Raw genomic sequence first — 71,058 nt, 5'->3', positions numbered from 1 at the left:
AAGGTCAATGAGAGAGGACAAAGAAAGGTCAAACAGAGGACAATGAAAGGACAATGAGCGAGAACAATGAGAGAGGACAAAGAAAGGTCAATGAGAGGACAATGAAAGGACAATGATTAGACAATGAGCGAGAACAATGAGAGAGGACAAAGACAGGACAATGAGAGAAGACAAAGAAAGGTCAATTAGAGGACAATGAAAGGACAATGATAAGACAATGAGCGAGAACAATGAGAGAAGACAAAGAAAGGTCAAAAAGAGGACAATGAGAGAGAACAAAGAAAGGTCAATGAGAGGACAATGAGAGGTGACAAATAAAGGACAATGAAAGGACAATGATAAGACAATGAGCGAGAACAATGAGAGAGGACAATGAGAGAGGACAAAGAAAGGTCAATGATAAGACAATGAGTGAGAACAATGAGAGAGGACAATGAGAGGACAATGATAAGACAATGAGAGAGGATAATGAGCGAGAACAATGAGAGAGGACAAAGAGAGGACAACGAAAGGACAATGATAAAACAATGAGCGAGAACAATGAGAGAGGACAATGAGAGAGGACAAAGAGAGGACAATGAGAGGACAATAAGTGGACAATGGAAGGGGACAATGAAAGGAAAATTATAAGACAATGAGCGAGAACAATGAGAGAGGACAAAATTAAGACAAAGAGATGACGAAGAGAGGACAAAGAGAGGATGAAGAGAAGCCTGGGACCACATTCTACTGTCTTCTACCGTGAGATATTTTCTCCATCTTCAACTTAGTCAACTTCAGATCCAGGAGCTTCTTATAAATACTATCAAACTATTATCTCTGCTCGGGCAAAGCTAAAATGTAGAGGAAGTATTGACTCTGGACTTTACTACCTCACAGACCGACCCCAGTTTGTGAGAGCCCGGGACTGTGTGTCTGACACTCGGACCAGCAGTGTGGGGGCGCCCCAGGGCACCGTCCTCGCGCCCTTTCTCTTCACCCTCTACACTGCAGACTTCAGACACGACACGGGCAGCTGTGTCCTGCAGAAGTTCTCTGATGACTCTGCTATCATCGGACTCATCACGGACGACGATGACGCGGAGTACAGGGGACTGGCGCAGGACTTTGTGGACTGGTGTCAGCAGAACCACCTCCTCATCAACGCTGGGAAGACCAAGGAGATGGTTGTGGACTTCCGCAGACGCCACCCCACTGCCCCCTCACCAGTGAACATCCAGGGAAGGGACATTGAGAGAGTGGACTCATACAAGTACCTGGATGTTCATCTGAACCACAAACTGGACTGGACTCATAACACAGACGCACTGTACAGGAAGAGCCAGAGTCGGCTCTACCTCCTGAGGAGGCTCAGGTCTTTTGGAGTGACAGGGCCACTCCTGAAGACCTCCTACGACTCTGTGGTGGCATCAGCCCTCCTGTATGGTGTGGTCTGCTGGAGCAGCAACATCATAGAGAGGGAGAGGAAGAAGCTGGACAAATCTCCGTCCTGGGCTGTGCTCTGGACTCAGTGCACGAGGTGGGGGACAGAAGGGTCCTGGCTAAACTCACATCTATGCTGGACCATGAGTGTCACCCCCCGCTCTGGAGAGCAGCTTCAGTGACAGACTGATCCAGCCTCGCTGTGTGAAGGAGAGATTTCGCAGGTCTTTCCTTCCTGCTGCTGTCAGACTTTATAACAAACACTGCTAGCCCTGAACATGTGCAATACTGATGTAACTGTGCAATACCATCATATTCATGTGCAATACTGAATTAACCATGTGCAATACCTGTAAATAAGAGTGTTCTATTTTGTTTTTATTCAGTTTACTTACCTGCTAATAGTATTACCTAGTCTTGTGCTAGCTATTTTTACTTTATTTTATTTTATTATCATTATTTTATTATCATTATCTTATTTTTATTTATCTATTTTATTTCCCCCCCTCCATTCCCTATTAAGATAGGAGAGGGTGTTTTGTTAATAAGAGTTTTTTGTTTTGTTCATAAGAGTTCTATTAAGAGTGTGTTTTTGAAACTTCCTATAATATGTCTTTTCCTCCTGTTTCTACTGCGTTGTAACAACAAAATTTCCCCTTGTGTGGACATTAAAGGATTATCTTATCTTATCTTATCTTACTAATAATGTTTTGTTTATTTCATTTTTGGTACAGAATTCATCTCCATATCATCAGAACATCATATTCTTTCCATTTATTTTCTTAGCAGCTTCTAACTATTGGCCAAAGCTCGTGTCGGACACAAAACACTTTCCAAAGACCAAACAAGAGAATTATGCAAAATATGTTTTACTTACACAGCACGTACAAACAATATGAGGACACCAGAATAAATAAATACAAAAAACATAATTTATTTCTATATCTCATGTGTGAAAACTGTAACATCCTTGGTAAAGTCTTGACCCAGTCAGGGCAGGAGTCCCAGGGTCCCAAGGGCTCCACACGCTCGTGTCGGGGCCTCTGCAGAGAAAACATCAGGATGAACTCATTTTCACTCTTTCATTCATGCATCTGATGACTGATTTTTTGGTTCATTTGGAAATTAAATAGTTGAAATATATGTAATCAATCCACATTATAGTTTGAATTAATGATTTTATATGGTTGATTGAAAATAAAAATGAAAATATAACATTTGGGTTCAAAGATAGGACTGTTTTGTGATATTTTGGTCAATAATATCTGTGCAGTGTGAAATGTAAAATGTAATACAACGTAAATGTAGTACATTGTATTACATTTTAAACACCTGATGCAGACGTTTACAAATGAAGAATTCATTTGTAAAAATGTTGAGGGTTTACATTATACTCTTTATCTCGCAGTGTTTTTAAAAACAAAGAATTTTAGTGCAATTGAAATATTATTACAGCGCTTCTTGACATTTAATTATAATGTTATTAATGATCAGGATCCTGTGATCGGGATTTTTTGTGTTATTTATTTAATGACTCCAGAACTTTTGGTAAAGAAAAGTGACTATTGTAAGAGGAAAAACAAGTAAACAGCTTCAACCTTTTGGGGGAACATAACCCTAACCCATATTTATTCAGGCTTGGTAACTACTTAATGAGTCCCCTGACTCCTAATGCCTTCTTAAGTAGTTACTAAGCATGAATGATGATAAACCATTTGTTTGTTATGAATGAAGTCTTTATTCATGCTTTATTAAGGTTAACTAAGGTGTAGTTATTATAAAGTGGTTCCAAATTGTTGTATGGAAAAAGGTGGCCCTACATTTTAGGTGAACTGAATTTGTTTCTTTTCTTTTTGTTTTTGAGTATGTGCAGTATGAGTGCATTTGGGGTTGTACCTGCGTCTTTGGCCCTCAGGAGCCCTGTTTGTCTCTCAGCAGCCCAGGCCGCTGAAGGATCCGATGCGCTCGAGCCGGACCCCGAAGCAGCTGCGCAGGTTGCCCTTCTTGTAGCGACTCCACGAGCGTTTGGAGGTCCTCATCAGGTCTTTGAGCAGCCGACTCAGGGCGTTCTCTTTGTCTGCCAGCGCTGAGTTACTGGGGTCCTCCTCCCAGGGGCCTTCCTCTGGAGCCCCGTACACAGCTTTGAGCATGTCTGCGCCCAGCAGCTCTTCTGGCCCCTGGAGTGGCAGCAGCTCTTCCTGCAGCTGCTGCTTCAGACTCTGCACACGATCAGAAAGTCACAAAAACATTTATATGTGATTCAACTTCAATTTCAGCTTCATGGTTCCACCGCCGTCAGAACTCATGAGATGAGATTATACTGTCCAGAACTCTGAGTCAAGTAAGAACGTTTGTCTTGGACGGACAAAGAACTGCTATACACGCAAGCACACACACACACACACACACACACACACACACACACACGCACACGCACACGCAGATAGATTCATTTTAAATCCAAAACCATTGCTCTGGAATGGATCAATATAAAACAATTACATGTATTGAAGATAAACTATTCATTCTTTATCACCTCTGTTTTCAGGTCCTCCTAATTATTGAGTCAATGCGAATATAAAAAACTCTTTGAGATATCAACTTGAAACATTTTCGAGCCAATGTTTTTAATCATGTAATGCTTTCATATATTAATGAGTCAGTTTATTTTTGAAATTTGCCAAAATCGCACATAATGTGAGACATAAAAATATGAAACATGTTTTAAACCAGGTTTCAATTTCTTGCTTCATTTTGCTGGTGTAAGAGATTAAAAAAAAGGAAAAAGAAAAAACACAGTGGGGATTTTGAATATTGTACTTGAGTAAACCAGATCATCATGAAAATTGGCGGAAAAAAATCTAATTAGAATTGAACAAATCCTTCACCACAATCCATGAAAATCTGCCAAAATTGTAATGTTTGGTGTGTGTCGTAACTACTCCAAGAGTGGATTTTTATGTCACATATGTGAAAAATGCCATATAGATATATGGCCATGGCTACAGAGCCGCGGCGCGGTCAAATAGCCTCATGGCTAACCCTAAACCCTAACCTTAACCCTAACCCTAACCCTAACCTTAACCCTAACCCTAACCCTAACCTTAACCCTAACCCTAACCCTAACCTTAACCCTAACCCAGCGCGATCAAATAACCTAGCAGTTTCGGCCGCACGCCGCGGATCTGTTGACACTCCCATAGATATATATTGAAACATAATTAAACAGATTAAAGTGAAGATTGTAAAATGTAAAATGGTTTACAGAGCAAACAGACCAAAAAGAAACAAAAGTGAAACAGAGTTGAGCGTGTGGAGTCTGACCTGGGTGAGTGCGGGTGTGGCGGAGGCGGGCAACAGCAGGAGCAGTGCAGACAGCGAGCAGACGACCAGGAGCAGGCCCATGATGATGACAGGAGTGTGCGGCAGGAACCAGTGAGCTGGAGCAGACAGGTGCTGCCTTTATACGCACCTGCCCCTCTGACATCACAGCTCAGTGCTTAACGACGTGTGACGGGCAGCTAATGAGCGCCGCTGGCCCCCGCACAGGCCGGACACAAACGCGCACACACACAGTCAGTGTGCGTCCTCTTCACCTCTGATTGTCCTCGTGGGGTGTCGTTACCTGGATGAATTGTGGTTCACGGTAAAGTGATAAGGTTGTATCTACTGGAGGATCCGGCCCCGCAGTCTGACATGGGGGCCCTCCACATTTGAGGCAGGACAAAGGTCAATGTGCCGCTTACCTCCACCTCCGCACTGAGAGGCTAATGGCTCACTTAACTGCACCCCGAGGGGGCAGGGCCCTAGGAACACTCCGCTGAGGGGCTATTTTCATATTTCATGGAAAGGTTTCTGTGAATGTGAAAGATTTGCAATTGATGTTTTTAAGATTCAGTTTGTTAGTCTTTTTATTTGGTCAGTGCATGTTAATGAACATACATGAAATACAAGCTGTAAACACGCCGGATTGTAGCCATAGGCTCATTTCCATCCGTTCTGCTCCATTCACAACACACTCTCTTTCATCCACCATCATACTAGTGTACATGTCTTTAGTGGGAGGGGAAACTGGATTACCCAGGAATATTCCAGGAATGTTAACTGTTAGAGAGCGATGTTTACGATGTATACCACTGCATTTGTTGGCACTATATTGTTGTGGCCACGGTTACGTGCTGTTTAAAATAATAAAGACGGAGCCTCTTGCCTCTCCCTATGAAACAGAGCGTCTGGGCTTTATGGTTGCCGATTATGAAAGACACACATGCCTCCTGTCTTACGTATTGCTAACTTGGTGTGCCACTGGTAGTATTCTGTAAGGATGTCTACACAATCAGAAGGCATGGGGGAGAGTTCCCGCACACAAGCAGAGCGACCCGCAGCAGAGCGACCCGCAGCAGAGCGACCCGCAGCAGAGCGACCCGCAGCAGAGCGACCCGCAGCAGAGCGACCCGCAGCAGAGCGACCCGCAGTAGAGCGACCCGCAGCAGCAGACTCAACATCAACACTTAAGAGAAAAGGAGTTCCTCTGGATTTGGGTTGGCATCAATATATATGTGACAATGTCTTTACGGATACATAATCAAACACTCAGACATTCATGTTGGCTTGCTCTCTTCAGCGCTCGAAGCTAAGATAACCTGGTTAGTACTTACTAGGGAGACCGCTGGAATGCCAGGTGCAAATGTAGTGCATAGTGTCATTGTGTTGGGCCCCTAGTGTCTTCAGCAAGACACTTCACTCATGTATGTTTATTAACATGCACTGTCCTCACCAATTAAACTAATAATCATAATCATTTCTCTGAAATACACTTAAGGTACCATTTTAAAAACTACACGGTGATCGCTGCAGTCTTCCATCTCTGCAGGACCTGTACGTCTCCAGGGCTCTGGGACGAACAGGTCGGATCACAGCCGACCCTTCTCACCCTGGACATGGACTATTTGAGCCACTCCCCTCAGGCAGGAGGCCACTCCCCTCAGGCAGGAGGCCACTCCCCTCAGGCAAGAGGCTACGGTCCATCCGGAACAGAACCTCCAACCACAAGAACAGTTTCTTTCCCTCTGCCGTTGGACTCATGAACACTTCTTAACACCTGTCACTTTAAATATTATTTCATTCATTCACTCACTGCACTGTTCAGTTTTTGCACTACATTGGTGAATTTAACTGTAAATTTTGTATGCATAGTAAGCCTACCGGTATTTTTTATTTCTATCCTGTAGCAGATTTAAATTGGTTTTCTTTTTTACTTTTCTTTATATAGATGGTTTTATCATTGTTCATTGTTTGTGTTGCACCAAATCACCAGGACAAGTTCCTATGTTTGTGACTCTGTTCATTGACAATGGCAATAAACCTTTTCTGATTCTGATTCTAAAGGATTGATACGATGTTTGTATTTGGTCTTGTTTAGTTGAAACAACCTTGTTCTGGATGTCTCGTATTCTAAAAAAATGCTCTCTCTGCCTGTTGTTTTCTTAGCTTCCAAGATAGCTATTTAGAGAATTTGAGCCACTTTCATAAATCTTTGTTTGGTGAAGAACATTCAAAAACATATTTCTTTTAAGGCAAAGTCGTTAATTTCACCTATCTTTTTCATTTCCTGTAGCGTTTGAGGGTTCTTGTTTTCTGCATGTTAATCTACCAACAGCTTTACTTTCTTCTGAAAATCTTTTAGTTTTTCCTGCCTTTGTTTCTTTTTGGGGTGATAGCCCCTCAAAACTGCATTTGCTGCATCCCAGAGAACAGGGGGAAACATGTTTGTTTTTCTCTACATAATCTCAATGTCATTTGACGTTGTCTTTATATATTGAGGGTCATTGTCTAGACTAGCATTAAATCTACTAAGTGTGTTCTTTTTGTTTCTGTTCCAGATCTACATTGGACAGGGGCATGATCATTTTATCACTTTTCTACTGTACCTATGTCTTAAAAAATATTATTCTGGTATAGATCTTATGCGGATTGGAAAACACTGTTCCCTCAGTGTTATTTTCATCAACTAAAACATGTCAAAATAAATAAATTAAGTAATTGTGATGAACAGAGCATTAAAAAACTCAAACATGAAATAAAGACAATTGTTCAGAGTGTCAAAGAAACAGAACATATATATATATATATATATATATATATATATATATATATATATATATATATATATATATATATATATATATATATATATATATATATATATATATATAATTTATTTCTTATAAATGTCAAGTTACGTGAGAACATATTATTAAAACCAATCTGAACATAATGAACTTAATGTGTGTGGTTCTGAATGTTTTCTTGAAGCTTGTATCTGACACACACACACACACACACTCACACACACACACGCGCGTACGTACACACACACTCACGCATGCACGCACGCACACACTCACACACGCGCACACAAGCGCACGCACACACGCACACACACACACACACACACACACACACATGCGCACGCACACACGTACACTGTTCCCTGATTGTTGCTTGAGTGTGGAGTTGTGCCTGAATTGCGCTGACAGTCCTTATTATAATATAAAGTGAGCTGCTAAGTGCATCTGTGACTGACACTCTCCTCAATTAGACCTCATCATCTTCACAACAGGACCACCACCAGCAGACGTCACCCACCTTCAAGCCCCTGGAGTGCACCAGTTCAGACCCTATTTTGTGATTTGACTCAGTTTTGTTCTAGGAGTGGTTCAGTCATTGTCTATATCTTAATTGTACTTGTCTAAGTCAGATGATCTAAGATCAGCTCCAAGTTTCGACTGGCCCTCAGACCGGTTCACTTCAGAGCACTTTGGAACACTTCTTTAATGGAGTGCGTTTTCATGTTCAGGGCCTGGCTATGGAGATCTGCTATGTGAGCTTATGTTTCATTGATGAATAAAATCCAACTTGTATCTGAATTACACCTGAATCATCAAGCTGATCTCAATAATACACAACAAAACATTTAATTATTCCAATGTGAGTCGGGGCTTAAGAGTAGTTCGTCCTCAGTTTTTTCTGCATTTATTTCACACGCAGATACAAGTGGTAGAGATTATTAAATACATTATGATCCGGTAATATACTGTTTTCAGTCTTCAGGATTCTTCTCTGCTTTTTGCAGTCCTGATGGCTCCATCAAACCCGGACCTGCAACATGCACTGGGACGGTTTGAGTCAAGTGTGAAGCGGCTGGGATGAGAATCAGCACCTCCAAATCCAATCGGCTGTATCGGACTTTTGTGGTGAAGAAAGAGCTGAAAGACAAAAGCTCTCGATTTACTTGAAGAAAAAACAGAGGATAAAGTTTTCCTAAGACACCAGCGTGGACTGTCGGAGTTGAGATGGAACAGCTGATGGAACAGCTGATGGAACAGCCTGTGCAGAGTGTGGACATATTCATCCGTCACATTGTCACTGTTAGTTTCACCGCGACACAGAGGACTCAAGAGATCATCACGAATCATTGATCACTCCTGTCTGAAATGTCCCAGTTAATTTATGACTCCAAATGAAAACACTGCGTGACGTGTCCTTTTGACCAGAAGCAGAGACAACAGGCATGTGGCACCACTTTGGAGCTGACTCGTCCGGTTTTTACCAAACCTGAGGAAACCGTTTTCAAAGAACAGGGGACGGTGGTTCATCTGATCTGAGCAAATCAACAATTTTGGAAAGTCAACTGATGTTGTGATTTTGGGCATTAAAAAAAATCAATTGAATTGATTTGAATTGATCTAGATCAACTAAAGTGCTCATGTGTGGGTGAAAAAAAAAATTCCATCATGACATTGTGACACTTTGCGTGTAGTTTACATGAGTTAATATAAGAAAATGTGTCAGCATATTGTTCTCAATCAACACTCATGTGCAATGCCTTGAACCACTGCACCACCAGCATTTTGAAAATGGTCTTGATTAATTTTGTTGACATAGGTTTTTGATACAAAAAGATGTTGGATATCCTATTTAGTATTTGAGCAAACAATAGATTCTACAAAAAAAATGTGCATCTTGTTGAGTCGAGATTGTAAAGTTTGGTGTAGGTGCTACTTATTGTTTTTAAATTATATTTGTATAAATGTTTTCAAATTTCAAACACTGAACACATGACAGAGAGAGTAAAGACAAGGCATCCATTAAAAATAACAAAAATAATGACACTACAAATAAGTCCCATTAGTCCAGAGTCTCTCAAAAAGGTAATTCTTCGATGTCTGTTATTATTTCTGTCTGTTTTTTTGTGATGACTTTCTATCCTGGGGCCAGGAGTATGCTCCACAGTTATCCATTCACTGTTTCCATGGCTGGAGTTTTGAGGCAGAAGTGGGATCAAGTGGGAGGTGATGTCAAAGACAGTCTGTTGTGCTTTATTGATCTCAGTCTAATATTTTCAGGCAACAGGACAGTCCCAGTGGTTTGCCTCCTGGTGCCACAGTTTCCCCAATAGTTTGCATTTCCATTGAGTATTTAGCACTTTGACACGGTGGTATGAAAAAAACGTGACTCATTTTTCAACAAAATTCCCTCCAAATATGTGATTTTGTAGTCCTCCGTTGGGATTTACACACATTTTCCCATTCTTCATCCGTCAAAACAACATCTTTCCCATTTGTTTTTTTTAGAGTAGCTCTCCAGACTATTAATGCTCTGATTTTGATAATATTCCCCTTGAAAGAATTAATTTCTTGTCTATGAGAACTATTTATTGCAAATGCCTAAAAAAAAGTCTTGTTTCTCCAAGCCAAAGGATCCTTTCAACATATCAACATTTGTCAAGTGATTATCTTTTACAATCTGGTGAAAATGTTTTATACTATTTGTAATCCAGATCTTAAATCTCAAGTCAGTTCTAACTGGTACAAAACCCTGGTCATAAGATTGTATCATCTTAGTTTAGTTTGTTTGCGTTGATTAACTCCTTCCATGTTGTAAGCACAGATTTTACCCAGGGATTCTTAACTTCCCTCAAATGGCTCAACTGTTTGTCATCTGCCAGTAACGGGGGTTCCTGCACAACCTTCTTTTTTCTATGGAGCTTCATATTCTGGGTCACACCAGTACTGCAATGCTCTGATCTGAGCTGAAATAAAGCAATTTTTCAGACGGTAAACCCCAGCCTCCTTTTTCTTTTGATAATTTTAGAGTTTTAAATCGGATGAGATGTTTCTTGCCTTGCCATACAAATCTTGAGATTTTTATATTACACTCATCAAACAGCTGGTTGGGGTGGAAACTTATAATGAAAACTTTATAGTGTCCATTTTTCTACAATATTTCTTTATAGTGGAGAGGAGAATAGTTTTTCTCTAAAATTGCTGATAGCTCTTTATGGAGGACCACACCTAAATATTTAAGAGATTCCATTTAAACGGGTAAGTCTCTCTAAAGGACAGAGGGGGTAGGTATATGTACTTAAGAGATAATTTCAGTTTTTTGTACATTCAATTGGACCGATATCATGAAGGAAATGCATCACATTGGGTATGGACATTTCTGGTTTGGTCAAATTTAATGGAACATCATCAGCGTAGCAGGCAATTTTATGTTCTGTCCCGTCAATCGAAACACCATAAATTGTTTCGGATTGTCTAATATATCGAGCCAATGGTTCCAAGTACAAAGTGAACAACAGACAGGACCAAGCACAGCCCTGACACACCTCTCTTTCCAAAATCAGTGACCATGATTTTTTTTATTCTGGATGTTGGACAATCTTTTGTTATTAATTCTAATCTAATCTATTTTAAATTTGGTTAGCACTTTAAATAAATAAGGCCAGCTAACAGAATTAGAAGTTTTCTCAGTATACAGGCTTATTATTACAGCGTTGTATGTGGTCCATTATGTGTAAGGATCATCTTATGTTGTCTTGTGTTTGTCTTTTGTTAATAAATCCTGTCTGATCATTGTTAATTAAATGTATTAAGTACATAATAAATACATTTTTTACATTATTTTGGACATAATTGAGGAGTATAAACGATAGTCCACATTCAGAATAGAGATGAGTCTATATGAGGCACAGTCAAGTCGGTCCTTCCCCTCTTTAGGTATTAAAGATATGATAGCTTCCTTCCAACTTGGAAGAATCTGAGCTTTTCTAAGGGCCCAATTAAAAGTGTATGAAATCAAGGGAGAAAGTGTGTATTTTAGAGCTGGAGAATAATTGTTTTTAGTCGTTTGATTGCACTTGGAATTTCAGTAGTTGTTATTTTAGCACTTAATTATTTAGTTTTGCTCTTTGGTCATGGAGGGTAAATTGAGAGTGTCCAAACATGACTGTATTTCTTCTTCTTTGTTTCCTGATATTTTGGTGAAACATTTTTGTAAAAGGATTCAAATACTAATAGTATTTATTTGTGCTTGTTTCGTTAAAATTATGTTATTCTGTTGAATATCTTGTATTTTAAACTTGTCATTTTTAACCGCTTTCATAATATCTTTGTTTGGCGAAGAGCATATGGTTTCCTGTGAGGCCAGGTTATTAATTTCACCGCTTGTCTTTTTCATTTCCTGTAGCATTTGAGGATGCTTGTTTTCAGCATGTTTAGCCTCTAGCAGCTTCAGTTTGTTCTGTAAATTGTTTTTTGCCTTTGTTTCTTTTTGGCCAAGGTAACAGCAATTACCCGGCCCCTCAATACAACCTTTAAAGCATCCCAGAGGATGGTGGAGAAACTTCATAGGTGCTACTTTTAAGGGAGAAAATTGCATTTGGAGAAAACAGCCTATGAAGTTACAATGTCCCATTTAAATCTATAGATATCACAAGTTGAGTGGTAGGAACATGAGAGGACAATGAGAGGAACATGTGAAAAAAAAACTTTTTAGGTGCAGATTGGACAATGTTTCCAGGCAACAAAATATATACAAAAAATGTGTCTTGCATTAAACGATAACATTTGTAAATGAACAAAACACAACTCCAATGAGAGCGCTTTCTCCATCTCCTCCTGACATTACGGATTATTTAATTTGCAGTTGCGTTTTCATTACGTCTGACCTTCTCCCAGTTCCAACCACAGCTCACTTATTTCTACAAATCATTGACCGCTGGGCCCAGAATAGTCCTCAAAACGTGTGACAGATGTGGGTGACTGGTTTTGAGCAGAGTCCGAACAAGCGCACCCTGAGGCTCTTCTGAGTACTGAGTTCCTCCACTTTCACCTGCTCTTCTCCTGCTCCTCTCCTTTCTCCTGCTCCTCTCTTTTCTCCTGCTCCTCTCTTTTATCCTGCTCCTTTCTTTTCTCCTGCTCTTCTGTTTTCTCCTGCTCCTCTCCTTTCTCCTGCTCCTCTCTTTTCTCCTGCTCCTCTCCTTTCTCCTGCTCCTCTCTTTTCTCCTGCTCCTCTCTTTTGTCCTGCTCCTCTCTTTTGTCCTGCTCCTCTCCTTTCTCCTGCTCCTTTCTTTTCTCCTGCTCTTCTGTTTTCTCCTGCTCTTCTGTTTTCTCCTGCTCCTCTCTTTTCTCCTGCTCCTCTCCTTTCTCCTGTTCCTCTCTTTTCTCCTGCTCCTCTCCTTTCTCTTGTCCTGGATTGCTCCCTGCAAGTTACATCATGTGATCCTCTTGTTGCCCTGGCTGGGGTAATGTTGCTTCTCTATTGTCGGCATTGTGAAGATAAGATTATTTATGTCAGTCACACATGTTTAGCATGAGCCTGGACTATTATAAGTGCACTTTTCAGACCGGGAGTGGGCAGGGACAAAAAAGGCTTGTTCATACCACCATCACACACTACATGTAATGGTGGTGGTGAATAAAGAGTAGCTTAAATAAATAATAGACCAGGGTGATATAGCCTAATATTTTTATCATGATATAAACAATAAATATTATCATGTAAAGATGTAACAATATAATAGCTGATACAAGCTCATACAGCTTGTATCAGCTCATACAGCTCATACAACACAAAATAGTTGACGGGTCAGGGACATTTAGAATGACCATGATTGATCCATGAGCAATATGATGGCCCAGCTCTACTGAGTAATGCTGTGTAATGTGCTTTTATTTTGAAAGTATTTTGAAAGGTGCAAGGCATCATTATGAGGAGAAGTGGGTTGTGAGGCCTAAAGAAGGGTGTTGCTGTGGGTGCTGCTGGGTTGTACCTGAGCAGTGACAGGCTTAAGGTTCTTATGTTTTTATGTCTTTGTGTTTTCCACAGAACACAACATGAGTAATGAGAAGTACCCTGCTGCATCATAAAAATCTCTTTACTGAGGCTGCTGCAGGTGGCGCCCATATCCACACTGTTAGAAATAATGTGTAAAATGTGTACTTTAAAGGGTACAATGGTTCATCACTGGAGCAGTACCCTCGAGGGTACAATCCATCTTATTAAACATAGTCCTCGTTGTGGTTTTCTGTGTCCACTCCTGTTCCCTGGCACAGATTAGGGCTGGGCACCATTACTCGGTTCCAAGTGGGAACTGACCAAAAAGGTCCGGTAAATACTGTATGGAACCAAAAAAATAATGTTCGTTTGGTGCCAGTCTTCCAGTCTTCGCCATAATCCTGCTCTTGACATTAACATCCTTGGTAGAGCAACACTGGCCGACACTTGGCAGTGTGATTGCAACTGCCTCAGGTGAATACTGCCGCAGTGTCCTTGGGCAAGAAACTTAACCCGCTTTGCCCCCAGTGTCTGTGCACTGTGTGAATGAGTGCTTTCTTGATGTAAAGCGCTTTGAGGGCCTAGGAGATAGAAAAGCATTGGTGCTACTTTTCTGGTGATTGCAGCTTTCAAGTAGAGCTCTCCCAGGACATTGTCAACAGATGAAAAAAGTCAAAATTCAAAGTCAAAACATTTCTACCGTGAGTTTGGTAATAAAACATAATTTTGCATCTATAATTTCTTAACTTGTGTTTTGAAATATCTTAAGGGCAGTATGTCTTTACTCAACATTGCTCAAATTCAATAAAAACATCTACTATAGGCTGAAGTTTTCAAAAGTAACTATGAATATTCAATATGTCGGTGTAATCCCTCATTCGTCCAGGCGTGTTCCATAGTAGAAAAAGCTTCAGTTGTAGTCATCTGGACTCAGTTAGAAAAAATAGACGTTTCGACTCTCATCCAAGAGTCATTGTCAATAAAATCTAAATTCTTTTATTGACAATGACTCTTGGATGAGAGTCGAAACGTCTATTTTTTCTAACTGAGTCCAGATGACTACAACTGAAGCTTTTTCTACTATGAATATTCAAAGAAGAATAAAAGCTGGAGATTTCCACAACTAAAGTGATGCATTTCCTTGATAATATCTCTGGATACAAACTAAACTAAAAACGGACATTCTATCTTACTAGCGACTCCCTTTGACTTTTAGAAAGACCTATTCATTTAAAAGGCAGAATGTCATACGTCACAAAGGTGCCGGTACAGCTGGTAGCCCGGTGTAAACACTCCGCTATGAAATTTCCCCTGTGGGACAATAAAGAAATATCTTATCTTATCTTAAATAAAGATATTCAAATCTTAAAATGGTTGGCTTATGACCAAGTTTTTGTACCAAATAGAACTGACTTGAGATTCAAGATCTGGACTACAAAAAGGTATTCACTAGCGAGGACCACAACCCCAGCTAAGATGCAAAGTGTTTATGTACATACGAGAAACATGAAAAACACGAATGTACAGAAATGGATTCTGTTTTGGCGCTTCTGACGATGGCTACTGTGCCTCGATACCCCAACTGCTGCAACTCCAGCCACGACTCCGTAAAAATGATCAAGTTTGCGGACGACACCACCCTCATCAGGCTCATCTCGAACAGGCATGAGTCTGTCTACAGGAGGGAGGTGGACCGGCTGGTGTCCTGGTGCAGTGGCAATAACCTGGAGTTCAACGCCCAGAAGACAGTGGAGATGGAGATGATTGTGGACTTTAGGAAAGTCACAGCCCCCCTCGTCCTAACAGACTCCCCCATTACCACTGTAGATGGGGGAGATGTAGATAGACTCCTTCTGCTTTCTCGGCACCACCATCACCCAGGACCTCAAGTGGGAGCCCAACATCAGCTCCCTAATTAAGAAAGCCCAGCAGTTGAGGAAAACCAAGCCTCCATCCATGCAGTTCTACACGGCCATCATTGAGTCCATCCTGACCTCCTCCATCACGGTGTGGTACGCTGGAGCCACAGCCAGAGACAAACAGAGACTACAGCGCATTGTACGCCCTGCTGAGGGCTCTGGGACGAGCAGATTGGATCACACCCTTCTCACTGTCTATTTTTATCTTATAGTAAATTGAATTTGTTTTTCTTTAATGCATGTATGTTGTTGCACCGAATCACCTAAGCAAGTTACAAGCCTGTGAATTTTGTTCACTGACAGTGGCAATAAACCTTTTTCTGATTCTGATACCAATCTAAAATAGAATAATTAGAATAATTAGAAGAGGGTGCGAGAGTGGGGTACGAAGTCACAAATGCTGATGTGTGTGACCTGGATGCTTAAATAGTGTAGCCACCAGAAGGAACATTCTACTTTCTCCTAAAGGGTTTTGTAGTTATTCCTTGCCGAGAAGGAGGGTCTAAGGACATGAGATGTTGGGACATTTTTTAATTTCCTTTGAACATTGTTTGATCGGTTTCGGGCATTACAAAAATAAATTTAATATAGGTAAGGTGGAATAGAGTCTTGCTGAAGGACACAAGTATAATTTCACTGCAAGAGTTGTACTCTTCTAAATGTATATAACAGTATAATGTGCTCACATCATGGTTTACTATGTGTCGTGGCTACGATAGGGCTATGATGTTTAGGTGGATGTCTTCCACATGAATTCCAATTTATGGGTTAAATGAATAATTATTGACTGTATTAGTTTCCAACAACGCCACCCTGGATTGGTGCCAGGGACACATACACAAGTAAGGCAAGCGCAAATTCTTTGATTGAGTGGACCAGGAGACTCCGATATAGGAAAGCAGTTCACAATTTATTAAATCTAAAGACAGGATAAATGAAACATTTGTATTTTTAATAATAAAACTACTACTACTCTCATTCACACATTCACACCTCTAAAACAGTAGACACATTTAAACAATTCACCGAAATAACAAAAGTAAAATAAAACAGTAGCCCAGATTGTCCCTTAAGGCACTTAGCCCAATTACCCTACCAGGAGGTGGCGCTGGTCCTTAGCAGCAGGCCTGGGACCCGGTACAGTCCCACAGTCCAGCTGGGGGCCAGAGCCGACACTCGAAAACTCCAAACGTTGATAGGTTACAGTCTGTCAAGGTAGAAAGGGGCCGGTGCGAACGTGCCCAAACCCACCAAGGGCACTTGGAGGGAAGTTCTGGGTTTGGGGTCGGAGGAGAGACGTTCTGGGTCGGAGGAGAGACGTTCTGGTTCGGAGGAGAGACCCGCGGGGTTACCAATCCTATAATGTACAATATTTTGGGAAATTAACTCTCAGATGGATGTCCAGAACCGTGCGCAACAAGCGAGGGAGAGAGGAAAAGAGATACATACCGGTGCTCGAATCTGTGCACTATGCGCGCCGCGGCTGGGAGGAATCCCGGCGCACAAAGCCTTCACGTAACGTCACGCACTACAAACGGTGCTAAATTAGAGCAATATAAATATAAATATAATATAATAATATAAATCTATGGAAGAGACAGCTTACCGGGGCGTTAAACCTGGGGAGTGTGCGGCACGAGTCATACAAGGTTTGAGCAGGGTTTGGTGAGCGCACGATGCGCAAACCAACCTGGTTAACACGCTGGTGTGATCGCTGGCTTTAAGCCTAAACTTTGGGGTGTTTTTGGGGCGATCAGAGCGAATGCTCCGGTCCTCGTGCCGCTTGCATTGCTCCCAGGTGGCGGGTGACGTCAGAGGCGAGAAGGGCCAGCGCAGGTGAGGAAGCCTCCTTTTAAAGGCCCAGGTCACAGGCCATAGGCTGTCAGGGGTTATGAGGGCCTACTGCCACATATGCATCAGCACCATTGACTGTATACATAAGGATGAGCACAGAGATATCCGCTTACCTGAAGGACGTGCACTCTCATCAGACCACACTACTGATGTACTTGGATGTACTTGGGCAAGACACTGCTTAGCCTCCACAGCCTCTGAATCCACTTCAACTTGTGAGTTATTTCTGGATTTCTTTGAAGCTGCTACTTCCACGGACATCATGGGTCTCATAATGATTTTTTTTCTTATTTTGTGTGATAAAGTACAGATTTGAGGACAAATCTTATTTCATAATGTGACGGAGCCGGAACATAAGTGAATGTCTGAAATTGTCTATGATATTACACATTTACTCTGTAGCCTATTAGAGAATGTGGGTTTTTTTATCATAACTGAGCATTAATAAGTATGAGGCCATAACCAAATACTTCCGCTTGTTATGAAGCAGTCTTTCTTTGGATTTCTCCACACATTAACGTCACACAGAACTCGAAAGCAGAGTGAGTCACGCAGAAAGAATGTTGTTGTTGTGCATGAACACGCACGTACACACGCACAACCTTGACAGCTTTATTATCCGGAACAGCCATTTCCCTAATGACCTCATCGCTCTACAGTGTCTGAACCCATGCTCTGCACCTCCGACAAGTGAGTGTGGCTGACAGGCCGAGCGTGTTTGTGTGCGTTTGCAAGCACACACAGCACAGGGCTGCAGCAGGAGCCAATAAACCATAGACTATTTATTTATTTATAAGGAAACCCCCTTGAGATGTAGCATCTCGTTTGTGAGGGTGTCTTTGGCATTGTAAAATACAATAAAAAAACTACAAATAGAGAAAACAGAGAAAAAAAATTGGGTGCATCAACCAAACACACAAGATGAGAGCATTCATACTAATCTACAACTCTCAAAGTTCAGCAACCTCATAGTGCCATTTAGCCTAAGTGGCATAGAAATAAAAAAAACACATATCCAATTACTATGAGTGTTTTTTTGGTGAAAGAAGCAGGGTATTTGTAGGTGTTGAAGAAGTGATGCCTTAAATTATTCGAGAGATGTAATTTATCGGGTTGAGCTGAGCACATTGTTGTCATTTGGGGCTTTAAATGTAAAGGCCAATTTCCTTTTTTAGTGAAAAAACTTGAAAAAATGTCCAGGTACGAGATATCCGAAAGAGTCTGTGATTTAGGCATCAAATATCTGAGTTGATTTATCGCAACTTTTCTAAATATCAACCTTTGTGTAGCTCATCCAAGGAGTTGAAAGTGCTGGGGCCTCCATCATTTACGTTTGAGATCACTTTCCACACTCTATCAGTGCAAAGGAACGCAACAAGTGACAGACAAGGGGGCGGCAACTCGGGTTGGCCACTGTCCAAAGTCACTGGGATAGGCTCCAGTCACCCGTGAGCCCGAAAGGGAACAAGCGGTAGAAAATGAATGCATGAATGAATGAATGAATGTGGATCTAAATTGAATCAAGAACGGTTTTCGATAATGTGGAAACTTTAAAGGCGTAATGGACGATTTTTCGGCGATTTGAGAACTCAGGCGGAAGTGCGCATGCCACTCCCCCGTGCACATGCCACTCCCCCGTGCGGACTGATACAACACACACGTGCGTTTGTTTATTAGCGCGACGGATCTCTCGTCTCCCGTAGATTTCCGTCTTCTTCTGAGTCAGCTCGAACTGTCTTTCTCTGTCTTCATTTTGTCCCGTACACTGAGGGAACTATATTATGATAGATCAATGCTCTTAGACACAGGGAAACGTGCTGCTCTCATGGGGACGAGAGGCACGCGGCTGCAGGTGAGCGGTAGGTGAGTTCTATGATTGATACGTGGCAGGACTAATCGGCAGTCCACGCCACGAGGAAATAAGACTCAGATTTGGGCCAAAAAATCGTCCATTCAACCTTTAAGTAATCAAATTTGAACACAAATTGTAGAAAATGGAATGTGAGAGAAAGCCAGTTCAGTGAAGTATACATTTGACAATGGTGCAGTCTACAGGGCATCTTAATACAGATATTATATTATACTATTATTTGCACTAATGCTGCAGGCCTAAAAATGAGCGTGTGTAATGTAGGCTTTGTGCTGCACCATCTGAGCAGCTGCACAAAACTATCAGAAGAAACAACTTTTTTAAAGTGTATTATTAAAGGTACACTGTGCAACAGGCCAAGTTACAGCTCAGGGACGCCATCTACAGAGCTTTCTTTTGCACTCCGCATTGCATAGGCTGCCCTTTGCACCATACACTGTGTTTATAAAAGTTAGGCACAGTTTTCTTTTCTTACCTTTGCACAACCTGGGACCCTGGGGAGAAGTGCAGAAATGGAATGAGTTTCAAGAATGCAGGAAGTTGTCAGCAAATGCATTTAAAATATTTTTCTTTCTTTCTCTCTCTTTTTTTTAAACATATATTCATTTATTTTTTCAAGTTTTTCTTTTTACAGAAACACAACATCTCATCAATCAGCACCTCTAAATCCGAGGCCATGGTTCTCAACCAGAGAAAGGTGGCTTGCCCTCTCCAGGTGGGTGGGGAGTCCTTGCCCCAAGTGGAGGAGTTCAAGTATCTCGGGGTCTTCTTCACGAGTGAGTGAAGGATGGAGCGTGAGATTGACAGTTGGATCGGTGCAGCGGCTGCAGTGATGCAGTCGCTGCATCGAAGTGTTGTGGTGAAGAAGGAACTGAGTCGAAAGGCAAAGCTCTCAATTTACCGGTCAATCTACGTTCTGTCCTCACCTATGGTCATGAGCTTTGGGTAATGACCGAAAGGACAAGATCGCGGATACAAGTGGTCGAATTGAGTTTCCTCCGCCGGGTGGCTGAGGTAGGGTGAGGAGCTCAGTCACAGAGGAGGAGCTCGGTGTATTGATGTATCTGTTCCGGAGCCTCCTGGGCGTCTCCCTGGGGAGGTGTTTCGGGCATGTCCCACTGGGAAGAGGCCCCGGGGAAGACCCAGGACACCCTGGAGGGACTATGTCTCTCGGCTGGCCTGGGAACGCCTCGGGATCCCCACGGAGGAGTTGGATGTTGTGTCTGGGGCGAAGGAAGTCTGGGAGTCGCTGCTTAGACTGCTGCCCCCTCGACCCGGCCCCGGATAAAGCAGAAGAAGATGGATGGATGGACAAAACACAACAGCTGGGGACACAGCCTAGGAGCAAAGGAAAGTAGCAACAATACTAGTAATGACAAATAATAATAATGGTCACATATGGTTAAACATAATTCAAGTTACAGCAAACCAAGTCCAACTTAAGCATCCCATCTCATCCCATCTCATCCCATCTTGCCCAAAATGGTTCAAATTTGTAATTTTTTCTGGTCAAGTCTGAAAGCCATTTTCTCACATTACATTAGTTAGTTCTGAAAGTAGTTCTGAAATCTAATGGGATGCTATTCCCTGTGAGTAATTGGTGACACATTTTTCCAACAAAATTCCCTCCAAATATGTGATTTTGTGGTTCTCCACTGAGATATACAAACAGCTTCTCACTCCTCATTCACCAGAAGAAAAAATACCTTCTCTTTCCCATTTCTTTTTGATATATTCAGAAGGGTAGTTGTCCAGGTTATTAGTGCACTGATACAGTTTGGATAGTATTCCACTTGCAAGTTCTAATTTATGGGCCTATACACATTTCAGTCAGAGGGTTATAATGGTCATTATAATAACTCCTTATTTGTAAATACCAATAAAAGTCAAAGGATTCTTTTAACATATCAAAGCTTTTCATGATTATCTTTTACAATCTGGTAAAAGACTTTTATACCTTTTGTGATCCAGGCCTTGAATCTCAGGTCAGTTCTATTTGGTTGGAAACCTTGGTCATAAACCGACCATTTTAAGATTTTAACATCTTTGTTCAGTTGTACTTTTTGATAAGCTCCTTTCATGTTATAAGAACGGATTTAAAAATAATTTCATTGATATTTCCGATCGTAAGCAGAGGTTGGTCTGGACATGGAAAAGTTACTTCAAAATAAAAACACAATTTATTACAGAAGGAAAAACCCAGTTTAAGTTTGTGTGGTTTAAAAGTCATCAATCAAGAGATGTACTTAGATGTAGATAATATCACACAACAGGAAAAAATGCAATTTAATCACAAAGTGTTTAAAACTTAGATTTAAACATTGTCAGAGCAGAACCTGTCTCACATCTTCAGGAAGAATGTTCCAGATTTTAGCTGCATAAAACTGAAACATCGATTCTCCATGTTTAGTCCTGACTCTGGCACCAGCAAGAGGCCGGTCCATGTTTAGACCTGACTCTGGCACCAGCAGGAGGCCGGTCCATGTTTAGTCCTGACTCTGGCACCAGCAGGAGGCCGGTCCATGTTTAGTCCTGACTCTGGCACAAGCAGGAGGCCGGTCCATGTTTAGTCCTGACTCTGGCACCAGCAGGAGGCCTGTCCATGTTTAGTCCTGACTCTGGGCACCAGCAGGAGGCCGGTCCATGTTTAGTCCTGACTCTGGGCACCAGCAGGAGGCCGGTCCATGTTTAGTCCTGACTCTGGGCACCAGCAGGAGGCCGGTCCATGTTTAGTCTTGGCTCTGGGCACCAGCAGGAGGCCGATCCATGTTTAGTCCTGACTCTGGGCACCAGCAGGAGGCCGGTCCATGTTTAGTCCTGACTCTGGCACCAGCAGGAGGCCGGTCCATGTTTAGTCCTGACTCTGGCACCAGCAGGAGGCCGGTCCCTGAGGTCCTCAGAGTCCGAGATGGTTCATATGGCACTAACATGTCTGAGATGTACTTTGGTGCTAGGCCATGGAGAGACTTGTACACAAGCAGAGCTGCTTTAGAGTCTATTCTCTGAGCCACAGGGAGCAGTGCAGAGACCTGAGAACAGGACTAATGTGATGGTACTTCCTGGTTCTAGTCTGTAGAATTTTGAACTGGAGGTTTTTTCCCTTGTCACACAAATTGTGAGATTCTGGAATACTGGGAGAGTCTGGAATAGGTAAAGAAATCTGGGAAAAACATTATTTTTTTTGGTTTCATATTTTTGACTTAGACTTAAGTATAGGGTAAGACTCATTGTTCGAGGTCTTTTTATATATTGGTAAAAAGAGGGATTTAAGTCTATTTTTTTAAATAGATGTCTATGTAGGACCACCCAAATACCTCACTGATTCTATTTGCCACTTAAATGGGGAGGTCTTTCTAAAGGACAAAGGGGTTCCCACAAATATATAATTTAGTCACACAAATGTAGTCACAAACACAAGTGCAGCTTGACTGTTGGATTGTTGAACAAAAATTAATTTGAGTTTGAAAGAGACCCTTTGGCTCTATCTTGTGGTTATACTATACACTGCAGAGCTGCAGATTAAGTTGTCCCATGGATGAAACGTAATTTGAAGTCAAACTGTTTAAAATTTAATATCAGACAAAGTTTTGAGAGAAAGGTGAAAATAAGAGCCACTAGTGACACCAGTGGGATATACTTTGTTTTTATTTAACGGCAACATCAGCACAATGTTTCTTTTTTTTTACCTCAGTTTGACAGATGATAACATGAACGCCGTTTGATCATGGAACTAGAATAATGTATATATTCAAACATTTTATTCTCTGAACATTTACATTCACACAAAAAACCAAACAGAACCTTAGATCCTCAGCTACAGGCAACAAACCACAACACTCAGTTCCACATCTACAGAAAAAACATCTCATTCACATTGGTTAGGTGGTTAGCTTGTTGTTGTTGTTATTGTTATTATTGTTGTTGTTGTTGTTTTATTAGGATCCCAATTAGCTGCCCATTAGCTGGCCGCTAGTCTTCCTGGGGTCCTCTTAAAAATTGCCATTACATAAATGAAATAAATAATACGTTTCATAATATATCAAAAACATACTGTAATTAAAGGGATTTATAGTTGCCTATGTATCAATAGCATAAGAAATAATAAGACAGAACATTGAAATGACAAGTCAGTGGTTGTTTCGTGGTTAGTGAATAGTGGGTAGATGAAGAGTGGTTGGTTAGTGCAGGATGGCTTGTCACTGCTCTGGTCTCCTGGTTTGAGGGCTTCCATCTCCCCCCTGAAGCCCCCCCACCATAGAGCCCAGTGTGCCATAGCTGCCTCCATAGGTCTCCATCTGCACCGCCACACCCAGGCCAGCCCTCTGATTGGCTGGTGAGGGCATGTTGTCGGTCAGGCTCTGCACAGTGACAGAGGACTGGACAGAGAGCACAGTTTAGATAAAGTGTTAGATAATCTGAAATAAGAACAATGACAGAGTCACTAAGGTAGAGTCAGGCCCCCACGGTCTCCCTTGAGTCGTCCCTTCCCTTGTTCCACCCCATATGATATGAATAGCACAGGAATGTGGCTTTTGGACACAGGTAAAGGTACAGAATGCACAGTGTAAGCTAAAACTGGTTACAGAGTACAAACTATTTTCAACGTAATAACAAAACAAGGATACATTTTCTAACATCAAGCGGGACAGGTGACGGTAAAGCAAGACAGGTGTTACTCACTGTGGCGACCGAGGCCTGGCTGCCCGCTGCTGCTCGCTTTTTACGGGCCATGCTGGGGTTCCAGTGGCACACCAGGCTGTCATTCTGTACGCTGTAATTCTTATGGCCCACAAGCCAGTACGTGCTCATTTTACCCTTCCCCTAAGAAAAACCAAAAGCCACCACAGTAGTAAGCTTACCATGAGTAAAGTAACATCACATCTCTCAGTTTGGCACTTCTTAAGGCTGCCACGGCGGCCCACCAGGCATGTAGAAGGCAATAAGAAGAGTGTGCATAGACAGGTTTTATTTTCATTAAGATACAGCAAGTGTACATAGAAATGAATTGTGTTGCATTTTGTGGTTCTCCACTGAGAAGTACATATATTTTCCATGCATTAATTTTGAACAGCTTGTTCCAATTAGGGGTTGCGTGTGACTATCCAAGTGCCTTTGGGCCTTAGGCGGGGTACACCCTGGACTGGGGCCAGCTCGTCGCAGGGTTAACACAGACATAGACACACAGTTGAACATGGGAATCAAACCCATGAGCTTTGACCTCTCTGCCACCGTGCACCCCATTTTCTCATTCTTCATCAGTCAAATTAAATTGATTCTCTCTTTCCCATTTATTTTTTTGTATAACTAGAAGAGTGGCTGCCTGAATTATCATTACACTTATAAGATTCAACAAATAATTCAGTCGGAGTATTACGGTGGTCATTGCTTTGTTTAATTTCTATAATAACTCCTTATATGTAAATACTTACAAAAGTCCTGTTTCACAACTAAACACAAAAAAAACGTTTCATGTGATTTTCTTTTATCCCCGAAACACTCTCTCCGTTCTTTTCCCCCCCTTTTCCATTTGCTCGCGGACCTCGTGCTCTTTACCAAACAAAGGTATTATGAGAGTGAATCACAATGTTCTAAATTATTAGACTGAAAACTTAGAAAAGAACAAGCTGAAAGAGCAAAGACAGAAAGAATAATGTAATTTTAACCAAACCAAAATTTTTTAACAAAATACAATAGTCGTTTGAATCTTTCAACAAAAAACATTTCTCTAAAATTTCACAACATAAAAATAAAATAAATGATTTTCTAGACACCCTCAACTTATTAAAAATGACAAACACAAAATAATATAAACACCTTTGTCTAATTGGGTATAAAATTGCAAATAGCAAAATATATGTAGAATATTTCCAAAGACAAAAAATCCAAGGCACTCTGTTGGTATACAAAAAATGAAAAAGCTATTGAAATTGCTATTGACTTAAAATAAAAGGTGTTTCGGCCCAGCATGGCCTCCCTCGGATTACAAAGAGGCCAAACAGTGTGTGAGCCTCCTTTTATAGAGCTCATTCACCGACGACACAAAACCACGTGATCTCATACGTTGCCGCCCCTTTGTCCGTCACTTGTTACGTTCCTATGACTGATAAGAGTGTGGAAAGTGATCTCAAACGTAAATGATTGAGGCCCCAGCGCTTTCAGATTCCACAAACTCCTTGGATGAGCTACACAAAGGTCGATATTTAGAAAAGCTGCGATCAATCAACTCAGATCTATATTTGATGCCTAAATCACAGAGTCTTTCGGATATCTCGTACCTGGACATTTACGATCCAAGCCCACTGGTCCCATGGTTCACAAGTAGGGATGCGTACCGCTACGACGGACCGGATCCGGACTTGTAAAAACGTTTCGGTTCAGGTCCAAAAAAAACGAAACCCCGGTGATTCGGTTCTGGACTCATTAAAAATCTACCACTCACATTCTATATCCTTTACGTTCTAGAATCTAAACCATCTGAAACCTTCCATAGATCGCGAAATTCGCGCTAGAAAAGACGTAAACACTGACATCGCTGTCAATGGCGCGCCCGGAGACATCAGCGACGCACGTGTCTTCCCCGCGGCAGAAGTTGAAGCCGGCGCAATGAGTTTAAAGACACGAGAGACCGAACCTTCGGGAAGATCGCTGGCTTAATTGAATCGTTTGAAGCCGCCGCGTGCGTCGCCGCTTGTACCGCTCCGTGAGTTAGTTTAAGACGCTTGTTAAAGGAGCGGGTGGTTGGTTTGGGTGTAAATATTGTAACTTCTCGCTCAGATCAGTAATGCTGGTTTAGTGCGCACAAGTTGTCACTTAATTTCTTGAACAGAGTTGGTTACTGTTGGCCGTAACCATGGTGATGGAACAGGAACATCAAAAACTACCTGGTCTCCTGAGCCGCTCTTAGCTCCGCCCCAGAGACCGCACGCACACGCACTAGAGACAAGGGTCGTTACAATATGAATGAAATAACTGTGTTATGTTGTGATGTAGCATTTATTTAGGTGGGTTAATGTGCAATATACATATTTATACATCTAAGTAAATACTAAGTCAAAGTAATTTGTGTTTAATTGCTGGATTCAATAATTGGAGCTTATATTTTGTAATAGTATTTGTATTCTACAGTTGTTAAATATGGTCTTGTGTTTAATGCTGTTAATATGATGTATTGTGTGTAGTGTAAAATATTTTCATATTCTATTTTTGATACTGCTAAGTTGATTGATTGATTGATTGATTGATTGATTTATAGTGGTTCGAGTTGACTTTTATGCTAGTTTTTGAAGGTTTTTACATGACTTTGATGCCAATGGATCTGCAAAATTAAAGAGTGGAAATGTATCTAAAGGCATTAAACTTCAAGTGTGGGAAACAGCCCAGTCAAACCAGTAATACACTTGACAAACACAGTATCAGCTGAAACAGCTGCCCCAATACCAATACTCAACTTGTTGTTCCTCTAGTAAAACACATGAATGTGTGTTAGCTAGCAGCTTGTGATTTGTAAGTTGTAACTTCTGTTAATAAACAGTGAATAAACCAGATAAATTGAGTTTATTTCAGTCTGCAGTTAAGTCCTTGTTCATGTGTCTTCAACTTAATTTAGCCAAGTAGCTTGTGTTATGCTGTTATAACATTATTCAAAAATGGCATGAGTTCAGCCGGACTCATTAGGTCCGGACCTGAACCTAAACCTCTGGATTCGAATCCGGACTTGAACCTGAACGTGGGTTTAGGTATGCATCCCTATTCACAAGTCCCAATGTTGAACAAAGGGTCTACGTCTAAATAAAACTGATGTTAATTCTACAGCGTTAATTCTCCGGAGCTGCCCGGGGTGCGTGAGTCTGCACGCCCGGGGTTCAGACACCTTCAAGGGGCTGAACAGCTGTAAGCTCCCTCCGTCGCGCAAGTGAGTGACAATTTCAATTCAACTACAAATAGTTAACAGATATAAAATGACGACTACATAGTCTGATCGTTTGGTTCCCAATTTGAACGTTTTATCGCAGCTGTCCATCGCGCTCTTCTTTCCGGGTTTCTCTGTATCCAATAGAACTTCTCTCCGTTTATCTTCCCGGTTGCTGCACCAACTGCCACACATACCTTCACCATTTTGATTATAGTAAAGCCTGCGATATCCTTATTGAGGTTTTGGGCCTCTTCGAACCGTGTTTCGTTGTAAATCGAAGCAAACAGACGGCAGTATTGAATTGGCTTGGAGTGATAAACACGATCAGCAGACTATGGCGAAACAAGCCTGGTGCCCTCGTGTGACGTCACGTGAATGAGCTCTATAGGGAGGGACCTAAACTCACGTTCTTAAGTTCGACAATATACATGTTTTTTGGGGGGGGAAATAGACATAAAACACAAAACAGAACATGACCAGAGAACAAATATTAAAATAAGAATACTAATAGACATCAAATTAATTATCGTGTCCATAGCAGGAGTTTTGAGGCCCAGGTACATAGAGCTAAAACTGAGATGGCAATGTTAAAAACCGTCTGCAGTGGATTGTTCATTTCAGTCCAATATGTTTGAGCAACAAGACAGTCCCAAAACATGAGATAGTGGTTTGCCTCCGGGTTAGGGTTAAGGTTAGGGTTAAGGTTAGGGTTAGCCATGAGGCTATAACGGGCTATAAGGGAAATGTCGCGGTCCCTGAAACTGCGCAGCCATTTGACCGCGCCGCGGCTCTCCAGCCACGGCCTTGTTTTTAATATATTCTAATCTATGATCAGTGACTTGCTTTGTTCATGCTGGAGAATAATTTGTGTAGCTAAGATGTGTTTAAAACTGTGGATGGTTTTCTCTCTGTGAATCAAAGAGCAAGTAAACACATGCAGATGCACGGACCAGGGGTCATTCCAGGGTGAAATTTTGCTACCTTCCCGTCCCGACCTTAATGCTGGCGTAAAGAGGCTGGACTTGGCTGCTTTGGGCTGGAGTTAGATGGTGCCAGTCCATATGTGGTGATAGTGTTTGAAACAATGACTGTTTGCAGTCATGCCTCGAATACAGGAAATGAAAGAAGTGAGTTGAGCAATAACACTTTGATTTTCCATTTTTAAATTTGTTCCCAAAATTGAAGAAATTGAATTAATTAATTAAATTAAATATTGCAAAGCAGACTCAGAGTTTAGTTTCTTCATTTAATTCATCTTTATTTGTGTTTGTCTTTGCGCAACTCGGAACCTTCATCCCTGGGTTTCCCAAACTAAACCCAGACCAAACCAGATCCAAAACCAGGAGGCGCTGAGCACAGAATACAGAATATCTCAGTTTTGTCCTCGAAAAAAAAAAAGTAACATCAAATTCAACCTCAGCAACTTCTAACACAAAAAAACCATCCAACCTTGTTTGAAACACAATACAAAACTTCTTGAGCGTAAACCCAACTCATATCACTACTGTCCAACCTCGGACGATCATCTGCTTCTCATTTACAATATCATTCATGGCTTGTCATCTCGCCCTCTCACACAGTTCATTCACATACTTCAGAACACAATAGAACCAGAGGAACAGTGCATCATCCCCCTCAGAAAAAGTCTGTTTGGCCAAACCATCTTTTCTGTCCGAGCTGCTCATGATTAGAATGCCACCCCCATCACCATCAGAAACCTCAACACATGCTTCATTTAAAGGCACCATGGACGATTTTTTGGCGATTTGAGAACGCAGGCGGAAGTGCGCATGCGCACTCCCCCGTGCGGACTGATACAACACACAAGTGCGTTTGTTTATTAGCGCAACGGAGCGCATCACATCTCTCGTCTCCCGTAGATTTCTGTCCACTTCTGCGTCAGCTCGAACTGTCTTTCTCCGTCTTCATTTTGCCCCGTACACTGAGGGAACTATATTATGATAGATCCATGCGCTTAGGCACGCGGAAACGTGGGCACGAACCGCACGCGGCTGCAGGTGAGCGATAGGTGCGTTTTATGATTGATACGTGGCAGGACAAATGATTTATCCACGCCACGAGGAAATATGATAAAAAATTTGCTGAAAAAAATCGTCCATTCCACCTTTAAAGTACAGTTTAAAAAATGGCTCATCTACAATCAAAGCTGGAACCGCTGCCCCCTGCTGGATTCTTGCCTTTTGTCTCTTGAGTGTTGTTGATTGTTGCGTGTGGGTCTTTGGGTGTAATGTAGGATTTGAGTGATGAATTATGATCTTATAAAACTGTCATTTTACTTTGTACTACAGATGAAAATAGCCTTCTGGCTAATTCCAGCACATTTGCATGTAATGTTAGTTAATATGCACTGTCCCTGAAATACATACATACACACACACACACACACACACATACACACATACATAAATAAATAAATAAATAAACTGAGGAGAGGAGAGAGGAGAGGAGCTGCATGTTCACTGTGGGCTGTGCCAACAAAAAATCTCAAAACTAAGGGTTCCGCTTCTGTAACATCCCCAAAGACCCTGTTTGTCCAGGAATGTTTTACTGTGGTCATAAATGAGCAGTGAACTGACAGAAATCACTCCAGATTGAGGGTGAGTTGTTTATTTCAGGTAGTTAGCGACTGGCTAAAGCTAGTTTACATGTTATTGTGTAGCTATACTAATAAAAGTTTGCCGACTTGCAGACAGTTTTATTAAGCCTGATTTCAAAGCCTGATTTCCGGGTGTTATATTTTTGGATCAAACACAAAGTCTGTGTTCTTGAAAGCTTTGATGGCTTGTCCGGTGCGGTGGACTTGTGGAAGAGCAGATGTAAATGTCAGCAGAAGTTTGTTGTGACAAGTTCCCCAAATATTGGGAAAAAGCTAATGCAGAACCTGGTTGACCTGCATCAAATGCTGCAAAACCTACAGTATTTCCGGAGGTCAGCATTGAGGACAGGCCGTGATGTGGGTGTGAAGGGTCCATGATGATTTTCCTGGCCCAGGACAAACAGCGCTTTGGGGCAATGTCCTGAGCAGAGGGGAGGGAGGTTCCGATGATCTTCTCTGCTGCACTTATCACATGCTTCCAGTGCAGCCTTGGCCTCACACTGAGATGCAGTTGGTAAGGATACTCTCAATCTCTCAATGGTGCTCCTATAATGTTGTCAGAATGCAGAAATATATGGGCTCTCTTCAACTGGCACAAGAAGAGAATGTCTTTTTTCTTGATAACAATTTTCAAACAGTATTTTAACAGGGCATCAGGAATGGGCTTGAATGTGTCTATAAATGTCTTTAAGTAGGTTCAAGTATCACACAAAATGTGACCACAAAAGTGCCAAAATATCACTTGTTTGGAAGATTACACTTGCTGTTTCTGTTTCATTTTAATCAGCTCTTTTTAATGCTTTTAATAGTTTTAATTTTAGACAATACACTCCATATTCCAATTTTGCTCTCCAATGCAACAACTGCGATATTGTAAATTTTACAATATATCTTCTTAAATAAAGATGACGTTCATTTTTTTTAAAAATGCCTGCCTAATGAGGCCTGTCTTTAGATGTGACTTAAACAGTTTATTAGAGGGCCTCTTCCCTCAGACCACATCATAAACTCTTTCCGATAGTTTGGTCAGACACACTCACACACGCTCTGTAGTGGTCAGTGGCTCAGGCTCAGACAGACTGAAATGGCAGCACAAGGCTGATAAATGAGCTGTACCTTGACGTCCACCTCTCCTCGCAGCTGCATCTCGTAGGCGTTGTCTTTGACCAGGGCCAGGTACGTCTCCGAGCTGATGTGGATCTTCTGAGCTGTACAACCACACAACCATACAATCATAAACACAGACTAGGATTTCTCTGCTTGTACTTCCACAGAACTTCCACGGACTGTGGTAGTATCTACACAGTACAGTACACTTCCAGAGATTGGGGCAGTACTTACCAGGGGCGCTGCATCCCATAAGGGATCCCCCAGGCCACTAGGGGGCCCCCGCGAAGCCGCCCGTGCGCTTAATATATGGTTTATTTCTAGTGCTTACTGACCGTGTACTGTTGACACAGAATTACGTCATTTCTAAACTAATTCGTGTGCGCGAGAGTCGACTACTGCCCCTAGTGGACGTTGTCGGTATACGTTTCGTTTTTCGGCCTCATGCATTCAGTCAAGCATGTCCGGCTCCGGCAGTGCAGCTACTGACAAAAACATCCCGTTTTCTGCCTTGGGGTATCTTTGTCCGTAAGTTGAATGTTATTCTGTGTTATAATGTTGTTCTACGTTTGCATATACACACTTATGTCAAACTTAAGCTTAATCTGTACTTCCTTTGAATGTTGGTCGTTGCGGTGGCTGCCCACGAGTCCGAAGGTTCTCGCGCCTCCCTTTGCCCTACACACTGGCTTTTAAGACTTTTCTAGTGTTGATGCACTGTTTATGATTAAACTCACGTATTTTCCATAACCGACTTGTTTCTGTACATAGCCTGAGCTCCTTATCGTATTATTAATGAATTAATTAACTCAAATAGCCCAGCAGTTTCGGCCGCGCGCCGCGGCTCTGTAGACACTCCCGTCTTGGCGAGCTGAATTTCCTTTTTGACTACCAATCCTACGGTGATCGGATCACGCGTTTCTATATATACATATATCATTTCTATACTTATGATCACATGAGGGCATAAAGCGGAGGATTCGAGATGTTCCCTTGTTATTTTTACATACACAGTACAACTTGCGGTGCCTCCTGTAGCAGCTGGAGCACTAAGCGATGTGACGAGCCCCAGTGCGTGTCTTCGTGCTTCATGCGCATTTTACAGACTAACTACATCCCGATGCCGTCTATGCACCTTCACTTTAGCCTATGAGGAACTTTTGGACCACGAACCTTCGGACTAGCGGACCTTCGGACTAGTGAACCTTTAAAACCTTCGGACTTGTAAACCTTCGGACTAGCGAACCTTCGGACTTGTGGGGGGTAACCGGTTGTTGCTAGCTGCTGTGCATGTAGCCTTGTCACATTTTAAGCTAGGCTATGTGTTCAAACCTTTATTTTCATTGCTCTTATCTCTATTTGTTCATGTACAATTGATGTGAAGGTACATTTATAAGGTTTACATGTGTTTACATGTGTTTTTATGTGTTTATTACAGTTTTACAAAATTCCAATTGTCAAAGAGACAAGTTGTGGGCAAAAGCGTCTTAAAAGACATTAAAGACAAGTCTTCTCTACATGGTCGTTGGACTCTCTTTTTTGGATGTTTGCTTTCTGTCTAGCCCTGGTAGTGACACCACAGTGAGGACAGAATAGACCGCGAATATTTTTTGTGAACACTGGTCGGTAGGGCCCCCTAAGAATTTCTGCCTAGGGCCCCCACACTCCCCAGAATCGCCCCTGGTACTTACACAGTACTTACACAAGGCCAGACTGGAAATGGACTTACGTAGGCTGGTTGACTCCATCCTGGAAGCTGTGTTGACCGTATCACCAAACAGACAGTATCTGGGCATTTTATATCCCACTATTCCAGCCACACAGGGTCCTGCAGGGAATCCACAAAGCAACACTGAGGCAAATTTCATTGACTAAAGCAGGTCTTATGGGAACTAGAGTTTAGATTTTTGGCACGGACCTCGGGTCCAGGGTGCAAAGCCAAACATGTGCAGCACATGCTCCTGTAATGGACCCATATGTCCCAAAAGACCTTTGAAAGACAGTAAACAACCAAAATGTCGAATGACAAAAGGAATGTCACACCTCCCCTCTTCCCCCTTTGGGTCAACACTTCTGATAAAGGACAGGATGGAAGTTTCTCAGGATTAATAATGACTATATTTTACATCTAAACTGACTTAATGCTGACTGTGTAATCTAAACTTGTAACTAAATCATGTTTTAGTTTTGTTTGCCATAAGAAATGTGTCGGTGTAATCCCTCATTCGTCCAGGCGTGTTCCATTGTAGAAAAAGCTTCAGTTGTAGTCATCTGGACTCAGTTAGAAAAAATTAGACGTTTCGACTCTCATCCAAGAGTCATTGTCAATAAAAGAATTTAGGTCGAGAACTCCGATATTTGTACAATTCTGTGGTAAGTCCAGCCCATTGGGCGGAGCCTTCCTGAAGTGGAAAGAGTTGTTTGTTTCAACAGAAACTCTCCCCCTTGTATCTACAGAGCTAGCCTATTCAACCCTTTAATGGGCTATTAGTACCCCCTTTGTCTTTGTGAGACCCTGGCTCACCCACCCTGAGTACCTGATAAGCATCTAAATGTCCTGGTCCTCTACCTCTCCAGGGGTTCAGTATACCATTGTAAACTACAGGAAGATTGAATCTTAGCCCTCCATTCCTGTTTAAAGAAGGTTTTTCTTTTTTAACAAAAATAGCTTCCTTAACTCCTCTTTCAAACCATCTTTTCTCCCTGCTTAAAATCTTCACCTCACCATCTTCAAACGAGTGATTAGAGGCTTCAAGATGCAGATGCTCGGCGCTCTATGGTCCTGAACTTGTATTTCTTCTGTGCTGATAGAGTCTCCAATTGTTTTTGCTGGTCACTAATTTGTCTGTCTCAGTCCTAATGTCTAGCTGGACCTTACCTGCGTTTTTTTTTGTTCAAAAGAACAAAACAATTGGATTAAGAACCTATCAGATCGCGTCCTGACACAGGCAGAAAAGAACGTGCTCTCTAAAGGGCTCAACTTTTCTGTCACCACTAAACACATCCCTACAGATGACTACATCACAGCCACTGAAACTGCAATTAGGAACAACAAAATGACTGAATCGGAGGCTGCAGACCTGAGGTTTTGTGTCACAGCGACTAAACCACCTCCTTCAAATATCACATCTGAAGAGAGAAAAGCACTTACAGCACTAGAAAAAGATCACAGCACCAACATCCTCCCAGCCGACAAGGGACGTTGCACTGTGATTCTCAATGCATCTGATTACGAAGCCAAAGTCCACACCCTCCTCGAGGACACGACCACATACGAACGCTTGAAAAGAGATCCGAACAGTGGCTACAAGAAGAAAGTGATAGAGTGTTTACAAAGGCTGGAAAAAGAGGAAGTGATAGACCGGCCTCTGTATTACAGACTGCATCCTGGTGAAGCCATGCCCTGCATTTATGGCCTTCCAAAAATACACAAAAAGGATGTTCCACTCAGACCCATAGTGTGCAGCACAGATTCTATCACTTACAATGTGGCCAAGCATTTAACAACTATATTGGCTCCACTTGTGGGGAATTCGGAACATCATGTGGAAAACACGCACAACTTTGTGGATAAAGTGAAAAATCTCCAACTGGACCCAGATGACCTCATGATTTCATATGATGTTGTGTCCCTGTTCACCTGCATCCCGACCTCTGATGCAGTAGCAGCAGTGAGGATCAGACTGCAGGAAGACACCACCCTACAGGAAAGGACCAAACTGACACCTGAACACATATGCAAACTGTTGGACATCTGTCTGAACACCACTTACTTTCAATTCCGGGGACAATTTTCCAGACAGACAGACAGATTCATTGCTGTGCTATGGGCTCGCCCGTCTCTCCCTTAGTGGCCAATCTGTACGTGGAGCACTTTGAGAGGAAGGCACTGGCCTCCTTCTCAGGCACTGCCCCAAAGCTGTGGCTTCGCTATGTCGATGATACGTTTGTAACAATCAAGAAACAAGAGCTGGAAACCTTCTCTGATCACATCAATGCTGTGGACCCACATATCAGGTTTACAAGAGAAGACGCTAAGGAGAATCGCTTGGCCTTTCTTGATTGTTCCACGATCAGAGGAGAGGACGGGAAGCTCCAAATAGAAGTATATAGGAAACCGACACACACGGACCAGTATCTGCTCTTTGGTTCCAACCACCCACTACAGCACAAGTTGGGTGTGATCAGAACCTTACAACACAGAGCTCAAGGTGTGCCCACCAGCTCAGAGGGCAAGAAGAAAGAGGAAAAACATGTCCGAAATGCCCTCTCAGTCTGTGGTTACCCTGCTTGGGCTCTCAACAGAGTGAAGAGTACCAAGAAGCAAGACAAAAGGGAAACTGAACAGAGAAGGAAGGGTGTTTCTATCCCTTATGTCTCTGGCCTGTCGGAAAAATTGCAGAGAATTTTTAGACAACACGAAGTCCCTGTTTATTTTAAACCAGGTAACACTTTAAGACAAAAACTGGTTCATCCTAAGGACAAGTTGCCGACTCAAAAACAGAGCAATGTAGTTTATTCTATCCAATGCAGTGAAGAAAGTTGTAAAGAACGTTACATAGGTGAGACGAAACAGCCTCTACACAAGAGGCTTTATCAGCACAGAAGAAATACAAGTTCAGGACCATAGAGCGCCATGCATATGCATCTTGAAGCCTCTAATCACTCGTTTGAAGACGGTGAGGTGAAGATTTTAAGCAGGGAGAAAAGATGGTTTGAAAGAGGAGTTAAGGAAGCTATTTTTGTTAAAAAAGAAAAACCTTCTTTAAACAGGAATGGAGGGCTAAGATTCAATCTTCCTCTAGTCTACAATGGTATACTGAACCCCTGGAGAGGTAGAGGACCAGGACCAGGACATTTAGATGCTAATCAGGTACTCAGGGTGTTTGAGCCAGGGTCTCACAAAGACAAAGGGGGTACTAATAGCCCATTAAAGGGTTGAATAGGCTAGCTCTGTAGATACAAGGGGGAGAGTTTCTGTTGAAACAAACAACTCTTTCCACTTCAGGAAGGCTCCGCCCAATGGGCTGGACTTACCACAGAATAGTACAAATATCGGAGTTCTCGAAATAAAAAAAACTTTTATTGACAATGACTCTTGGATGAGAGTCGAAACGTCTAATTTTTTCTAACTGAGTCCAGATGACCACAACTGAAGCTTTTTCTACCATAAGAAATGTGTTTGAAATGTTTTCATGTCGTGCTTAATGTACTTCCTCATTACCTGCTAATGATGTGTGTTCATTGACGATGTTGCAGTATTTTGTTATGGTTACGTGTCATTTTTGCTGGTTTAGAGGCGCAATGGACGATTTTTCGGCAATCTCCTGTGCAGACTGATACAACACACACGTGCGTTTGTTTATTAGCGCGAAAGATCGCATCGCATCTCTCGTCTCCCGTAGATTTCCGTCTACTTCTGAGTCAGCTCGAACAGTCTTTCTCCATCTTCATTTTGCCCCGTACACTGAGGGAACTATATTATGATGGATCAATGCGCTTAGACACGCGGAAATGTGGTTTCCGCGTGTCTAAGGCAGCAGTCGTCAGTTCGAATCCCGGCTCTAACACTTTACTGTACGTCCTCCCTTCTCTCTCATCCACATTTCACGCTCAGCTGTCCTGTCCAATAAAGCCTACGGCCCAAAAATCTTAAACTGGTTTGCTTATGATCAAAGTTTTGCACCCAACAGATTTGAGACTTGAATTTTGGCTAACAAAAGGTATAGTTACCGGTACTCAAAAATACTGGACAGAAATTACAAGGCACTGCAGATGTTGATGGCATTGCCATCCACTCAAATTTTGAGCTAAGATAAGATAAGAGAAGCCTTTATTTGTCCCGGAATTGGGAAATTCAAGTGTTGCAACACAAAGTAGTTACAGAAGTAAATGTACTTGGGCCTCAAAACTCTACCATGGACACAATAAATGGATATCTTTGAAGCTACTTTTGAAATACTTTTGGCAAACGGAAAAAAGGCCATCACAAAGAATTGGATGACACAAACCTGAATGACAATTAAGGATCGGACCAACAAAGTCACATATATTAGAGTGTCAAGTTTATTTGTGAACAACCAATAAATAATAATCTGCAAAATTAAGGCGGTTCTACATCTCCAATAGAACACAACATTGGGAATGTTCCAGATTGAAGCAACATGTTAACTATGTGAGTGAGTGGTGCTAACAAACTGTTCAGCACAGACTTTAGAAATCTGGAGGGTCACACATGGAGGCAGCATGTAGACGAACTCAGACTGATGATCTCCTGGACAGTTTTGTCAGTTACAGGTGCAAAGTGATGCACTTTAAAATACATTTCACTCTTAATTGCACAGATCACTTTAAGCATCAATTTGCACTTTTAAAAAGACAATTGCACAAAATGTATTTTGAATATTTGTTGAAGTAATGTTTGTCCTTTTTATCCCAATTTTAGATCTGGCGCACAGGGGCACATACACTGAAGCAGTCTGTCCTGGAGGGAAAAGGGAGACAAATAATATTATTATGTCAATTGGTAAATGGTCACATTTATATAGCGCTTTTCTACCGTCAAGGTACTCAAAGCGCTTTACATCAAGGAACCAGTCACCCATTCACACACACATTCACACCCCAGATATACGCAGACACTGGGGGGCAAGTTGGGTTAAGTGTCTTGCCCAAGGACACAACGGCAGTATTCACATGAGGCAGCTGCGATCGCACCACCAACCTGCGGGCCAGTGGATCTGACCGCTCTGGGAGCGGGGAGTCGAACCGCCGACCTTTGGATCAGAAGACGAGCACTCTACCACTGAGCTACTGCCGCCCATCATAATAATAGTAATTGGATATGTGCAATATATAGTGCAATGTTTTTGTCCAAGGATGTTTAGGTGTTTGTTTGTTATTATATTTTCTAGTGTTTTTGTTGAATTGTAAAAAATATTTTCTCACTTCCTCTGTCCTTGTGTCCAGGAGTCAAAAGGTTCCCGGCGGGACCAAGGCAAAGGATGTGTAGGGGAGCATGATAATGCTGGCACAGGGGTTTATAAGTTTTTATCGTTGTTATGTGTTGGTTTTAGGGTTTTATGTATATATTTGTGTATAGTTGAATGTCTATGGGTTTATTTGAGACTGAGTAGGTATTAATGTTTTGCTGAACAAGCTCCCCATGTGTGGACAAATAAAGGCTTATATTATCTTTTATCTTATCTTATCTTGCTCTCAGTTGCATTCTTCTTGTACGGTTTCTTATGCATTTTGAAAAAATGTAGAGTCCAAGCTTATTATCTGTCGCAAATATGTGAAATCTCCCCAGGTGAACTCGTAATATAGACACATAAAGCCAACGGCCTCAACTAGCTGGCGGCATGTCTGCGTAGCGATTATCAATTCCCAATCAGGTGTGGGGCCTTTCTGTGTGGAGTTTGCATGTTCTCCCCATGTCCACGTAGGATTCCTCCGGCCGCTCCAATTTCCCCTACCTCTAAAAAGTGCACAATAGGCTCCTTCCTTCAGGGGCCAGTACTCAGTGGGACTTTCCTGGTTAAATAAAGTTCAATAAATAAATAAACTGACTGAGCAAGACGGTCATCATCCTCCAATATGGAGATTATTTTGGGCTGATTTAAATCAGATCAAATTACTCATTCTTTTTTCATTATTTATTATTTATAATTATTTTTCAAGCCCAATCAAAAGGATGAAAATCTCCCTGGTGAGGGACTGTTAAAAATTGTATCCGGAGCCTGGAAGAATGCAAAAATCCAGTTGTAAACAATGACAAGTCTGCCCGTGAGTGGTAACAAAAATTAGAACTCAGTGAGCTCTAATTTTGAGATAAGATCCTGTGAAAAACTAGTCAAAGACTGCACTACCTAAAATATCTATAGAATCAATAATATGCAAAATAGGGGGCAAGCTAATAAAATTGATCTCTAGCGCCCCCTTCAAATGTCATTTAAAAAAAAAAATCATAAACACATTGCATAAACAACTGAACAAAAATATTAAAGGGCTCATTTGTGACGTGGCACAAGCGACGTGACAGTCACGTCTCTTGTCCTTACAGGAGAAAAATACTGGCTGAAAAAAAATATTATTATTATTTATTTTTCTCCTACAAACCACCCCAATTTTGACTCCTGAACATGAATAAAAACGCAATATTTTCTTGGACCCAAAACTCAAGGTTAACGCAATTACAAGATTTTGGTGGAAGTTGTCGTAGACAGTTGGAAATTGACACACACATCCTCCTTAGTGTATTGAACAAAAAAGCCAATGAAACCATATCTTTATTTCATACCATGTTACTGTGGTAACAGTAAAAATATGCCATAGAAATACATATAAATTTGGGGGCGAGGGCCAATAATGCCCCATGCTGCTTTCATTAGTATCAATATTATCATGTATTTAGTTATTATTAAATTATTATAATTTTTAATAGAAAAAAAAAACATTTGTGTTGTGAATACTCTGTCAGAAAGAATGATCAGAGGTACAATGATGCTGTGAGTTACCTGTGTGGATGCCGGCTCTCAGCTGCAGTCTCTGAGTGGGCATGTGGGGGATGGGCACCTGCCTTACCGCTGCCACCAGGTCCAGAGCCATCTTAGCGATTTCATCAGCATGTCTGTCCTCGTTCCTCTCTGGAAGCCCACTGACCACCATGTACGCGTCTCCAATGGTCTCCACCTGTCAGAGAACACACACACACACAAAGAAATGGTATCATATTAAAAACTATTTACAGCTTATATCACAATTTCTGATCATGTAGATTTATATTCCCTCTAAGGAGTAACTTAAAGGCACAAATGTAAATAAATGTGAATATTTATTCTTAAGTGAATACACAGTAGTGGTACTGTATTGAAGAGTGTAATAGACCAGATGTTGAATGTTTGTTGGCAACAAGAAAATGTAAAACAAAATAAAATTCCTTTTTGAATATTTAGTAATTAAATACAAACGAGCGTGCACAGAACCAAAGCTCACTCCCATTGGAATTGCAGCAAAAAAAAAACAATCATCCAGAATGCATTTTTCCCATAGAGCACTATATAAAAACAAACTGCACAAGTTTGGCTGGCAGGCCACCTACATCCTTCAGAAAAGTTGGATATTGCGGCGAAGTTTGCCTATTTTCTTTCTTTTTTTTAAAGATCTTGTTGCCAGATGGCCTTATTAGACAGGAGAGGACAGGGTGAAAGGGGGAATGAGAGAGAGGGGAGGACATGCAGTAAATCATCGGAATCAGGCTTCAAACGCATAAGCCTGGCATACGTTTGCTATGACTTAACCACTCGACCACTGGGCAGCACAGTTTGCCTATTTTTATATCTATAAAACTGTTCCTTTGTTAGAAAATTCTTCAGTTTTCTGCTCCACTCTAGCAACTCTCGCTCTGACCAATCAGAGCCGTATGTGAGCCTATCTGCACTCATGTGAGAGAAGAGCACGACTGCGCATTGTTGATGGACTATGTAATACACATGAAAGTCTGTGAGCCAGTTTCAGCGTTTGCCTGTAGGGGACAGCACAGGCAGCATTACCTTGTAGACGTCGTAGGAGTCGATGCGTGTGTCGAAGCACATGTACAGATTGTTGAGCATCTCCACCACCTGCAGAGGGTTGCAAGATGCTGAGATGGAGGTGAAGCCCACAATGTCCGAGAAGAAGATGGTCACCTGCAAAAAACACATTGCAGGATTAATCATCATAATTCAAATGTGATTCTGTTATATTTAATATGTTTGTGCTATTTTATGTAGAATAGTGTTGTGCATAATACTAACAATTCTAACAAAATTTTGATGGGAAAAGGCTTACTACTTAATGTGGATACCACCATTTTCAACTCAGAATTTTAGTTTCTATAAATGAACCATAACACATCACCATCTAAAGGAAGGGGCTGGTTCTGATTACCCGAGACAGAGCCCCCATCCTGAGTCTCTACCCAGCCAACTCTAATCGCTCTGTCATCGATCTATCATCAATCTATTATTGATGTCATTGTCATCATCATCACTATTATCAATAAATATTCTCTCGTTCAATTCAATTCAATTCAATTTATTTTTGTAACACCCAAAATCACAACAGTTGCCTCTGAGGGCGACAGTAAAAAACGGATTAAACAATACCTCGTGTTCCTTGCCCCAAGTGGAGGAGTTAAAGTATCTCGGGGTCTTGTTCACGAGTGAGGGAAGGGTGGAGCGTGAGATTGACAGTTAGATCGATGCAGCGGCTGCAGTGATGAAGTCGCTGCATCGACTGTTGTGGTAAAGAAGGAGCTGAGTCGAAAGACAAAGCTCTAAATGTACCGGTCAATCTACGTTGCTACCCTCACCTATGGTCATGAGCTTTGGGTAATGACCGAAAGGACAAGATCGCGGATACAAGCGGTCGAAATGAGTTTCCTCCGCCGGGTGGCTGGACGCTCCCTTAGAATCAGAATCAGAATCTTGGTTTATTGCCGTTGTCAATGAACAGAATTCACAAACATAGGAACTGGTCTTTGTGATTCGGTGCGGCATAAAACAACGAACAATGAAAAATAGGCTTAATATTATAGGGTGAGGAACTCAGTCAAACAGGAGGAGCTCGGGGTAGAGCCGCTGCTCCTCCAGCTGAGGTGGCTCGGGCATCTGTTCCGGATGCCTCCTGGGCGCCTGTTTCAGGTATGGAGGGACTATGTCTCTCGGCTGGCCAGGGAACGCCTCGGGATCCCCCCAGAGGAGTTGGAGGAAATGTCTGGGTAGAAGGAAGTCTGGGAGTCCCTGCTTAGATTGCTGCTCCTGCGACCCGGCCCCGGATAAGCAGAAGAAGATGGATGGATGGATTATCAACTCATTTTCTAATCAAATCATCTTTAACTGGTGTACATAGGAAGACTCCAAACATGCCATGTGCTGAGAAAAAGAGCTTTTATGACTCTATGACCCTCAGTAAAAATTACAGGAAAATTATTTGGGAAATGTGTGAATTAAACACTATTTTGTCAGTAAATATACTCCTAAAATGTGTTCAAGTGGCTTCACTTCAGCTTCGTCCGGGTAAATTTCCATATTTACTGGCTTTTTATGTATCAACAGAATAATTGATAGATTAATCATTTAGCTAAATAACCGTTAGTTGCATCCTAATAGCTAGATCTAAAATTTCAGAATCAATAAATAGCTGAGTCTCGATCAAGAGAGCACTCTCTCTGCGGTTTGCACAAGGCACAGCATCCAGCATCCAGCCCTCAGTACTATTTAGTCATGAAACATTCATATTTTGAGAAGGGAGAAATTGTTGGTGAACAGTCTTTGCATGAAAAAAAGAAAAGAAATCTTCAATTTCCATAAGATTCCACTGAGATGCAGGTTGGAGTGTTGAGCCCCTCCCACTCACAGCTGCCTCAAGCATCTTCAATAACACAGTGCAATTACGTGTGGTCCAGCCTGTTTTATCTGCTGATGAATATGGAGCACAGCAATTACAGGTAATTAGAGACACAATGGAACAAAGACACACATGGGTCTTTGCAGTGTCAGTTCATCTGGACTTGAACTCTAGATGTTTTCCCGAAACTATTGGCTGCTGCTCCAATGTGCTCCCGACATCGCTCTTTTCACATATTGTATATACAAATGAGATTAGAAAGTATAGTTTAAAACTTCAATGCACACTTAAAGGCGTAATGGAAGATTTTTTGGCGCCAAATCTGAGTCTCATTTCCTCGTGGTGTGGACGGCCGATTAGTCCTGCCACGTATCAATCATAGAACGCACCTACCGTTCACCTGCAGCCTCGTCGGCTCGTCCCCAGGAGAGCAGCATGTTTCCCTGTGTCTAAGCGCATGGATCTATCATAATATAGTTCCCTCAGTGTACGGGACAAAATGAAGACAGAGAAAGACAGTTCGAGCTGACTCAGAAGAGACGGAAATCTACGGAGACGAGAGATGCGATGTGATCCGTTGTGCTAATAAACAAACGCACGTGTAGCCGGGAGGCTTTTCTCTGCTTCCGCACGAGGGGAGTGGGGGGGTGTGCATGAGCACTTCCGCTTGAGTTCTAAAAGTGGCGAAAAATCGTCCATTATTCCTTTAAGTTTTGTTTTTTCATTTTTCATTTATTTATTTTTATTTATTGTGTTTCAAATTATCTGACTAAGGCCTCTGCCTTAACGTAACCATAATCAAAAATATTTTTTATTTTTGAAATCACTGTTCCTTGCATTTTCACCTCTACAAGTGTAATTTGGTGTGCTTTACTGCTTCATTTAGAAAGTGTAGTTAACGATATTACAATCATATTTCAACCGAGTTGATGAATGAATGGTTCGTCTGCGTATGTGTTTATAAAACATGCTGATTTTGAATAATTAATGATTTCCTTTGTGGCTCTAGTGCAGGCATGTCCAAACTACGGCCCGGGGGCCAAATGCGGCCCTCAGACCAATTTTTGTTGGCCCTCCGGCTTCCTGCTAAGTTGGTCCAAACATCAAAAAGTAGTCAAATTTACTGTAAAATAGGAAAGATTCAAGCATTTTTACCTCATACCAACCTAATATTAATGTTCCATGTATTATTAAAGGTGTGGAGGAATCAAAACAATGTAAAATGCTATTTGTTATTTGACAAATTCGACATTGTCTGGTTGTCTGTGGCCCTCTGCTCCGTATAAGTTTCAAAATGCAGCCCTTGGTGAAAAAAGTTTGGACGCCCCTGCTCTAGTGGCTACAAGTCAGAACCCACCTTGTCGTAGCTCTCCGCCTTCACGTGCCGCTGCTTCCGCAGTTGCTTGGCCACAGATTTGGGCAGCATCTGGTGTAGTAGGTCCTCTGCCAGCTGCCTCTGTCTCTTCAGATCTGCTGTCCTCTCTTTCAGGCTCTGGGCATAGTCCTGGATCCAGGCGGTCATCTGTTTGAAGGAGCACAGGACCAGGGGGTAGATGAGGCAAGCCAGGCTCAACAGACACAGCCTCTGGCTGAGGCCCGACGATAGGGCACGTGCCTCCAGCCTCAGAGCTGCCCTAGCCCGCTCAGACACACAGCGTTGAGTGCTCCTCAGGGCCTCAGTGTAAGAGAAAAGTGTAGACCACGGCTGGTCCTCTGAGAGTTTCCATGGCGTGAAAGCCAGCACATCCAGGCTGGAGTTCACCTTTTCCTCCATGTTCTGTGCCCAGCACTCACACAGCGGCACAGAGAGCAGCCTGGAGAGCTCCAACCATCTAGACACATAGGTCCACTTCTGCTGGAAGTGCTCCTGGACAACACTGGTGTGAACATCCAACAGCTGAAGATACAGTTCCTCACAGTACACTAGCAGTCTCACAGACAGCACGTCTCTCCAGTGTGTGTGTTCCTTCACTCTCAACACAGTGTCTGGGAGAGACCCCCACAGGTCCAGCAGCTGAGTGATGACAGCTGAAAAGGCGCAGTTACCACTGTCCTCCCTGGAAATGTTGTCCTCTCTGAGGCTCCGGCTAATGTTGGTGCACACAGCGCTCAGCTCCACTCCACAGGGCAGTCCATCCCTCTCAATGCAGAGATCAGCCAGAGCACCCAGCACCTCCTCCTCTGTTCCAGAGCCGGACTTCCAGACACGCCTGAGGTGCTGCAGCTTACCCACCAGCTGCAGGAGGCCCACATTCCTGCACGAGGTGAGCTCAGACAGTGCCCAGTCTGTGGAGTGAAGGAGCTCCATGTGAGTCATGAGGTCAGAGGAGACGGCTCCAAGCAAAGCCAGCAGGGATAGGAGACAAGCCAACAGTAGCCGCTGCACCGTGGGACTGTGGCCACACGCCGCCACCAGAGGGCACCTGTGTGAGCAGGACAGCTTTAAAGGGTGAATAACTCAACACTGCCCATAAACAAGAATAAAACATGCCCGTTGGAATTAGATTTGCTAACAACCCATCAGTAAATAATGTTTAAAAATATTCTCTAGGTTAAAAACTGGAATTCTGGTTATTGAATAGTTTTATCCACCAAATTTGATTGCACCAAATCACCAAAGCAAGTTCCTAGCCTGTGAATTTTGTTCACCTTTTATGATTCTGAGTAGTTTTTATCCATCAAATGTCAAATTTTTTGTTTGTTTTTTTTAGGCTGTACTACATGGTCTTCAATTTATAACTATACTACTGGAATACGCTCATAGAAATTGACAAATTTAACCAAAAATGGACTGAATTGGACACCTACCTTAGAAGGTCTAAGGTAATGTGCCTTAACTTTTTTATGTCTTGTTTATTTTATTTTTTTTAAGGATTTTTTGACTCATAGGCTTTATTTGACAGGATAGTTCAGTATGAAAGGGGGATGAGAGAGAAGGGAGGACATGCAGTAAATTGTCATAGCCGGTATTCAAACTCACGACACTGCGGCCGGCTGCACATGGAGCCCTGCATATGTGCTGCCGCCTTAACCACTCAACCACCATGCAGCCCTAAATTCTTATTTTCAACTGTTGCCCACCAGACTTTTGAAGCCTGTGCTGAGCAATGTATTAGCTCCACAGCCTTGAGTCGACTCTCACTAATGTGAGCAACAGAGTTGGGGAACTCGTTAGCTGGTGACGTGTCAGAGTACATACATGACTTTTTTAGAGTAATGAGGAATGTAATGCATTCGTTTTGTGCACTGATGTAATCTAGCACTAGTTACTTTTTCAAATCTGTAATGCATTAGTTTTGGTTAGGTCATCATGTCTTTGTTTCCCAGCCGCAGAGTGGAGAGAGAACCACTTGTCCTCACGCCAAAGAGAACTAAACTCTCAGATGCACGTTTTGAAAAACTCCTTCTCCTGCGTTATAACCACTATTTTGCATCTAGTAAATGTAGGGTCACAGCAATGTGGTGAGTTTGGTTTAAATAAACTACAAGTGCGTTCTGATGCTAATCCATTAATTTAGTTTGAGTGATGTTTTTCTTTGCTTGAGGACAGGCCTACACCTGCTTATTGCATGACATTGTATTGTGGTAATCTGCCAGCATAAAAGATAAATAAAGCTCAGTCAAACGCATTTACTTTGCTTGTTTATTTGATATTTTAATGATTATGTTCCTGTGTTCAGCAACGCAAAGGGATTGTCGGCAAACAATATGGGTTATACAATAATGTTATAATGTTAATTGGTAACGCAAGAGTATTTAAGTAAGTGTCACTTTTATAACACAGTAGCACAATAATATAACACATTTGTACAAGTTACTTTTAAAAGTAACGCTAGTTACAGAGACGTCCTTGATGAAAACCTGCTCCAGAGGCTCTGGTCCTCAGACTGGGGCCAAGGGTCATCTTCAACTGGACAATGACCCCGAGCACAAAACCAGGAGAACAAAGGAGCAGCTACAGCACAACTCTGAACATGAACCCAGCTGAACATCTCTGTAGTGATCTGAAAATGTCTGTGAACTGACACTCAAGAACCGACCTGATGGAGCTGCAGAGGTCTGCAAAGAAAGATGGAGGAAACTGCCCAGAAATAGATGTGCAAAGCTTTTAGCCTCAGACTCAAACAGACTTCAACAAAGTGTAGAACAAAGGCTGTGAATACAAACAAGTGCTTTTTTTGTTCTTCTTTGATGTTATCATTTTTGAATGTTTTCTTGATGCACTGTACATTATACACCTTTAAAATATGAACTTTCCATGATAAAACATAATAGGCCTTTTTCACGATAGTTCATAAAAGTGCTGTAAAAGTGCAAATATTCGTTCCATTCATTCTCACGGTGAAGAGCGAGTTCCAGATGGATAATCACTGTTATATTATGTTAAGACTTTTACGTACAATGTAAATATATCACTGGAGGAAACCTACAAAACCTGTTTATAGCAAATAGTAAATAGTGGTTTTCAGGCTGCCCTGAGAATTGGTGCATTGTTGACTTGTTGGTCACATAAACACTTTTCCCGCATCTTTGGCAATAATAGTCAAAAGTGGCTGGGCCAGAAGGAGGTGAATAGTATATTAAAGAGATGACATTTACAGTTAAATGTCATCTCTTTAATAACTTTGGAGAACAGTATAAATTCATCACAGTCTAAATCTTTTCTTCTTCTACCATCATATTCATGTGCAATACTGAATTAACCATGTGCAATACCTGTAAATAAGAGTGTTCTATTTTGTTTTTATTCGGTTTACTTACGTGCTAATAGTATTACTTAGTCTTGTGCTAGCTATTTCTACTTTATTTTATTTTGATTTTATTCTATTATCATTATTTTATTATCTTATTTTTATCTTTATCTTTTTATTTATCTATTTTATTTCCCCCCCCTCCATTCCCTATTAAGATAGGAGAGGAGTTTTTGTTAATAAGAGTTTTTTTGTTTTTGTTCATAAGAGTTCTATTAAGAGTGTGTTTTTGAAACTTCCTATAATCTGTCCTTTCCTCCTGTTTCTACTGCGTTGTAACAACGAAATTTCCCCTTGTGTGGATATTAAAGGATTATCTTCTCCTGTTCTTCTGCTGCTGTTCTGTCCTCTTTTCCCTTCTCTAATAAACAAATGTTGTAAAGTTGAAACTTCAGCACTTCGTATTAAAATGATCCCTGAAAATGGGGGTGCATGGAGGGGACGTAGGAAAATGATAATAGCCCTTTCAACAGGATGTTTACAAAAGCCTTTCATTTAAGCGTAGCCTGTTTTAAATATATATAGTAATAAGGAGGACGGAAATTAAAAAAAGTGTTTAAAAAGTGGAAAAGGTAAAATGGTGTATCATAAGCATTGATGCGCAGGTCAAGAAACCACAATCAAGTGCTACCTGCAAAGTGTGTCCCGGCTGTCCGCGCGGGCCCGCGGTCCCGGGGCCACTCTTCTCCTCCTGATGAACCTGCGTTTGAGAGAGGCCGAGCTCAGGGTCCCAGACGCAAAACACTCCTTTTTCATCAGGTCCACCACCGGAGACATGAGGCTGCACGCACGCGGTCCTGTGCCGCTGCTCCATGGATCTGTGGGAAGAACGCGCACCCGGACCCGCGCGCGCTCTCTCTCTCTCTCTCTCTCTCTCTCTCTTTCTCTCTCGCCACACCCTCTCTCTCTCTCTCTCTCCAGCACTCTCTCCGCACTCTCTCTCTCTCTCCCCCGCACTCTCTCTCCGCACTCTCCCGCACTCTCTCTCCACACACTCTCCGCTCTCTTTCTCTCTCTCTCTCTCTCCGCACTCTCTCTCTCTCCGCTCTCTCTCTTCGCACTCTCTCTCTCCGCTCTCTCTCTCTCTTCGCACTCTCTCTCTCTCCGCTCTCTCTCTCTCTTCGCACTCTCTCTCTCTCCGCTCTCTCTCTCTCTTCGCACTCTCTCTCTCTCCGCTCTCTCTCTTCGCACTCTCTCTCTCTCCGCTCTCTCTCTCTCTTCGCACTCTCTCTCTCTCCGCTCTCTCTCTTCGCACTCTCTCTCTCCGCTCTCTCTCTCTCTTCGCACTCTCTCTCTCTCCGCTCTCTCTCTTCGCACTCTCTCTCTCTCCGCTCTCTCTCTCTCTTCGCACTCTCTCTCTCTCCGCTCTCTCTCTTCGCACTCTCTCTCTCTCCGCTCTCTCTCTCTCTTCGCACTCTCTCTCTCTCCGCTCTCTCTCTTCGCACTCTCTCTCTCTTCGCACTCTCTCTCTTGCACTCTCTCTCCCCACCTCTCTCGCTCTATTCCCTTCTCTCACTGTCTCTCTATACCTCTCTTTCTGCACTCTCTCCACTCCATCCCTCTCCCCCTCTGCCTCTCTTTCTCTGCACTCTGTCCCTCCCTCTCTCTCTCTCTCCCTCTCTTTCTGTAGTCTCTCCCTCTCTTTCTGCACTCTCCCTCTCTTTCTGCACTCTCCCTCCTTCTCTCTCTCTCCCTCCACTCTCTCTCTCCCCTTCTCTCTCTCGCACTGTCTCTGTCCTTCTCTTTCTCTCTGCACTCTCCCCCTCTCTCCCTTCCTACCTTCCCCTCTCTCTCGCTCTCCCCCTCTCTTTCTGCACTCCCTCCCTCTATTTCTGCACTCTCCCCCCTCCCTCCTTCTCTCTCTCTATTTGTCCCCGCACTCTCTCTCCCCTCTTCTCTCTCCGCACTATCTCTCAACCCTCCTCTCTTCCTGCACTCTCCCTCTCTCTCTCCCATCTTTTCCCATGCACTATCTCTCCTCCTCTTATCACTCTTTCTCTCCTCTTATCACTCTCTCCCCCTCTATTCTCTCTCTCCTCTCCTTTCTCTCTTGCTCTCTCGAGCACTCCCCTCTCGCTCTCTCACCTCCTCTCTCTCCCTCTCTTTCTGCACTCTCTCTCTCCCTCCCTCCACCCCTCCCTCTCTTTCTGCACTCTCTCCCTCTCATTCTGCATTCCCTCCCTCCTTCTCTCTTTATGTCTCTCTATCTCTCTTCTTCTCGCTCCTTCGACGTAAAAGACCAACTTTGAATTATTAATTCCGTTAATATTTAGGGACTGTCAACAAATTAACATCACGGGGTGGTAAACCCACACTCAAACCCCAACCCGATGTTGGTGTTTAGGCCTTTGTAGACCTCTGTAGGCCAATGAACCTGCAGGCCTTTAATGTGAAAAGTGCTGAGCCGGAAGTTGTGAGAGCAGCGTGTCAGAGTCAGAGCTCTATGGGAGGACCGTGTTGTGCTCTGCTCCTGACGCTGAACAAACTCATTTGCCGCGAAGTTGCAATGATGAATCCGCTCTCTGGACCGGGCTCCGTGAGGCGGTGACTGCATCAGAGGAACGGGACCGACAGTGCTGCGCACAGAGCTGCACCGCGCGCCCGGGGGCCGCTGTGCAGGGACCCGCGGAACAAAGAGCTCTTCCCTCGACTATTGTAACTATTGTTACCGGGACGCGGCGCACACCGCCAAGTAAGAAACTGTGGTTTGTGGGAACGAAGTTTACGTTTTCCTTTGTTATTTTGTCCACACGTGCAAGTCCTGCTCACGTCAACATGAAAGTTCACTTGACACTTGTTTCACGCAGTGTGGTGTAATAAGCTTTAATTACCAGGCTATAGTTGCTGAACAGAGAACTGTGTGTTATTGTTTAGTACATTGTAGTTAATGTTACAGATCCATGTTCGCAATTTATAATCTCATGTTTCTCATGAATGTGCTTTTCACACTGTTACACAGGGGCCTCGCGGGTGTGTGTGCTCCTCTGACCCAAACCCCGCTATATGAGCGCCCTGAAGCCCCTGAGAAGGAGCACACCTGACCAGCCTGCTGACCAGCCTGAGGACCGGCCTGCGGACCAGCCTGCTGACCAGCCTGTAGACCAGCCTGCTGACCGACCTGCGGACCACCCTGCAGACCAGCCTGCTGACCAGCCTGTGGACCGGCTTGTGGACCATCCTGTAGACCGGCCTGTGGACCAGCCTATAGACCGGCCTGCTGACTGACCTGAGGTCCAGCCTGCGGACCGGCAGCCTGCGGACCGGCAGCCTGCGGACCAGCAGCCTGCTGACCAGCAGCCTGCTGACCAGCCCCAGCCATGACCTCTGGGACAGGTGGAAACAGCGGGAGCGGCCAGCACACCGGAGAGAGCAAACCAGAGCAACCACCGGCCCTGAGCAAGTCCCCTATCCTCACACACCTCATCGAGGGCTTCGTAATCCAGGAGGGAAACTTGCCCTTTCCCGTGAGTACTGAGCCTGGTGCCAGCTCCAAGTGCACTACAGCAACTGTCCCAGAAAATAGCCCAATTCTTCAAAAACAATTATTATGGGCTACTATGCCCATAACCTAAAAAGCAGGATAATTCATGTTTTTTTTTCAGTTTTTTAAGTAAAAAATGTACTTGAAAAGATATGAGATGCAAAAATAAATGGCAGAATGCAATAGAGGTTTGCCATAGATGAGTTTTAGATGTTAATTCTTTGACCTTCTACATCAGTGTTTTTTCAACCTTCTTTGAGTCGTGGCACGCTTTAGAGAAAAAAGATGCCACAGCACACCACCTATAAAAATGTGGCATATAAGATGGCCAATAATTTCCACTGGCCCAGATATTTGCTCAGAACACTCTAAAATTCGAAACCATTAACAATTAAACCCATATATGAATCAGTTGACTTAAATTGTAAATCTTTTCCCAAGTGTTCTCCAGCACAGAGGTTGAAAATATGGATAAATCCTTCACTATTTGATCCACCACATGTTTAAAGTTAAGATATGGGTTAATTTAAGTTTAAGTTCAAATTTAGGTTAAAATTAGGCAAGCAGTGACTATGGTTATGGTTAGGATCAGTCTCCAGAAAAAGAATGAAAGTAAATATACATTCCCCAAGAGGCATGTAAATGTAAAGGTCTTTGCGTGCGCACAGTTGGAGCGGCCCTCGTTCTCGGTGGATTGTCTGAGCCTGAGACACCGAGCTGACATGAAGACGGACAGCCTCCCTCTCAAAGGTAACATTCTGCTTTCATGTGTCTGCTAATGGGTTAGAACAAGGGCAAATTTATCTTGTGTCCAGATGAATAATTTTGGAACTGTTTCTACCAATCGTAATTGAATTCATGCAAGATTGGTAAGTTTAATTCCATATCATGGAACATTCCAGGCATATACCATGGAGAAATGTAGTATCACCAGTGATCCTCAGTGGCTCTTTTGTCTTTTCAAATATTATTTGGCTTGTGCATCTCTGTGGAGGTTTTACACTGCTTTCTTCCAAAACATTTGGGTAAAGGATGGTGACAAAAAAATTATATCTATATTTTTTGCATTGTCCATCAGTAATTTTTGAAATATCAAGGTTCAGGTATTGTGTAAAATGTGAATGGACCTCAAAATGGACCACTAAAGTGCAGAAATGAAGCCTGCGTAAATTCAGCCTGGAAGACCTAACTCCACCCATCTACGTCAAGGCCACCTGCTCCCCAGCTCAACCAACGCACCCAGTCCTGGTGTCGGCCACCATGGAAGGACCCCTCTCCCCAGCGCCATCATCGCACTCAAGCAGGCGTCCGCCTGTCCGTCTGAGAGAGTCAGATCCCTCACTTCACCATGGACTCTTCCAGGTTTCTGCACTTATCCCAAAGAGGTTATGCAGTTTTTCCCAGCCAAGAAGGAGGGTGGAAGGACAGGGGACATCTGCATCGTGGCCCCCGCACCTGCTCCTCATCCCCAATCAACGCTCTCAAGTTACTCCTCCCCGCTCCCAATCGGCACCCAGGCGGTCGCATTTAAGCCCTCAGGCAGATGGCTCGACCGTACTGCGACCCACCACCTCCCCTGCTCCTTCTCTGAATTCCCCTCATCCTCTACCTTCTCTTCACATCTACCACCACCAGTCTCCAGGCCCTGGGGGGAGACATCTAATACGAATAGATCATGAAGTGCCCATGATCGCAATGTCTTCTGCCGGGGTTTGAGCGCCAAATAACCCACGTAATAAAGCTTGCTAAACAGTCCTTTCTCGTCGTCTCTGCGTCTCTCCAGGGTGAAATATCATTATTCTCGTTTGGAGATTAAACCTGACGTTTCTGTCTCTTTTTGCTTTTGTTTTTATTAGTTTGAATTATAGATGATATACCAAATTATTTATCGCAACATTTTTCATACCTCCAAAACAACAATTTTGAAATCATCCATTTTTTGTCCCCCACCTCCATGTTACGTTGTGAGAGTAAACCCTGTTTCATATGACATTACAACTATAGGTCCATACTGCTGGATTAGGACAGGGAAAATGTGCTTGGATAAATCTAGTAAGATACTGGACATTGCTTTGTGCTGTTTGCTTTGTGCAGAGTTGAGGCTGCAGGAGCCCATGCTGACCTGTGAGCTCTGTGGACAGGGGGACTTCACCTCTGCCTTCAAAAGGTCCAAGAGGTTCTGTTCAACAGTGTGTGCCAAACGGTAAGTGCCCAAAAAAAAGTCACAATATATTACAATGATTCAATATTTTTGGTCAGATATAGAGCTGCTTTTACAAATAGTGTTTAGTATAGTGTTACTAGTTCACCTCAAAGGTTGAGTACCTCAGAAGCTGAGGTACACTGTTCAAAACAATGATATTTAGGAGACTATGCATCCTACGGAGTATATCCTCAGACCAGGACCAGAACCGACATGGATGACACTAGAGGGCCCCAGGAGAATAACTGAACTGTTTCTGAAATCAGGGCAGAGATGTTAAATTAATTTTGTCTACTTACCTTTGTTGATTTAAAAATGTTCTGCATTGAATATGTAAAATATTGAATTGTTAAACTATCCTTTTATTTATATAAATACATATCATCTCACCTGTTGACCAAGATTCCAAAATATTTGACACAATTGATGTCTTTGGTCATACTAAATTCTGAGTTTAATCTTTGTCCCTGTCTCTCTGTTTGACCTACAAACATAGACTGTATTAATGAACTGATGTAGTCTAAGCCTACAACCCACATTTTAGAGCCACGACATAAGATTATCCCCACAATCATTCATCTTTTCTTTCATTGCAGAAAGCCCAAATTGTGCAGTGGACACCCAGCTTTGGTCGACCAAACATTTAATTAGTCGGGTAGTTCATTTGATCATGCACTACAGCAGAAAGGGGAAAACATGTTTACACAGTTGCCAAGTCTGCGTCTTTATCGGCGCCCTACCTCATTTTGAGTTGCTGGATTAAATGTCAGCCAAACCTATTCTCATGGCGTTTTCCCTTTGTCCCTCTGGAGGATGAGCATTGTCATTTGTGGCATCCTTGGTTCTATTATTGATTTCCAAGTCCAACATTAGTTCAGTAGATGTGTCCTTCAATTCTTTTGAATCTTGTCATGTCTGTAAACAAAGTCTTGTTCTTTTCCCCCATAACTTTCTTCACCTATAGGACAAACTGGCGCTCAGCATTCTTTCTTACTAGTGTTTCTCTGCAGCTACAGTGTGGGGTGCTCGAAGAGAGTAGGGCTCATCATAAACGCCTCCATAGAGAACGTGAAGAAGCAGAGCGCTGTGAACGGGCTCCTCAGAAGCTGTCCTCAGGAGACCAGGAGAAAGGTTAGCACAGGCTTAGTGTTGTGATCTGACCTTGTTTCTATCTACCTTTTTGGTGAGATTTTGTGATTCACTGCTTTTCTGTTACAACTCTGTGTTTAAAGGGGACATATTATGCTAAGCCAACTTCAGTGAGCTTTTAACCTGTTCACAACGGTTCAGTGATTGAGGTCCTGTTCCCATTCAATCTAATGGAGAAAATATTTTTTAATGCACAGAGACAGATTATGCTAAGTTAAAAAATAAAAATGATGCATTAATTTCATTCAATAGTGTAACGGTTACACTATTGAATGAATATGCGCTTTTGGAGCACGATAAAGGGACAATAGGGACAAAAAATAAGAAATATTCAAACTTTAAAAAATCTCTAAAAACGATATAGCCAACAATATAACTGTCTCCTTCTTTTTCTCTTCAAAATAAGCCCATTCCCTTTGAATTAGCTTAAGCACTCTTTGACACTCTTTCCTGCTGCATTACTGAAAGCATGTCATGATTAGATGTTACACAATTGTTGTTGTCCAGTAGGGCAGTAGCTGTAGAGAATTTGTAGTGTATAATATGAAGTATGTCTTTGCTAGTGCCATTTGGAATCAACAACTACTCTCAATATAAAATATTTTATATCAGTACCGTATATTGCGTCACAAAGGCGCCGGTACAGCTGGCAGCCCGGTGTAAACGCGCCGCTCTTTTCTCACACTTTTTTCACGCTTATTGTGCGTTATCTTTTGTATTTTGTAAATATTTTTTCTACTTTACTTGTACGATAGGGACACGCGCTGGAATCACTTTAATTCAACTTGTTTTTGACTTTGTTCGGCTGGATTATTGAGTGTTTTTGTCGTGTCGTCGTGATGTGCGCTGGCTCCGAGCCCCCTCGCGCCCTCCGGCCGCCGCCAAAGTACAGTATGCCGCGGTACACGTTTATATTAAAGAGGAACTTCATGAACGATTGTGGGACACACTGGAATCGCTTTAATTTAACTTGTTTTGACTTTGTTCAACTGGATTGAGTGTTTTCGTCGTGTCGTCGCAATGTGCGCTGGCTCCGAGCACCCGCGTGCCCCCCGGCCGGCGCCGGTGCGCGTTTATACAAAGGAGGAACTCATGAAACTGCGGAGAACCGTCGTCTTACCCGGAGATCGTCACGTTATCCCGGCGGACATCCTTGGGAAAACACAGAGAAGCAAAAGGGCTGGACGTAAACTCCGAGAGAAGAGAGGAGGAAACAGTTCCTCTTCATTTCTCCGCCCCGGACCATCAGCTCCCCACTTCGCCTGGACTTACCCATCCCCCCAGCACACAGTCCCCCTGTCAACCACTGACTGTCACAGCAGCACAGGTGAGGGGTGAGCTGAAGAGGATTAAAGTGAGGAAAGCAGCAGGACCTGACGGCATCATCCCCAGGCTCCTTAAGTCCTGCGCAGATGAACTGTGTGGAGTTGTGGAGCATGTCTTCAACATGAGCCTGAAGCTGAGGGTGGCAGCTCTGTGAGGATCCTGTTCTTCGATCTTTCCAGCGCCTTCAACACCATCCAGCCGCTGCTCCTGAGGGACAAGCTGGAGACTTCTGGTGTGGAGTATGACCTGGCAGAGTGGATCCTGGACTACCTCACAGACCGACCCCAGTTTGTGAGAGCCCGGACCTGCAGTGTGGGGGCGCCCCAGGGCACTGTCCTTGCGCCCTTTCTCTTCACCCTTCACACTGCAGACTTCAGACACGACACGGACAGCTGTGTCCTGCAGAAGTTCTCTGACGACTCTGCCATCATCGGACTCATCACGGACGACGATGATGCGGAGTACAGGGGACTGGCGCAGGACTGACGGTCCCTCATCTGCCTGAAGAGTGGGTCCAGCTCCAGTCTCCCTCGTGTCCGTCTGTCCGTCTGTGAGAGTCGGATCTCTCCTTCACTGGAACTCCTCCAGGTTTCTACGCTTTTTTCCCAAAGAGGTTTTTTTTGTAGTTTTTCCTGGCCGAAAAGGAGAGTCAAAGGACAGAGGACCCTGGGACATCGTCCCTCGCCACCACAGACATTGTCTGACTCCATCGCCAACACAGACATCGTTGATTCGGCCCTCAGAGGCGACTGTTGTTGTGATTTTGGGCCTTACAAAAATAAATTGATTTGATTTGACTTTGTGGACTGGTGTCAGGGGAACCACCTCCTCATCAACGCGGGGAAGACCAAGGAGATGGTGGTGGACTTCCGCAGACGCCACCCCACTGCCCCCTTACCAGTGAACTTCCAGGGAAGGGACATTGAGAGAGTGGACTCATACAAGTACCTGGGTGTTCATCTGAACCACAAACTGGACTGGACTCATAACACAGACGCACTGTACAGGAAGAGCCAGAGTCGGCTCTACCTCCTGAGGGGACTCTTTTGCAGAAGACCTTCTACGACTCTGTGGTGGCATCAGCACTCCTGTACGGTGTGGCCTGCTGGAGCAGCAACATCACCGAGAGGGAGAGGAGGAAGCTGGACAAAGTCATCAAGAAGTCCAGCTCCGTCCTAGGCTGGGCTCTGGACTCGGTGGGGGACAGAAGGGTCCTGGCTAGATTCACATCTATGCTGGACCATGAGTGCCCCCCCTTGCAGGACACTCTGTCCACTCTGGAGAGCAGCTTCAGTGAGAGACTGATCCACCATTGCTGTGTGAAGGAGAGATTTCGCAGGTCTTTCCTTCCTGCTGCTGTCAGACTTTATAACAAACACTGTTAGTCCTACTGTGCAATTACTGTCGTGATCACATGCAATGGTATTTATTATTTATTTATTTTGATCTTTATTATTTTCCCCCTCCATCCCTTCTTGGGAAATGGGAGGTTTTGTCTATAGGAGTTTTTGTTTATAAGAGATCTTCTACTGAGAGTGTTTTTCAAACTTCCTATAAGTTATCTGTCCTTTTCTTCTGTATCTACCTCTGTATCTACCTGCGTTGCATCAATGAAATTTCCCCATGTGGGACAATAAAGGAATATCTTATCTGATCTTATCTTATATATAATGCAGTATCTTTGTCTGTGCTCTACTTGCTTTGCTTCTATTCACCAGAAACTTTTAAATGGTGTGTAAGACATGTATTTTGGACAAAGTATACTCTTTTAATACTTGTTTTAATTTGGAAGGACAACGACCAATTAGAAGACACTAGATAATTAGTGAATATAGGTGGGCCTGAACTGGGTACTCACAGTTTTATTTTGATTGATTCATGCATGCATGTTTAAGGAATCCTGTATTGTCCTGCAACTGAGAAAAAAGCATAACAGGCCCTATGTCCTCTTTAAAGAAGACATATTATGTGGAACAATTGCCACAACAAACGACATTGACTTCTCGTTGGTTGGATGAGTCATGGGTTCACGAAGCAAAGACACCGCGGCTGCCACAGCCTCATCGGTGACGCAGCGGTGAACTACCATCATGCCACGACTCAAGCATCCTGCCTCTGATACCAAACTTGTCAATGGAATTGAGAGATCTGATCTAGTCCAAAGTTGTATGCATGTCGAGTCCGCAAGGGAATGAGATGCACAGGCAGTGGAAAAGCGTTCGTGTGGCTGCAGACAGTCAAAATCTTAGATAACTGCTAGGAAATCTCCCCCTGTCCACACGGAAAGTTCACTTATTGAAAACATTTTCCCTCACACCAACGTGGAAAAAATGAAGTTACCTCTATGGGCTTTTCTATTGGCTAGTCCACTCGTAGGCTCTGCCTAGCCCTGAGAAAAATGTATCCACCTGCTCCAATGATGTGATGGGTCCTCCTGGTCCCTATATAAGTCTGTGTATTCAATACAAACACCCTTTTTCCTCTCAGGTAAGAGAGGCCAGGCCTGAAGGGAGAGGGCTACGCACATTCTTGTAGAACTACAGTTACATTAGGTAACTATGTTGTATGTGCCACGCCGGGCTTTGCTATTGTATTATACAGTGCAGTCGTCCTGTCCCCTGTGCATGATGTTTCCATCCCCATGCTTCACAGTAGGGATGGTGTTCTTGGGATGGTACTTTATATTAGCATTGATTGTCTCAGGTGTTCAAATACTTATTATACAATGTGATTTCCAGATTTTTACGGTATGTCTCTTACAGTGGAAATGCACCTCCGATGGTGTGAGGGAGTGAGGGATGTAAGTGAAATGAGTCAGCGATTGGTCTTTTGTCTCATCAGAAGCCGGCCCCTGTGTCCTGCCACTCTCCTCAGCCCGCCCCAGGAGAATCCAGCCAGTGTGCTGACCTGCCTTACCCTGGAGCCTCGTCCCCCCTCATGTCCCCGCTCATGTCCCCCTGTCATCGCCTCCACGTGGGCTCCAGCGTGGTCCCCCACAGCCCCCTGCCCCCTGACCCAGGACAGTGGAACATGGACCATGTGTACGACTTCATCTGCTCTCTCCCAGGTTTGTGCGGATCTCCATTACCAGAGTAGGACTACAGCAGGGGTGCCCACTACGTCGATCGCGATCTACCGGTCGATCTCAGAGGCAGTGAGGGTCGATCCCTCCGAAAAGCGCCAAAAAGTGCCTCTGCGAAGGAGGAGAGAGGAAGTTCTGGTTAAGCTCAACCTTCTATCATTAGAGTAGTTGTGGTCAGTATATTTTATTTTCAAAATACTGCTGTATTAAATGGTCGAGTTAAAAAGCAGATTTTCTCTCCTTTTATATTGCACATTTGTATATGATAAACAATATTAGGCTATTAATGAAAGCCTACATTGTGTTTCTATAGCATAATTATGGTTAAACAAAAATAAAAAACTATTTAATACTGACAATAAAAATAATACTAAATTATCCAATAATTTAGATCTATTGGTAGATCTTCGGGCTTTGTCAAATATAAAAGTAGATCGTAAGCCGTGTGTGTGCACCCCTGGACTACAGGTATGGTTGAATATAATACCATGAAATATCAGTGCAGGGCTTACTTGAATCTCTTGAATAAAAAATCAATAAAGGATTTGGTTGGTAGCTTTGTAGTACCTGTAGTGAACTGCAGTTCTGTTTCCGTACACTGCATTTATGCCTTAACGCACATCACAGTTCCACTATGCTTATTATTACTTTACACAAAAATAAGACTCCCATTTTATATCAATGTATGTATGTATGTTATATTGTATATATAAAAATGTATGTATATGATGTTATAGAGCTCAGTTTAATTTAAAGGGCCCATATCATGCTAAATTGACTTTCAGAGCTGTTGACCTTCTTACAGTGCCTCATATACTGTATATGCCCAAAGTTTTTTTTTTATTTTTTTTTTTTATTGATAGCAGTTTCAGCTAGAGAACAGTCTCTATCCTTCTCCTCGGATGAGCAGACGGATGGGCCTACTCACCACTGGTGTGTGCTGTAGGACGCTTCGCTGTTTCAGCCCATCCTCCAGGAAGCACTCTGTACCTGTAACACCCCCCCCGGCTATTTAGGCTCAGTTAGCTTCAAACGCTACTTCTTTTGTTCCAACGCTGCTGCCGCTGTATTATAATATTAATGAAAATGTATTGTGAACACATTTGTACACCATATGGAGCACCAGGTGTGTTTGGCATTTATGTCTGAAGTGAACCATCGCTCACTCGTGGTGCACCATAACAAATTGGAGCTAATTTAGCTGTGGAGGATTAATTATTTGGCTATTTTGTGGTCTTGCACGCTACTTAGACTTAGGATGTGCGGATCATCTGGACCATCCGAAATAAATGTTCAATCTGCGGATCTGGTGTGAGAAACACAGCTTTACCCTGCTCTGCGCTGACTAAGTCCCGCCTTCAGGAAAAGTGTTGTAGATACTGCTTCGTGGTCATCGTTGGACGCGTTCAGTTTTAGCTGCGCCTTGTCTGGATGATCCACAAGATTTGACGGCTGCAACGGAAGCAGAGCTAAAAGTAAAGACAAAACGACGACTCCAAAATGGTTGAAATTGTGTTTGCGTCATCAATGGCACTCGATGAGACTGGCCACTTAATGAAGATGATCATGAGGTCGAAGGTCAGGTCTTTGAGCCACTGAAAAAGCCTCAAAGTACATAAAGAAATACATAAGATTTTATTATTATTGTTATCCTTATTATGTAGATCATTACGGAAATCAGTCCAATCACAGGCTTTCACCGCTTCTTTGGTGGGCGTCTCCCCGTTGCCCACGGTGACTGCTCCAGCTGGTTGATCCCGTTCTTTCAACTCGTGATGTCAGAGCAAGTGGGGGTAAAGTCAGACACAAACACGCGCAGGTCTTGCTTATCCCGAACATGCCTATTATTAGTTTAACATAATATAGTTATGTATATAAATAAGTATTTTAACCAGCTAGACATAAAATTTATATTTGTATGTATATATAATAATATAATAGTAATACAAATGTTCTAGCTCATCTTTGCTGCGTCTCAATTCTTCATCCTCTGTGTCCCAAAGCTCTGAGGAGACGAGTGAAGGAAACCACAGAGGAATTATGCTCAAGTTTTAGGAGGCAGTAATATAAGATGAGGAGAATTGTTGCAACCGTGAGAGGAAAAGCAGCAGCTGTTGGATACAATGTGACATTCAAACTTTTTAACATTAGTAAACTCTTTATGTGAAAATAAATATGTTTGTCTGACCTTATTGTAAAACTGACATAATAATATAAAAGTCTTCTGGTCAGAGCTGCTCCGGTCTCACTGACTGTCAGTGGCGACTCCTCACTGCGTCTCCTCACTCACTGCGTCTCCTCACTCACTGCGTCTCCTCACTCACTGCGTCTCTTCACTCACTGCGTCTCCTCACTCACTGCGTCTCCTCACTCACTGCGTCTCCTCACTGCGTCTCCTCACTGCGTCTTCTCACTCACTGCGTCTCCTCACTCACTGCGTCTCGTCACTCACTGCGTCTTCTCACTCACTGCGTCTCCTTACTCACTGCGTCTCCTCACTGCGTCTTCTCACTCACTGCGTCTCCTCACTCACTGCGTCTCGTCACTCACTGCGTCTCCTCACTGCGTCTTCTCACTCACTGCGTCTCCTCACTGCGTCTCCTCACTCACTGCGTCTCCTCACTGCGTCTCCTTACTCACTGCGTCTCCTCACTGCGTCTTCTCACTCACTGCGTCTCCTCACTCACTGCGTCTCCTCACTGCGTCTTCTCACTCACTGTGTCTCCTCACTCACTGCGTCTCCTCACTGCGTCTTCTCACTCACTGCGTCTCCTTACTCACTGCGTCTCCTCACTGCGTCTTCTCACTCACTGCGTCTCGTCACTCACTGCGTCTCGTCACTCACTGCGTCTCCTCACTCACTGCGTCTCCTCACTCACTGCGTCTCCTCACTCACTGCGTATCCTCACTGTGGCTCCTCACTCACTGCGTCTCCTCACTCACTGCGTATCCTCACTGTGGCTCCTCACTCACTGCGTCTCCTCACTGCGCCCTTGTCATTGCTGACGGTGACGCACGTCTGGGTCAATAAGGAAAGGAGCTTCATGGCTTTTAGAGCCGTTATCCAAGAGGATCAGGATCATTTTTTTAATATCATTTGAAATACTGGGATAGACATTTCTGATCCAGGGATTTGGAAATCTGGATCATTCTGGCCCCTGGATATCAAAAGGTGTAAAGTTGTTGTCGTTTTATAAGCCTGTCAAACAAACTCAAATAGAAAATGGAGATACATTACCACAAACTGTTCTTGTTTTCTTACTTGAATAAAGCAGTAATAATATGATGATAAGTCATATTTGTGTGCGCAGGCTGTCTGGACATCGCAGAGGAGTTCCGTTCGCAGGAGATTGATGGCCAGGCTCTGCTGCTGCTTACAGAGGATCACCTAATGGGGGCCATGAACATCAAACTGGGACCTGCACTCAAGATCTATGCCCAGATCAGCCTGCTCAAAGACTCTTAGTCCACAGACCTGTCCAAGCAGCTGCACTCAGGGGCCCTACGTGCCTTTGATGGGCCCAAAACGCTGCATCTCTGCTCCACTTTAGGCTCTGCACTGTTAGTACCAATCACACTGTTAGCAACCATGATTGTAAATGGAAATAGGTTTGAATCGCCACCATCTCCTTTTATGGAGTCAGAAGTTTACTTGGTTAGGGTCCGTTTGCTGTTGGCAAGTAAATGAAAGATTTCATTGTTTTACATTTTCCTCATCAGCAGAGGAGGCTCCAGTATTCAGGCATCGTCAGGACAGAATGGCACAGGGGCCTCAGACATGTGATAGACCAAATATTTGTAGTTAGCTCACATCTCTATTTTTATACTGCAAACCTAGTTATCTGTCTGAAGCTTCAGTAGAAAATGTGTCTTTCAACACTACAGTTTTTTTTAAAGTTACAACTTGTTAATTATAACTGATTGAAAATAAACTCAGTTTATGTTTCCATATGTTTTGATTTTTTTATGGTTTAATGATTTCTCATTGATAAAACGTTTTAAGGTCACAATCCTAACTGAAACTATTCCCTTACTATGATGATCACTGTTGCACTGGACAATCAAGAATGTGCTGCTGCTGTTCTGTCAAAGGCCTTTGGTTCTATAGAACGTTGTATTCTCTTGAATTGTCTGGATGTTGAGTTTGCTTTAAAGGCACAAAATGGTTTCTATTCTTACCCTTGGTGGTGATATGATTTAGCAAGTACTCAATTACAAATACTTGGATCTGGATCGATGATAAACTCCTTCAGCAAACGAATACAAGCGCTGACAATCTTAAAGCCAGATTGTCATTCTTCTTGAGAAATAAAACTTGTTTTCCTCTTAATTATAGAAAAGTTAATCCTGGCGACATTTCTCAGTTCTAGATTGTGATATTATATATATATATATATGCATTCTACAGTGTTAAAACCTCTGAACTCAGTTTATCACTCAGCTCTGAGGTTCAGCTCTAAGGTACATTACAGGAGAAGGATGTAGAGTAGGATGTGATCATTGGATGGAAGAAGAGACCAGCACTGCCTTTTGTTAAATATTGGCTCTTATTGGAATTTGACCAGATGATCCAGTTTGCTGAACACCAGATCAAGTATTCATCAGTTGAGATCTGTGGACATTCTTACGTTACAGTTGCACAGAGTCAACAGAGATGGGAAAAAGGCTTTCAGTAACTTTGCTTCTGTGGAACAAAATACAGAGACTATTTACATTAAATGATTTTATGCTTATTAATGAATTCAACACTGATGTGATTTTTGGCATTACAAAAACACATTGAATTGTGATGGTTTAAAAAGGACTATTCGGTTTGACCCTTGTGCCACATGGTCAAAGCCAGCTCAACAATGACAAACAATAAAAAATTAGTTTTGTTTTTTTTTGTATAGGAATTTCAGTTTTTTATTCAAGTGTGTAAGGAATCCTTATGCTTTAATATGATTATTCAAACACACTGCTTTAGAACAGAGCTGTGCCACATCAGTCACAGAGCAGCAAACGTGACAACCATGTTCAAGCAGCCATGCTGAGCTCACTGACGCCATCCTCTCTCCTGCTGGAACCCTGGAGTGAGAGGGAGAAGTTAGAGAATCTGCCTCAGATCAACCACCAATCCCAGTGCCCCATGAAACCACAGCCACACCCACAGGTTCTGTTCATTTAATTTAGTAATTCAAATAGAAAAGCTCATTGAACAGAAGAACACAAGAGCGGTGGCTGTGGGCTGCAGGACTGTAGCAGAGTACATGGCTTTGGTCCATTTGTGCTGATCAGAGCCCCACACAAAACAAAACCAGAACAACATTAAAGCCATCAAGTAAAACTACGGCTCAAGTCCAGCTCAGGAAACGGCAAACACCAGTCGAGGCCTTGCACCACATACAGAGGAAGAGAATAAAAAGAGGGGGTAGGGGGAGAAATCAATCATTTGTGCTTGGAGATATTAAAAAGTGGACAGAAAATTGTAGCATAACGTTCAGTGTAGACATCTTCATTAAATCACTCCCACAAAATTACACAAGAGGAAGCCACTCAGAAACAGCAGTCTACTAGGGGCTGAAGCCTCTATACCTTACTCCTGAAGAGTGGTTTGGCCCCGGGGCCACAGTACTCGTTGTAAATGAGTTTGAAGAGAAACAGATGGAAGAGCGTGATGAGGGAGGCCACACTGAACCAGAACAGGAAGGGCAGACCAGGGTACCGGTTTGCCATGTGCTCCTCGTGTGCAAGAATGGCCTTAAGGTGCAGCGTGTGGCGCAGGTCCTGCAGGTGGCGCAGGTCAGTAGAGATGTAGAGCAGCGGGGTGATGGGCTGAGTGACCATGACAGGGAACGTGTGGCCCTTCAGCTCCGATGTAAGCTCCACCGGTTCGTTCATGCAGCCAGCCTCACACGCGTACAGCTTCACCGGCTTCTCCTGGGGCTTCACTGACACGTGCAGGAAGGGCTTGCCCTCTACGTCCAGCAGCACAGCCAGGCTCAGCAGGTCTTGGTTGTAGTGGATGCCCCTCAGGGCGTAGCTGTTGTGAAGCACATCCGGGTCGGCCTGGAACTGCAAGTGGTTCTCTGTGAACTGCAGACCTCCGAAGCTCAGCACCATGCCCTGCATGACCCCGTGTGCACCGGCCGCCACCAGCACCTTACAGCCCCTCTTCTGCAGGGTCAGGGTCCAGAGCGTGACAAGCTGCAGAATGTGTGCGGCATTGCTCAGCCGCTCAGGCCACAGGTTCTCAGCGTGCATGGTGGCGTGACCGCTGAAGCAGTGGTCTGCATAGTTGAGGCTGGACTCCAGTCGCGAGCGCTCGTCTGGGCCCAGGCGGTGGTCAAGCAGAGGGGCCGAGCTGGCACTCAGAGTGTAGTACAAAGTGGAGTTGACTGTGCGGCTGGACGGCGTGTGGGAGTCTGTGATGCGCCTCATCTCCACACCTGCACACACAAAATAGGTCACTTCTACCACAGTTATATGAACCTTCACAGGGCGATTATGATCTCACTGTAGGGATGCGTACCGCTACGACGGACCGGATCTGGACTTGTAAAAACGTTTCGGTTCAGGTCCAAAAAAAAACGAAACCCCGGTGATTCGGTTCTGGACTCATATAAAATATAGCACTCAAATACTATGTCCTTTTTGTTCTAGAATCTAAACCATCTTAAACCTTCCATTGATGGCGAAATTTGCGCTGGAAACGACGTATACTCTGCCATGCGCCGCCGTCAATAGCGCACACGGACCCTAATTAGCGACGCACACGTCTTCCGGGCATAAGTTGAAGCCGGCGACATAAGTTTAAAGATGCGAGAAACGGGAGCGCCTCGTACGTGTCGAGCTGCGCAGAACCGTGTATCCACATGTGAACACTGAAGTGACAGCCGGTGAGATCGCTGGCTTTATTTGACCTGTTGTGGCCCCCGCGTGCGATGTTGTGATCGATAATGTGCTGCGGGTTAAAGGGGTGGGGTCAGCGTGGTTTCTTGTCTGGGTTGTGCTTTGATCTGGATGTTAATATGAATGAAATAATTTAAGTGTTATGTTGTGGTGTGATGTATTTGGCATTAAGTAAATACAAAGTAAAGTCAAAGTAATATTGCTTAATTGCTGCATTCATTGATTGGAGTTTATATTTTGTAATAGTATTTTGTATTTGTATTCTACAGTTGTTAAATATGGTCTGGTGTTTAATGCTGCTAATATGATGTATTATTTTGATTTGTTGTGTAAAATATTTTCATATTCTACTTCTGATACTGCTAAGTTGATTGTTTTATAGTGATTCAAGTTGACTTTTATGCTAGTTTTTGTAACACTGTGACTTAATTACTGACACTTGTGTTTTGTCTGTTTGAAGGTTTTTACCTGACTTTTAATGCCAATGGATCTGTAACATTAAAGAGTGGATATGTGTCTAAAGGCAAAACATTGTATCAGATGAAACAGCTGCTTTGACCCTTGACACAGACTGACTGTCAACAATACTCAACATGCTCTTGTTGTTGAGTTGAGTCTTAGCAAGTAGCCTGTGATTTGTAAGTTGTAACTTCTGTTAAAAAACAGTGAATAAAGCAGACAAGTTGAGTTTATTTCAATCTGCAGTTAAGCCTTGTTCAAGTGTCTTCAACTTAATTTAGTGAAGTAGCTTGTGTTACGCTGTTGTAACATTATGCAAATATGGCATGGTTTAGGTCCGGACCTAATGAGTCCGGACCTAAACCTCTGGATTCGAATCCGGACTTGAACCTGAACGCGGGTTTAGGTATGCATCCCTATCTCACTGTAGTGATAGTTTGTACGTGTATGTGTGTGGCTGACCTGAGATGAACAGGTCCATCCAGGCCTGCTGATGGTGCAGGACCAGCTCGTCCACATTCAGCCGGAGCATCTCCAGCAGCTCTTTCTTAGCCCCCTCTCTGAGTGCACTGAACGTCTCCTCCAGCTTAGAGGCCTCAATGGGCTCTGAGCTCCTCACCACAGACAGAATGTGGTCTCTATGCTCAGACTTGGCAGCCACTTGAATGCGAGCACTGAGCTTCCTGGAGACCACCACAACAAGTACCATGCGTTTTTTTTCCAGTTGGACGCGTCCTGAGGACAGGAGCACCTCGGTCTCCTCCAGTTTCTCCACGCTGCTGGAAAACTGTCCACCTGGGGTCTGGTAAGACAGCTCCACAGAGGCAGGGTGCTCCGTGGGGTTGTTGATGTGAATCCTCTGGACAAACAGGTTGGGCAAGCTCCGGTGTGCCATGAACTCCTCCCTGACAGAGACACATTCCCCAGGGCTGATAGACACGCATCGCACAGACAACACAGCCCCCTTCCTGAACCAAAGCAGACTGGCCCTGGTCTCCACCCGCTGCCCCTCCAGGCGCACCCCGACTCTGGGCGAGAACTGGGTCTGGTGTACGGGAGCAGAGCCTGCCTGAGAGGACGCAGACACCCACAGTCGGTTGGAGTCCAGATCCAGGAGGATGTGGCCATTTCCTGAGAAAACAAGGGCAGGTCATACATGAGAGGGATGTCATAAGAGATTTAGTCGCCAGTAATTATGTCAATAACAATATCATCTAAATAACGAGACAGGATTACTGAGCCGCCTCACAGACAGAGTGGCACGGCTCCAGGTTAGAGCTGAAAAGAAGAGACAAATTGAGTTTCAAGTATTTCCAAAGGCAATTGGACTCACGCTACTTTTATTATAATAAATATCATCCAATATTCTAAGATTTAATGCTGCTCTTGTTCAGTTTTTGATGCAGAACACATTATAAATTGATTGTTACAGAGAGAGAAGAAACACCTGGAAGAGTCACAGGCTGAAATTAAAGAAGAACAAGAAGAGATGTCTCATGCAAATTGAGTACTGACCATCGACTAGAGGATGTCCAGGTAAACTCACCCATATCATCAAAATGTGTACACCTCATCTGGACATTGTGTTGGAAGTCGAGACACTTCAGTGTCCACTTGGAAGTAGCTACTGGACTGAACTAAAACAAATGACTGGGCTTCACAGTTCTAGACGTTCAGCTTGTAAATGGCGTCCTTGTGCAAGACACTTCACCCACCTTGCCAAGTGCAGTGTGGGTAATCGTTACCGAATAATCCATAAAAAATATTATAGCATTGGACCTTGGGGATTTCCTAATTCTCTCAGTCCCTCACATCTTTTTACACAGAATTGTTCCATGATGACTATGACAGTCCCATCAGGGGAGGGGAAAACATCGTTGAAATACCTTCAATACAGTTGATGACTCTGTATTATGGTTGTTGTAAAGCACAAACAACACATTTGATCTCAAAGATTAAAGTCCACATGGAGAGATAATGAAGCGTCACCTGATACAAATGGCGTGTCCAGCGGTTCCAGGGGAGACGTGTAGACCCCCTCGCCCCGCTCCACCACGGACTTCCACCTGTGGATCTCAGACAGCAGACACTGTCCCGGGGCCCCGCCTGGCACCGCGCCGCCACTCAACAGCCTGGGCCAGCCGCGCTCGCCGCCCAGGTACCAGTAGAAGATGAGGAAGAGCAGCAGCCCGAGCAGTAGCCTCCGCGCCCAGCTGCTGGACAACAGGCCGGGCAGTCCCTTCAGCCTCTGCTGCAGCCACATGCTCACAGCTCAAGGGCCCAGTGCTGCATCGGAGTGCGCCTCGGTCCACTTCGGCTCTTGTCCTGGAGCCTGAAATGGAGCCTGGTCGGGGGCGCTAGCTTAGCTCTGTTGTTAGCAGTGAGATAAGAGACTATCTAAAGCAGTCCAGTAGGGCCTCGCTCCGTGGGGCCTCGCTTCGTGCTGTGGCGGCAGTGGTCGAGTTGGAGAACCATAGTCCGGGGACAAAGGACTTCACATTTCTCTGGTCTTTGGTTCACATTTGTGACTGCCCACGGGAGCTGGACTTGTGTTTCTGTGGAAAGTGCAAAAGTGCACCTGATACTTCCGGGTTAGACACATACCGTAAGTGAATGAGTTTACGACAGTCGCAGTGTGTTGCCAGATTGGTCTGAAATGCTCTAAAAACATTATATCTGGTATAAACGTCCCTCTTAATGCGAAAAAATATCGATACAAAAATGGGCTCAAAATAAACGAAATGGAAATCACTATAAAATAAAATATATCACTACTTCCACACAATGAAATATGTAACAAGCTAAAGGCCATAAAATATATAACCTGTATGAGATTGATTCCCCCCAATAAAACAATAAATACAGACTTTGTATGCATCGCATTGCATCAGTTTGTAACTATATATGACTGCATTGTCCAAGCCAAATAAATAACTGAAAATATCGAGACCAGAGAGCAAAGTAAAAAATGAATATAATTAAATAAATAAATCACGGCACATACAAATCAAAATAAGAGTCACATTTTGTCCACAGTCTGTCCAAATCAGGTTTATTTTTTAAATTGTTCTAATGTTCATTTTGGTCCAATGCTCGATTGTCGGAGCAGTCTGTGTCATACATTGTTTGCTCTGCCGCCAGAAGAATACTCCATTTATCTCTAGTCACAGGTATCTTGGCAGGAGTTTTGAGGCCTATAGCCTTGTTAATTTAATTTATTATTATCTATTATTGTGTACATTGTAATTATATTTTTATCTTATAGTAAATTGTAATTGTTTTTCTTTAATGCATGCCCAATTTGATTTTATATGTCTTGTTTTTATCATTGTTCATTGTTGTACGTTGAACCGATCACCAAAGCAGGTTCCTAACTTGTGAATTTTGTTAATTGGCAATAAACCATTTCTGATTCTGATTCTGAAACAAGACAGTCTGAAAACACGTGATGGTTTGCCTTCTGGCTGCCACAGTTTCTCCAACAGTTAGTTTTAGGAATTACCTTGTGAATGATGGTATCTTTGACAGGATGTTATGAATTTTTTTTTTTTTTAAATCCCCAAACATGTGATTTTGTGTTCCTCCACAGGGATGTACACATTTTCCTTCTCTTCTTCTGTCAAAACAAGATAACCTACAGATTCCTATTTGTTTCTATATATTTAGTAAAGTCGCTGTATTAATTAAGGTATATAATTTAGATATAATTTCCTTCGAAGGTTCTGATTTATATGCCCTGCTAAATAGTTATAGTCACTTATTTGTAAAGAACTAAATAAAAGTCCTGTGTCTCCAAGTCAAAGGATTCTTTCAACATTTGATTTTACAATCCAAAACCATTCTACCTTTTGTTATACAGACCTGAAATCTCTGCGCTGCTAGGATCAAAACTTTGATCATAAACCAACAAGCTAAATGTTTTAACATCTTTGTTTAGTTTATATATTTTGATTCGCTCCTTCCAGGGCGTAAGCACAGATTTTACCCAGGGATTCTTACTGTTTGTCATCTGCCAGTAAGAACTGCACAGGAAACTTTAGCATAAATATTTTTTCCTTTGAGCTTCTTATCTTCAGCTCTGTTTTGAGCTGAAATAAAATATTTTTTCAAACAATGTAAACCACAACTACTTTAGAATATTGAAACAGAGATGAGGTTTTTTGCCTTGCCATACGAATCTTGAGATAAATTTATTCCACTCGTCATTAGTACATTTAATTTGGATCCGGACATCCAATTTTTGGAAGAAAATGCATCACATTGGGTATGGAAATATTTGGTTTGGTCAAATATAATAGAACATCATCGGCGTAGCAACTTCGGACATCCAATTTTTGGAAGAAAATGCATCACATTGGGTATGGAAATATTTGGTTTGGTCAAATATAATAGAACATCATCGGCGTAGCAACTTTGTGTTCCATCCCATCAGTTCTAACACCATAGATTGTGTAATATGTTTTTTTGTGTGTAATTGTGCCCCATCTTACTTGTGCCCTGGTGCAGAGAGTGGAGGGTTATTATGCCCTGCGCTCATGTGATAATATATACAGCCTGTTGGTGCCCCTTGTAAGGGTGACTGGGGAAAGAGTGTTCTGTCTGTGCTTTTAAATGCAAACTCTGTTTTGTTTGTTCTTAATGTCTTATTGGTGTAAATGTTTTTTATGATTTGTGTGCTGTTGTGTCTTCCCCTTTGTACCAGGTCACCCTTGTAAAAATAGGTTTCAATCTACATGGGGTTCTTGCCTTGGTGAATCAATCAATCAATCAATCAATCAATCAATTGGGCCAATGGTTCCAAGTACAAAGCAAACAGGAGGAGAGACCAAGAACAGCCCTGTCTCACCCCTCTTTCAAGGGTCAGTGGGAGTAAATATCTGCCTCCCCAGACACTTCCTCCAACTCCTCCGGGGGGATCCCGAGGCGTTCCCAGGCCAGCCAAGAGACATAGTCTCTCCAGCGCGTCCTGGGTCTTCCCCGGGGCCTCTTCCCGGTGGGACATGCCTGAAACACCTCCCGAGGGAGGCGCCCAGGAGGCATCCGGAACAGATGCCCGAGCCACCTCAGCTGGCTCCTCTCGACGTGGAGGAGCAGCGGCTCTACTCCGAGCTCCCCCCGTGTGGCCGAGCTCCTCACCTTATCTCTAAGGGAGCGCCCAGCCACACGGCGGAGGAAACTCATTTCGACCGCTTGTATCCGCGATCTTGTTCTTTCGGTCACTACCCAAAGCTCATGACCATAGGTGAGGGTAGGAACGTAGACCGACCGGTAAATAGAGAGCTTTGCCTTTCGGCTCTGCTCCCTCTTTACCACAACGGTCCGATGCAGCGACTGCATCACTGCAGCCGCTGCACCGATCTCACGCTCCATCCTTCCGTCACTCGTGAACAAGACCCGGAGATACTTGAACTCCTCCACTTGGGGCAAGGACACCCCACCCACCTGAAGAGGGCAAGCCACCTTTTTCCGATCGAGAACCATGGCCTCGGATTTGGAAGTGC

The 71,058-nt window shown here is 43.1% G+C and overlaps 4 protein-coding genes across 5 annotated transcripts; 1 reads left to right on the top strand and 3 right to left on the bottom strand.

The window, feature by feature from the left end:
* Positions 1 to 3,331: 3,331 nt before the first annotated feature.
* On the bottom strand, positions 3,332 to 4,920 carry nppal (natriuretic peptide A-like). 2 transcript variants are annotated; one of them, XM_072448529.1, is made up of 2 exons: positions 4,747 to 4,920; positions 3,332 to 3,626 (listed from the first exon to the last, which is right to left on the bottom strand). In XM_072448529.1, the coding sequence occupies exons 1-2, from the start codon at positions 4,825 to 4,827 to the stop codon at positions 3,354 to 3,356; spliced, it is 354 nt and encodes a 117-aa protein (XP_072304630.1). In that variant the 5' UTR covers positions 4,828 to 4,920; the 3' UTR covers positions 3,332 to 3,353. The 2 variants fall into 2 exon arrangements, with proteins under 2 accessions (XP_072304630.1, XP_072304628.1); XM_072448527.1 differs by having other exon boundaries at positions 3,332 to 3,641; positions 4,747 to 4,908.
* Positions 4,921 to 23,353: 18,433 nt separating this feature from the next.
* LOC140362422 (uncharacterized) lies at positions 23,354 to 47,761 on the bottom strand. Its single transcript, XM_072448526.1, has 8 exons — positions 47,598 to 47,761; positions 43,573 to 44,638; positions 40,379 to 40,513; positions 39,344 to 39,518; positions 32,554 to 32,652; positions 30,834 to 30,925; positions 23,869 to 24,009; positions 23,354 to 23,564 (listed from the first exon to the last, which is right to left on the bottom strand). The coding sequence occupies exons 1-8, from the start codon at positions 47,741 to 47,743 to the stop codon at positions 23,385 to 23,387; spliced, it is 2,034 nt and encodes a 677-aa protein (XP_072304627.1). The 5' UTR covers positions 47,744 to 47,761; the 3' UTR covers positions 23,354 to 23,384.
* A 2,480-nt stretch (positions 47,762 to 50,241) lies between these two features.
* LOC140362421 (polyhomeotic-like protein 2) lies at positions 50,242 to 62,068 on the top strand. Its single transcript, XM_072448525.1, has 6 exons — positions 50,242 to 50,430; positions 51,116 to 51,197; positions 52,542 to 52,650; positions 53,661 to 53,781; positions 57,967 to 58,192; positions 61,519 to 62,068. The coding sequence occupies exons 1-6, from the start codon at positions 50,284 to 50,286 to the stop codon at positions 61,671 to 61,673; spliced, it is 840 nt and encodes a 279-aa protein (XP_072304626.1). The 5' UTR covers positions 50,242 to 50,283; the 3' UTR covers positions 61,674 to 62,068.
* Positions 62,069 to 63,356: 1,288 nt separating this feature from the next.
* On the bottom strand, positions 63,357 to 68,080 carry kiaa2013 (KIAA2013 ortholog). The gene is made up of 3 exons (XM_072449318.1): positions 67,547 to 68,080; positions 66,020 to 66,688; positions 63,357 to 64,635 (listed from the first exon to the last, which is right to left on the bottom strand). The coding sequence occupies exons 1-3, from the start codon at positions 67,818 to 67,820 to the stop codon at positions 63,776 to 63,778; spliced, it is 1,803 nt and encodes a 600-aa protein (XP_072305419.1). The 5' UTR covers positions 67,821 to 68,080; the 3' UTR covers positions 63,357 to 63,775.
* Between the last annotated feature and the right edge of the window lie 2,978 nt (positions 68,081 to 71,058).

Source organism: Eucyclogobius newberryi, unplaced genomic scaffold (assembly GCF_026437365.1).
Source record: "Eucyclogobius newberryi isolate DKJ021-1_F unplaced genomic scaffold, fEucNew1.0.hap1 SCAF_17, whole genome shotgun sequence".
Lineage (NCBI taxonomy): Eukaryota > Metazoa > Chordata > Actinopteri > Gobiiformes > Gobiidae > Eucyclogobius > Eucyclogobius newberryi.
This window is presented reverse-complemented; position numbering and strand designations above follow the sequence as displayed.

What these genes read in the sequence shown, in the direction of transcription:
- nppal (XM_072448527.1), bottom strand. Translation starts at nt 4,827, where the DNA reads ATGGGCCTGCTCCTGGTCGTCTGCTCGCTGTCTGCACTGCTCCTGCTG. An exon ending in CCACACCCGCACTCACCCAG is followed by an intron (nt 3,642 to 4,746) that starts GTCAGACTCCAC and finishes GATCGTGTGCAG; the next exon opens with AGTCTGAAGCAGCAGCTGCA.
- LOC140362422 (XM_072448526.1), bottom strand. Translation starts at nt 47,743, where the DNA reads ATGTCTCCGGTGGTGGACCTGATGAAAAAGGAGTGTTTTGCGTCTGGG. An exon ending in AGGCGGAGAGCTACGACAAG is followed by an intron (nt 40,514 to 43,572) that starts GTGGGTTCTGAC and finishes TGTTTTTTGCAG; the next exon opens with GTGACCATCTTCTTCTCGGA. An exon ending in GAGGAGAGGTGGACGTCAAG is followed by an intron (nt 24,010 to 30,833) that starts GTACAGCTCATT and finishes GGTTTTTCTTAG; the next exon opens with GGGAAGGGTAAAATGAGCAC.
- LOC140362421 (XM_072448525.1), top strand. Translation starts at nt 50,284, where the DNA reads ATGACCTCTGGGACAGGTGGAAACAGCGGGAGCGGCCAGCACACCGGA. An exon ending in AGGGAAACTTGCCCTTTCCC is followed by an intron (nt 50,431 to 51,115) that starts GTGAGTACTGAG and finishes GCGTGCGCACAG; the next exon opens with TTGGAGCGGCCCTCGTTCTC. An exon ending in TCAACAGTGTGTGCCAAACG is followed by an intron (nt 52,651 to 53,660) that starts GTAAGTGCCCAA and finishes GTTTCTCTGCAG; the next exon opens with CTACAGTGTGGGGTGCTCGA.
- kiaa2013 (XM_072449318.1), bottom strand. Translation starts at nt 67,820, where the DNA reads ATGTGGCTGCAGCAGAGGCTGAAGGGACTGCCCGGCCTGTTGTCCAGC. An exon ending in GGACACGCCATTTGTATCAG is followed by an intron (nt 66,689 to 67,546) that starts GTGACGCTTCAT and finishes TTGTTTTCTCAG; the next exon opens with GAAATGGCCACATCCTCCTG. An exon ending in GATGGACCTGTTCATCTCAG is followed by an intron (nt 64,636 to 66,019) that starts GTCAGCCACACA and finishes TTGTGTGTGCAG; the next exon opens with GTGTGGAGATGAGGCGCATC.